This window comes from Lolium perenne, chromosome 4, assembly GCF_019359855.2.
Source record: "Lolium perenne isolate Kyuss_39 chromosome 4, Kyuss_2.0, whole genome shotgun sequence".
Taxonomy (NCBI): Eukaryota; Viridiplantae; Streptophyta; class Magnoliopsida; order Poales; family Poaceae; genus Lolium; species Lolium perenne.
This window is the reverse complement of record NC_067247.2, coordinates 59847909-59919997: the sequence shown is the minus strand read 5'-3', so window position 1 is coordinate 59919997 and position 72089 is coordinate 59847909. Positions and strand designations below refer to the sequence as shown.

At 43.6% G+C, this 72089-nt stretch overlaps 3 protein-coding genes across 16 annotated transcripts; all 3 read left to right on the top strand.

Moving 5' to 3' along the window:
• Positions 1–32310: 32310 nt before the first annotated feature.
• On the top strand, positions 32311–33077 carry LOC127292681 (uncharacterized). Its single transcript, XM_051322125.2, has one exon. The coding sequence runs from the start codon at positions 32443–32445 to the stop codon at positions 32674–32676; it is 234 nt and encodes a 77-aa protein (XP_051178085.1). The 5' UTR covers positions 32311–32442; the 3' UTR covers positions 32677–33077.
• A 12846-nt stretch (positions 33078–45923) lies between these two features.
• On the top strand, positions 45924–63260 carry LOC127292680 (uncharacterized). The gene is made up of 3 exons (XM_051322124.2): positions 45924–45999; positions 60806–62867; positions 62965–63260. Exon 2 carries the CDS (start codon positions 60813–60815, stop codon positions 62862–62864), a length of 2052 nt encoding a protein of 683 aa, XP_051178084.2. The 5' UTR covers positions 45924–45999; positions 60806–60812; the 3' UTR covers positions 62865–62867; positions 62965–63260.
• A 300-nt stretch (positions 63261–63560) lies between these two features.
• LOC127292678 (uncharacterized) lies at positions 63561–68124 on the top strand. Of its 14 annotated transcripts, XM_071818633.1 has the most exons (10): positions 63561–64286; positions 64433–64562; positions 65693–65825; positions 66075–66149; positions 66252–66334; positions 66527–66581; positions 66720–66851; positions 66955–66991; positions 67212–67358; positions 67519–68124. In XM_071818633.1, the coding sequence occupies exons 1-7, from the start codon at positions 64203–64205 to the stop codon at positions 66724–66726; spliced, it is 567 nt and encodes a 188-aa protein (XP_071674734.1). In that variant the 5' UTR covers positions 63561–64202; the 3' UTR covers positions 66727–66851; positions 66955–66991; positions 67212–67358; positions 67519–68124. The 14 variants fall into 14 exon arrangements, 8 of the variants coding, with proteins under 8 accessions (XP_071674734.1, XP_071674738.1, XP_071674735.1 ...); XM_071818637.1 differs by having other exon boundaries at positions 66537–66632; positions 66720–67358; XM_071818634.1 differs by having other exon boundaries at positions 66527–66632; positions 66720–67358.
• The last annotated feature ends 3965 nt before the right edge of the window (positions 68125–72089 follow it).

Genomic DNA, 72089 nt, shown 5'->3' with positions numbered 1-72089 from the left:
GGCCCTAAGCCTGATGCTGAGTGCTATTACTGCAAGGAGAAGGGACACTGGAAGCGTAATTGCTCCAAGTATCTGGCTGATCTGAAGAGCGGCCTTGTCAAGAAGAAGAAAGAAGGTATATTTGATATACATGTTATAGATGTTCATTTCACTGGTTCTCGTTCTAGTACAGGTATTTGATACTGGTTCGGTTGCTCATATTTGTAACTCGAAACAGAACTAAAGAATAAACGACAACTGCTGAAAGATGAAGTGACGATGCGCGTTGGAAACGGATCCAAGGTCAATGTGATCGCAATCGGCACACTTCCTCTACATCTACCTTCGGGATTAGTTTTAAGCCTAAATAATTGCTATTATGTACCTGCGTTGAGCATGAACATTATATCTGGATCTTGTTTAATGCAAGACGGTTATTCATTCAAGTCTGAGAATAATGGTTGTTCTATTTTTATGAATAATATCTTTTATGGTCGAGCACCACAAAAGAATGGCTTATTTCTATTAGATCTCGATAGTAGTGATACGCATATACATAACATTGATGCTAAGCGAATTAAACTTAATGATAATTCTACTTATATGTGGCACTTTGTCGTCTTGGTCATATTGGAGTGAAACGCATGAAGAAACTCCATACCGATGGATTACTTGAATCACTTGACTTTGAGTCACTTGATAGATGCGAAGCATGTCTAATGGGTAAAATGACAAAGACTCCATTTTCTGGTATGATGGAGCGAGCCATCGACTTATTGGAAATCATACATACAGATGTATGTGGACCAATGAGCGTAGCATCGCGCGGAGGTGATCGTTATGTTCGAACCTCCCCGGATGATCTGAGTAGATATGGGTATATCTATTTCATGAAACATAAATCCGAAACTTTCGAGAAGTTTAAGGAATTTCAAAGTGAAGTAGAAAATCAACGTAACAAGAAGATCAAATTTCTACGATCTGATCGTGGAGGTGAATATCTGAGTTATGAGTTTGGCATGCATTTAAAGAAATGCGGAATACTTTCACAATTGACACCGCCGGGAACACCTCAACGAAACGGTGTGTCCGAACGTCGTAATCGAACTCTCTTAGATATGGTTCGTAGTATGATGTCTCTTACTGATTTGCCGTTATCATTTTGGAGTTATGCATTAGAGACAGCCACATTCACTTTAAATAGAGCACCATCAAAATCCGTAGAAACGACACCGTATGAATTATGGTTTAATAAGAAACCTAAGTCATCGTTCCTGAAAGTTTGGGGTTGCGAAGCCTATGTAAAGAAGTTACAACCGGACAAGCTAGAACCCAAAGTGGAGAAATGCGTCTTCATAGGATACCCTAAGGAAACTATAGGGTACACTTTCTATCACAAATCCGAAGGCAAAATCTTTGTTGCTAAGAACGGAACCTTTCTTGAGAAAGAATTTCTCACTAAAGAAGTGACTGGAAGAAAAGTAGAACTCGATGAGATTGATGAATCTATACTCGTTGATCAGAGTAGCGTAGTACCGGAAGTTGTACCTGTACCGCCTACACCGGCAACAGAGGAAGCTAATGATAATGATCATGAAACTTCGAACGAGGAAACTATCGAACCTCGCAGATCGACAAGGGAACGTGCCACTCCTGATTGGTATGATCCTTGTCTAAATGTCATGATTGTAGATAACAATGATGAGGACCCTGCGACGTATGAAGAAGCGATGATGAGCCCAGATTCCAACAAATGGCAAGAAGCCATGAAATCCGAAATGGGATCCATGTATGATAACAAAGTATGGACTTTGGTAGACTTACCTGATAGCCGAAAGGCTGTCGAGAATAAATGGATCTTCAAGAGAAAAACAGATGCTGATGGTAATATTACTATCTATAAAGCTCGACTTGTCGCAAAGGGTTTCCGACAAATTCAAGGAGTTGACTACGATGAGACTTTCTCACCTGTAGCGAAGCTAAAATCTGTGAGGATTTTGTTAGCAATAGCTGCATTTTTCGATTATGAGATTTGGCAGATGGATGTCAAAACGGCGTTCCTTAATGGAGATATTGAGGAAGAGTTGTATATGGTACAACCCAAAGGTTTTGTCGATCCTAAAAATGTTGACAAAGTATGCAAACTTCAGCGTTCAGTCTATGGACTGAAGCAAGCATCAAGAAGTTGGAACCGACGCTTTGATAAGGTGATCAAAGACTTCGGGTTTATACAAAGTGTCATGGAGAGGCCTGTATTTACAAGAAAGTGAGTGGGAGCTCGTAGCATTCCTGATATTATATGTAGATGACATATTATTGATCGGGAATGATATAGAACTATTAAGCAATGTTAAGGGTTATTTGAATAATAGTTTTTCAATGAAAGACCTTGGTGAAGCATCGTATATATTAGGCATCAAGATTTATAGAGATAGATCAAGACGCCTAATAGGGCTATCACAGAGTACATATCTGGACAAGATTCTAAAGAAGTTTAGAATGGACGAAAGTAAGAAAGGGTTCTTACCTATGTTACCGTGCAAGGTATTGAGTAAAACTCAAGGACCGGCTACTACGAGAAGAAAGAGAAAGGATGTGTAACATCCCCTATGCCTCGGCAGTAGGATCTATCATGTATGCCATGCTATGTACTAGACCGGATATAGCACATGCTGTTAGTTTGACTAGCAGATATCAAAGTGATCCAGGAATGGAACACTGGACAGCGGTCAAGAATATCCTGAAGTACTTGAAAAGAACTAAGGATATGTTTCTTTGTTATGGAGGTGACCAAGAGCTCGTTGTAAACGGTTACACCGATGCAAGTTGGAACACTGATCCTGATGACTCTAAGTCACAATCTTGGTACGTGTTTATATTGAATGGTGCTGCAGTAAGCTGGGCAAGCTCGAAGCAGTGCACGGTGGCGAAGTCTTCAACAGAATCGGAGTACATAGCGGCTTCAGAGGCTTCATCAGAAGCGGTATGGATGAAGAGGTTCATTGTAGAGCTCGGTGTGGTTCCTAGTGCATTGGACCCATTAATCATTTACTGTGATAATATGGGTGCCATCGCCAATGCACAAGAGCCAAGGTCACACAAGAGGCTGAAGCATATCAAGCTGCGTTACCACTCGATTCGCGAGTACATCGAAGATGGAGAAGTAAAGATTTGCAAAGTACACACTGATCTGAATGTAGCAGATCCGTTGACTAAAGCTCTCCCTAGGGCAAAGCATGACCAACACCGTAATGCCATGGGTGTTAGGTATATTACAATGTAATCTAGATTATTGACTCTAGTGCAAGTGGGAGATCAAGGAGATATGCCCTAGAGGCAATAATAAAGTGGTTATTATTTATATCTTTATGTTTATGATAAATGTTTATATATCATGCTAGAATTGTATTAACCGAAACATTAGTACATGTGTGATATGTAGACAAACAAGAAGTCCCTAGTATGCCTCTTAAACTAGCTTGTTGATTAATGGATGATTAGTTTCATAATCATGAACATTGGATGTTATTAATAACAAGGTTATGTCATTGTGTGAATGATATAATGGACACACCCAATTAAGCGTAGCATAAGATCTCATCATTAAGTTATTTGCTATAAGCTTTTGATACATAGTTACCTAGTCCTTATGACCATGAGATCATGTAAATCACTTATACCGGAAAGGTACTTTGATTACACCAAACACCACTGCGTAAATGGGTGGCTATAAAGGTGGGATTAAGTATCCTAAAGTATGAGTTGAGGCATATGGATCAACAGTGGGATTTGTCCATCCCGATGACGGATAGATATACTCTGGGCCCTCTCGGTGGAATGTCGTCTAATGTCTTGCAAGCATATGAATGAGTTCATAAGAGACCACATACCACGGTACGAGTAAAGAGTACTTGTAATGAGAATAGGTTTAAAAAGGTATAGAGTGATACCGAAGATCAAACCTCGGACAAGTAAAATATCGCGAGACAAAGGGAATTGGTAATATATGTGTATGGTTCATTCGATCACTAAAGTCATCGTTGAATATGTGGGAGCCATTATGGATCTCCAGATCCCGCTATTGGTTATTGGTCGGAGTGAGTACTCAACCATGTCCGCATAGTTCTCGAACCGTAGGGTGACACACTTAAAGTTGGATGTTGAAATGGTAGCACTTGAATTATGGAATGGAGTTCGAATATTTGTTCGGAGTCCCGGATGAGATCCCGGACATCACGAGGAGTTCCGGAATGGTCCGGAGAATAAGATTCATATATAGGATGTCATTTTATGTGAAATAAAATGTCGCGGAAGGTTCTATGGAAGGTTCTAGAAGGTTCTAGAAAAGTCCGGAAGAAACCACCAAGGAAGGTGGAGTCCACAAGGGACTCCACCTCCATGGCCGGCCAGCCCTAGATGGGGTGGAGTCCCAAGTGGACTCCACCATAGGGGGCCGGCCACCCCCCACATGGGAGGTGGGAATCCCACCTTTGGGTGGGAGTCCTAGTTGGGCTAGGTTTCCCCCTCCTATGGAAGGTTTTGGTTTCGGGTCTTATTCGAAGACTTGGACACCAACACTTGGGATCCACCTATATAATGAGGGGCCAAGGGAGGGGGCCGGCAACCCCAAGACCATAAGCTGGCCGCCCCCCATAGAGTGGCCGGCCACCCCCTCCCAAACCCTAGCCAAGCTCCTCCACTCCATATTGCCCGCATTGCTTAGCGAAGCTCCGCCGGACTTCTACACCGCCACCGACACCACGCCGTCGTGCTGTCGGATTCAAGAGGAGCTACTACTTCCGCTGCCCGCTGGAACGGGGAGGTGGACGTCGTCTTCATCAACAACCGAACGTGTGACCGAGTACGGAGGTGCTGCCCGTTCGTGGCGCCGGAACCGATCGTGATCAAGATCTTCTACGCGCTTTTGCAAGCGGCAAGTGATCGTCTACCGCAGCAACAAGAGCCTCATCTTGTAGGCTTTGGAATCTCTTCAAGGGTGAGACTCGATACCCCCTCGTTGCTACCGTCTTCTAGATTGCATCTTGGCTTGGATTGCGTGTTCACCGTAGGAAAATTTTTGTTTTCTATGCAACGTTATCCTACACCTTATCCATGTGATGTTTTAGAGCTTGTGCTTATTCTCATGACAAGTTCTAGTTCATCGAAAACGGATTTTGCATAGATCACTTGTTGCATTTTTGAGTTTGATTCATCATCTTTCTTGGTTGTTATTTGGATCTTATCCATGTGATGATTTAGAGCTTGTGCTTATTCTCATGACAAGCTCTAGTTCATCAAGAATGGTTTTTGCACGGGCAACTTGTTGCATTTTCGAGATTGGAGGTTTTACCGGTATGTCTTTTTTAGTTAGGTCAAACCTTTCATCATTTTTTTCTATCCTCCCTTGTTGGAATATGACGGTTTCCTGCATGATCTTGTAGAGCTTGTTCCTAGCTTCAAAACAAGCCCAAGATCATCAAAATCGGAGTCAGGATGCTAAAGTTATGCCCGTTTTAGTTTTGGTGTTTCTGCAGTTTGCCAGGCCGGATTTTCCGGGCTGGATTATCCGGGCCGGATATTTCGTAAATATCCGGCCCCCTCGAAATCGGCTAAGGACTAGAAGAAAAGAAGCTCTGGACAGGGGCCGGACTTTTGGCCGGATTTTTACCAGGTTTTGTCCCTGAGGCCGGATTATCCGGGGGGGGGGGGGGGGCGGATTATCCGGCCCTTACTTAGGCCGGATTATCCGGCCCTGGTTTTGCCCAACGGCGTGATTTTCTTGGGGGGTATAAATACCCCCCTTCTTCCTCCTTGGGCTGTGGCTTCTCTCACTCTCTCTCCTCCATTGTTGAACTAGAGAAGCTTGCACTATCTCTCAATCCCTCCATGATTCTTGCCCCCATTTGAGGGAAAAGAGAGAGGAGATCTAGATCTACATTTCTACCAATCAAATCCATCTCTTTGTGAGTGGAACTCTCTAGATCTTGATCTTGGTGTTCTTTGTGAATTCCTTTGTTCTTCCTCTCTTATTCCCCCAATAGCTTGTGTAGCATTGTTGGAATTTGAGAGAGAAGGACTTGAGCATCTTTGTGGTGTTCTTGACATTGCATTTGGTGCATCGGTTTGAGTTCTCCACGGTGATTCGTGGAGGTGAAAGCAAGAAAGTTGTTACTCTTGGGTTCTTGGAACCCTAGACGGATTCTAGGCCTTTGTGGCATCTTTGTGGTGTTCTTGGGGACTCCAATTAAGTTGTGGAGAATCTCCAAGGGCAAGGCCTTTGTGGCATCTTAGTGGTGTTCTTGGGGACTCCAATTAAGTTGTGGAGATTCTTCAAGGGCAAGGCCTTTGTGGCAATTTGATGGGAGTCTCCAATTAAGTTGTGGAGATAGCCCCAAGCTTTGTGCGGGTTCGGTAACCTCCCTAAGGTTACATAGTGGATCGAGGACATCCCTCTTGGTGGGAATTCTCGAGGAGAATACGGTGGCCCTCGTGCATTTGGAGTGACTTGTCCTCCACACCGCTCCAACGGAGAGTAGCACTCGCAAGAGTGTGAACTTCGGGCTACATCATCGTCTCCCGCGTGCCTCGGTTATCTCTATACCCAAGCTCTTTACTTATGCACTTTACCTTGTGATAGCCATCGTGCTTGAAGTTATATATATCTTGCTATCACATACTTGCTTGTATTGCTTAGCATAAGCTGTTGGTGCACATAGGTGAACCATAGTATATAGGCTTTGGGCTTGACAAAGTAAACGCTAGTTTTATTCTGCATTTGTTAAGCCCATCTCGTAAAAGTTTTAAATCGCCTATTCACCCCCCTCTAGGCGACATCTGTTTCCTTTCAGATGGCTCCGGGGCAATTCTCCGTCCCAGTGATACGTCTCCAACGTATCTATAATTTCTGATGTTCCATGCTAGTTTTATGACAATACCTACATGTTTTGTTCACACTTTATATCGTTTTGATGCGTTTTCCGGAACTAACCTATTGACAAGATGCCGAAGTGCCAGTTCCTGTTTTCTGCCGTTTTTGGTTTCAGAAATCCTAGTAAGGAAATATTCTCGGAATTGGACGAAATCAAAGCCCAGTATCTTATATTTCACGGAAGCTTCCAGAGAGCCAGAGAGGGACTAGAGGGGAGCCCTGGGGGCTCCACACATGGTGGCGGCGTGGCCAGAGGGGGCCCCCCTGGTGTGTGGACCCCCTGTGTCCCTTCCGACTCCGCCTCTTCGCCTATAAGATGCCTCGTGACCTAAATCTTCGACACCGATTGACGAAACTACAGAAAACCTTCCAGAGCCGCCGCCATCGCGAAACTCCAATTCGGGGGACAGAAGTCTCTGTTCCGGCACCCTGCCGGGACGGGGAATTGCCCCCGGAAGCCATCTCCACCGCCATCTTCACTGCCATCGCTGTCTCCATGATGAGGAGGGAGTAGTTCTCCCCCGAGGCTGTGGGCTCTACCGTAGCTATGTGGTTCATCTCTCTCTTTGTGATCTAGTTGAATATCATCTATGTGCTACTCTAGTGATGTTATTAAAGTAGTCTATTCCTCCTCCATGATGTAATGTTGACAGTGTGTGCATCATGTAGTACTTGGTATAAGCTATGATTGTGATCTCTTGTAGATTATGAAGTTAACTATTACTATGATAGTATTGATGCGATCTATTCCCCCTTTCATAGCTATTGTTGACAGTGTGTATGCTATGTTAGTACTCGGTATAATTGCGTTGGTCTATCATGCACTCTAAGGTTACTTAAATATGAACATCGAATGTTGTGGAGCTTGTTAACTCCGGCATTGAGGTGCTCTTGTAGCCCTACACAATGAATGGTGTTTGTCATCCAACAAAAGAGTGTAGAGTAGTTTCAGTTATGTGATCAATGTTGAGAGTGTCCACTAGTGAAAGTAGGATCCCTAGGCCTTGTTTCCAAACATCGAATCTCCGTTTATTTACTGTTTTGTTACATGTTTGCTTGCTGCCATATTTTATTCAGATTGCTATTACCACTCATATTCATCCATATTACTTGTATTTCACTATCTCTTCGCCGAACTAGTGCACCTATACATCTGACAAGTGTATTAGGTGTGTTGGGGACACAAGAGACTTCTTGTATCGTAATTGCAGGGTTGCTTGAGAGGGATATCTTTGACCTCTTCCTCCCTGAGTTCAATAAACCTTGGGTGATCCACTTAAGGGAAAACTTGCTGCTGTTCTACAAACCTCTGCTCTTGGAGGCCCAACACTGTCTACAGGAAAAGAAGCCAACAGTAGACAGCACCCAGCAGGGTGCCGGAAAAGAGACTTCTGTCCCCCGAATCTTGACTTCGGCGGCGGCGAAGCTACAGAACTTTCATGGACGGAGGCTGGTATATTTAGGATTTTTGCGTCGGAAGGCATTTCTAGGCGAAAGGGTGATGTTGGTGGAGGCCAGGGGGCCCCACACCACCCCTAGGCGCGTCCAGGGCCTGGGCCGCGCCTAGGCCTGGTCTGGCCGCCTCCCGGCTCTCCTTCGCCTGCCCTCTGGACTCCGTCTTCGTTTCAACAAGATAGGAACTTCAGCTTTTGTTTCGTCCATTTCCGATAATGTTTCCTGTACAACCTTTCTGAAATACAATACAGCAGAAAAACAGGGAACTCGCATTGTGACATCTTATCAATAGGTTAGTGCCGGAAAATGTATAAAAGTGCAACGAAGTGTAAACAATATATATAGAAATTGGTGTAAAACAAGCATGGTGCATAAAAAATTATAGATACGTTTGCAACGTATCAGCATCCCCAAGCTTAACCCCTGCTCGTCCTCGAGTAGGTAAGTGATAACAAAAATAATTTTTGAGGTGACATGAAGCCGACACAATCTTGATCAGGTTATTGTAAAAGCATTGTGAGCTGGGATCAAAGTACTCTAAACATAGGCATGGTAGATATAATTCTAGTTTTGATCAGGTTATTGTAAAAGCACTGTGAGCTGAGATCAAAGTACTCTAAACATAGGCATGATAGATATAATTCTGACAATAGAACTTAGCAACTATGTTATAACATGAGAAGTAACTCAAATAAAGGGTCATGAATAATTGTGCACTGAAAGCATCTGTTTGTTTTTGAGCATAGAGAAAACATAACAAAGTAGTACTCAGTTTTTCCTTTATGAAGTAGCAGAACATAAATGTCAGGACACCTTTAAAGTTCAAAGGGTGACCAGATACAAGTAATTTGAGAACAAGCAATAGCATAATCATGAACCAATCAATAATAAATTTTGGGACTATGCATATTATACTCAGAATGAAAACTATGCTCTCTTAATTGGTGCATAAAGCAAAAAGATGAAGACTCAACATAAAAGTAAAAGAAAGGCCCTGTGCAGAGGGAAGAAAGAATACTCATGTGCTAGAGCTTTTTATTTTGAATGCAATAGGAGTATTGAAAATATATTTTGAGAGGTATGTATGTCTATGTCAATGAATGGAATCAAATGATCTATCATCCTTTTATATAGTGACCTCAAGAACGGATCCTTTGTAGTTCTCCATTGCACACCACTATTTATGATCTCTCCAGTACATAATATGTGGAGCATTTTCTTTTGTTTATTTTATATTTTGCTTGGGCTGGGCACCCAGTTGCCTTGCTCTTTTTGCAATATAAAGGACTTAACACATTATTCATGCTAGTCATGAAATGAAGTCATGAAAATACAATAAACCATTCAATACTTCCTCATGAGCTAAAACAAAACACCCCAGGTAGTAATGTTTGAAGGTTTAAAGGTAGCACACAAGCAATTCAGTTTGGAGTGGCGGTGAAATACCACATATAGGTATGTATGGTGGACAAAATTAGCACTTTGGTTTTTGGTGGTTGGACGAGTAGAGCTCATACTCAGTACATGCGAAGGCTAGCAAAAGACTGGGAGCGACCAACTAAGAGAGCAATAATGACCATAATCATGCATAGCGACAAAACATTATTCATCAAAGCATAAAGTGATATTACAAGTCAAAAACTAAATGATCGTAGAGGCTTTAGTTGACTGGTTTGTAGTCATAACATGATGTAAACATGTGCCAAGTCAACCCAATAAAGCATCAAAGGAGAATACCACCATATTATGCTTTGTATGATGGAAACAATACATGATTCTTTCAATGGCACATTATGCACTCTCAGCTATTTGAGACAAGTCATGCTACAACAATAACTACTAAACATATGATAAGAATAACATCCAATATGACATGCCAAAGTCTATGCCACAGTCTAAACAAGCTTTCTTTTCCATCACTATAAGCATGAAACATTTTACTCGTCTCCAACACCAATTAATTTACTTGACACAACTCCCATAGTTAATAATCAATAAAGAACAGAGAGCTAATCATACCTTAATAAATAAAACTAACAAGCTCTAAACAAAATAAGAGTGGAAAACGAGAGCTAAACGCAGTACTAGCAAAAGATAACACTTGCAGAATAATAAGAGTGAAAACTAGAGTGTTCTATGCAATTAAAACGGAGTGTGTCTCTCTCCCACGCTAGGATCCAACCATATTTTATAGAACAAAATAAAACAAAAATAAAGACGCTCCAAGAAAAACACATAGCATATGAAGCAATAAAAATATAGCGTCTAGAAAGATGACCTGATGCTTTGTTAATGATGAGGGGATGTCTTGGGCATCCCCAAGATTTAACACTTGTACATCTTGGATATTTTTTTGGGGTGACATGGGTATCCCCAAGCTTGATCTTTTTGTCCATATTTCATCTCATTACATCATTCTTGTCTCTTCCTACACTTGAAAACTTCCTTCATACAAAACTTCACACAATTCTCATTAGCAGCATTAGTGCAATCAAAATAACAATTCCACTTGGGTTCAGTTCTAACATATATCAAACATCCATTAAAACATTAGATACTATAGCAACTTCTTCAAAAATCTCTTTCTCTCAAAAGAACTCAAAAAGAAAGAGATTAAGGAAATAGTGGCAGAAATATGTCAAAACAGAACAACAGGTAAAGATCGATTTTTTTTGAAAATCTTCTGTTTCTCAGATCGAAAAGTACAAAATAACGAAAGTTAGATAATAACCTTGGGCATATGCATAAAAATTGGCAGCTCAAAATTACGTTCAAGCTGGGAATACAAATTTTTATGGTGACATCACAGAATCTGTTTTCAGGATAGCAACTTCCCCAAATCTCACTTTCTTCCTATTAGAGGCTATTCTTGGCACAAAAATGAAAAAAAATGATAAGGAAAGGTTATTACAGAGGTAATAACTTCCAAGACTCAACAAAAGAAAAATTACAGAAATAAACAAGGGTTATATCCCGAGAGTGCTTTTCTTTAACGCCTTTCAGCTAGGCGCAGTAATTTGAGAAGATGCTCAAATAAGAAATATGAATTGAAGAAAAAGAGAGAATAAAGGAGCAAATATGAAACACATTTAATTCTAACCCACTTCCTATGCATAGGAATCTTGTACACAAATAAATCCACAAAGAACAAAGTGATAAGCATAGGAAGATAAAACAAGAGTAACTTCAAAACTTTCAGCATATAGAGAGGTGTTTTAGTACCATGAAATCTTCTACAACCATATTTTCCTCTCTCATAATAACTTTCAGTAGCATCATGAAATATTCTTATCATGAGCCACATGCATAAATAATTATTACTCCCCACATAAGCATAGTCATTCTTATTAATTGTAGTGGGAGAAAATTAAACAAAATAGCTATCATTATTATTCTCATCACCATAATCATCAAATATAGGAGGCATATTGTAATCATAAATAATTTTCTCCTCAATAGTAGGTGACCTAAAAATAACATAATCATCATTGTAATCAACATATAATGGAGGCGTAGTATCATCATGCAAAATTTCCTCCTCAAAAGCTAGGGAACTAAAAAGATCATTTTCATAAAAATTAGCTTTCCTAGGCTTAGATTTTTTCATAGCATTAGCAGTAATGGTGTTTAAAGAATTCATACTAATATTTGCTACTAGTATGCAAGTAAAGTTTCATAGGTTTTTTAATTTTCTCTTCAAACACCTCATGTTCTAACTCAAGATAAATATTATAAAACTCTCTAATTTTGTTGTTGTTTTCCATTAAGCCTAACTAGTGAAAAGATAAACAAGAAACAAAAAGATGTAACTTCGAGCACTCACCAGCAACTAAAATACTTAGTAGCCAGAGGATGTGAGTACCTTTTTGTTTGAGATATGCCCAAGAGGCAATAATAAAAGTGGTTATTATATATCTTTATGTTTATGATAAATGTTTATATACCATGCTATAATTGTATTAACCGAAACATTGATACATGTGTGATATGTAAACAACAAAGAGTCCGTAGTATGCCTCTTAACTAGCTTGTTGATTAATGGATGATTAGTTTCATAATCATGAACATTGGATGTTATTAATAACAAGGTTATATCATTATATGAATGATGTAATGGACACACCCAATTAAGTGTAGCATAAGATCACGTCATTAAGTTATTTTCTATAAGCTTTCGATACATAGTTACCTAGTCCTTATGACCATGAGATCATGTAAATCACTTATACCGGAAAGGTACTTTGATTACATCAAACGCCACTGCGTAAATTGGTGGTTATAAAGGTGGGATTAAGTATCCGGAAAGTATGAGTTGAGGCATATGGATCAACAGTGGGATTTGTCCATCCCGACGACGGATAGATATACTCTGGGCCCTCTCCGTGGAATGTCGTCTAATGTCTTGCAAGCATATGAATAAGTTCATAAGAGACCACATACCACGGTACGAGTAAAGAGTACTTGTGAGGAGACGAGGTTGAACAAGGTATAGAGTGATACCGATGATCAAACCTCGGACAAGTAAAATATCGCGTGACAAAGGGAATTGGTATCGTATGTGAATGGTTCATTCGATCACTAAAGTCATCGTTGAATATGTGGGAGCCATTATGGATCTCCAGATCCCGCTATTGGTTATTGGTCGGAGAGAGTTCTCACCCATGTCCACATAGTTCGCGAACCGTAGGGTGACACACTTAAGGTTTGATGTTTAAATGGTAGAACTTGAATATGGAATGGAGTTCGAAGTATTGTTCGAAGTCTCGGATGGGATCCCGGACATCACGAGGAGTTCCGGAATGGTCCGGAGAATAAGATTCATATATAGGAAGTCATTTTATAAGTTTGAAAATGATCCGGTGATTTTATGAAAGGTTCTAGAAGGTTCTAGAAAAGTCCGGAAGGAATCACTAAGGAAGGAGGAGTCCCGGAGGGACTCCACCTCCCCATGGCCGGCCAACCCTAGAGGGGGGAGTCCAAGGTGGACTCCACCAAGGGGGCCGGCCACCCCCCCTCATGGAAGGGTGGGAATCCCACTTGAGGTGGGAGTCCCACCTTGGGTAGGTTTCCCTACACATGGAAATTTTGGGTTGGGGTCTTATTCGAAGACTTGTAGTCCAACACTTGGGGGTTCCACCTATATAATGAGGAGCAAGGGGAGGGGGCCGGCCACACCAAAGCCATTGTGGCCGCACCACCCTTAGTGGCCAGCCACCCCCCCCCCTCTCCCAAACCCTAGCCGCCCCCTCTCCTCCACCTCTCCCGCAAAGCTTAGCGAAGCTCCGCCGGAGTTCTCCATCGCCACCGCCACCACGTCATCGTGCTGCCGGATTCAAGGAGGAGCTACTACTTCCGCTGCCCGCTGGAACGGGGAGAAGGACGTCGTCTTCATCAACACCGAACGTGTGACCGAGTACGGAGGTGCTGCCCGATTGTGGCACCGTGATCAAGATCTTCTACGCGCTTTTGCAAGCGGCAAGTGATCGTCTACCGCAACAACAAGAGCCTCATCTTGTAGGCTTTGGAAATCTTCAAGGGTGAGTCTCGATCATCCCCTCGTTGCTCCCGTCTTCTAGATTGCATCTTGGCTTGGATTGCGTTCTCGCAGTAGGAATTTTTTGTTTTCTATGCAACGAATCCCTACAGTGGTATCAGAGCCGTGTCTATGCATAGATGGTTGCACGAGTAGAACACAATGGTTTTATGGGCGTTGATGCTCTTGTTGTCTTTAGTTTGAGTACTTTGCATCTTTGTGGCATAGTGGGATGAAGCGGCTCGAACTAACTTTACATGACCGCGTTCATGAGACTTGTTCCTCGTTCGACATGGAACTTGTATTGCATAAGAGGCTTTGCAGGTGTCTGTCTCTCCTACTATAGTGAAGATTCAATTTACTCTTCTATTGACAACACTAGTATCACCGTTGTGGTTCATGTTCGTAGGTAGATTAGATCTCTCTCGAAAACCCTAAACCACGTAAAATATGCAAACCAAATTAGAGACGTCTAACTTGTTTTTGCAGGGTTTGGTGATGTGATATGGCCATAATGTGATGATGAATATGTATGAGATGATCATTATTGTATTGTGGCAAGCGGCAGGAGCCTTATGGTTGTCTTTAAATTTCATGTTGAGTAGTATTTCAAAGTAGTTGTAATAGTTGCTACATGAGGTGAACAACCATGAAGACGGCGCCATGGACCTTGACGCTACGCCGACGATGATGGAGATCATGCCCGAAGATGATGGAGATTATGTCCGTGCTTTGGAGATGAAGATCAAAGGCACAAAGACAAAAGGGCCATATCATATCACATATGAACTGCATGTGATGTTAATCCTTTTATGCATCTTATTTTGCTTAGATCGTGACGGTAGCATTATAAGATGATCCCTCACTAAAATATCAAGATAATAAAGTGTTCATCCTTAGTAGCACCGTTGCCAAGACTTGTCGTTTCGAAGCATCTCGTGATGATCGGGTGTGATAGAATCAACAAGTGCATACAACGGGTGCAAGCCAGTTTTGCACATGCGGATACTAAGGTGGCCTTGATGAGCCTAGCATGTACAGACATGGTCTCGGAACACGTGATACCGAAAGGTAGAGCATGAATCATATGATTGATATGATGAACACTTTGAGTGTTCGCCATTGAAATTACATCTTGTCTCGTGATGATCGGACTTAGGTGTGGTGGATTTGGTTCGTGTGATCACTAAGACAATGCGAGGGATATTGTTTTGAGTGGGAGTTCACCTAGATTTTTAATTATGTTGAATTAAAATTTGAACTCAATTTGTCATAAACTTAGTCTAAACTATTGCAAATATATGTTGTAGATATGGCGTCCCCAATCAATTTTAACCAGTTCCTAGAGAAAGAAAAACTTAAGAGCAACGGTAGCAACTTCACCGACTGGTTCCGTCATGTGAGGATCTTCCTCGCTGGTGGAAACCTGCAATATGTGCTTGATGCACCGCTAGGTGAGCCTCCTGCAGAAACTGAAACCGGTGAAGTAAAGAATGTTTACGCGACTCGGAAAACTCGGTACTCTCAAGTTCAGTGTGCCATCCTGTGCAGTCTGGAAGCCGATCTTCAAAAACGTTTTGAGCACCACGATCCTCATGAGATGGTCAATGAGCTGAAAGCTATATTTGAAACTCATGCGGCCGTGGAATGCTATGAAGCATCGAAACACTTCTTCAAATTGCATGATGGAAGAAGGCAGCTCCGTTAGTGAGCACATGCTCGCCATGACCGGGCATGCGAAGAAACTCAGTGACTTGGGAATAGTGATTCCTAACAGACTGGGGATTAATCGTGTCCTTCAATCACTGCCACCAAGTTACAAGAACTTTGTGATGAACTGCAATATGCAGAACATGAACAAAGAGTTACCTGAACTCTTCGTCATGCTAAAGTCTGCTGAGATTGAGATCAAGAAAGAGCACCAAGTGTTGATAGTCAACAAGACCACCAGTTTCAAGAAACAGGGCAAGTCTAAGGGAAAATTCAAGAAGGGTGGCAAGAAAGCTGCCACGCCTCCTATGAAACCTAAGAACGGCCCTAAGCCTGATGCTGAGTGCTATTACTGCAAGGAGAAAGGACACTGGAAGCGTAATTGCTCCAAGTATCTGGCTGATCTGAAGAGCGGCCTTGTCAAGAAGAAGAAAGAAGGTATATCTGATATACATGTTATAGATGTTTATCTCACTGGTTCTCGTACTAGTACCTGGGTATTTGATACTGGTTCGGTTGCTCATATTTGTAACTCGAAACAGGAACTAAAGAATAAACGAAGACTACTGAAAGATGAAGTGACGATGCGCGTTGGAAACGGATCCAAAGTCGATGTGATCGTTGTCGGCACACTTCCTCTACATCTACCTTCGGGATTAGTTTTAAGCCTAAATAATTGTTATTTCGTACCCGCGTTAAGCATGAACATTATATCTGGATCTTGTTTAATGCAAGACGGTTATTCATTCAAGTCTGAGAATAATGGTTGTTCTATTTTTATGAATAATATCTTTTATGGTCGAGCACCTGAAAAGAATGGCTTATTTCTGTTAGATCTCGATAGTAGTGATACACATATACATAACATTGATGCTAAGCGAATTAAATTGAATGATAATTCTATTTATATGTGGCACTGTCGTCTTGGTCATATTGGAGTGAAACGCATGAAGAAACTCCATACCGATGGATTACTTGAATCACTTGACTTTGAGTCACTTGATAGATGCGAAGCATGTCTGATGGGAAAAATGACTAAGACTCCATTCTCTGGTATGATGGAGCGAGCTACTGACTTATTGGAAATCATACATACCGATGTGTGTGGACCAATGAGTGTAGCATCACGCGGTGGTTATCGTTATGTTCTAACCTTCACAGATGATCTGAGTAGATATGGGTATATCTATTTCATGAAACATAAATCCGAAACTTTCGAGAAGTTTAAGGAATTCCAAAGTGAAGTAGAAAATCAACGTAACAAGAAGATTAAATTTCCACGATCTGATCGCGGAGGTGCATATCTGAGTTATGAGTTTGGCATGCATTTAAAGAAACGCGGAATACTTTCACAATTGACACCGCCAGGAACACCTCAACGAAACGGTGTGTCCGAACGTCGTAATCGAACTCTCTTAGATATGGTTCGTTCTATGATGTCTCTTACTGATTTGCCGTTATCATTTTGGAGTTATGCATTAGAGACAGCCGCATTCACTTTAAATAGAGCACCATCAAAATCCGTAGAAACGACACCGTATGAATTATGGTTTAATAAGAAACCTAAGATGTCGTTCCTTAAAGTTTGGGGTTGCAAAGCCTATGTAAAGAAGTTACAACCGGACAAGCTAGAACCCAAAGCAGAGAAATGCATCTTCATAGGATACCCTAAGGAAACTATAGGGTACACTTTCTATCACAGATCCGAAGGCAAAATCTTTGTTGCTAAGAACGGAACCTTTCTTGAGAAAGAATTTCTCACTAAAGAAGTGACTGGAAGAAAAGTAGAACTCGATGAGATTGATGAATCTTTACTCGTTGATCGTAGTAGCGCGATCGAAAGCTGTTCTGTGCCGCCTACACCGCAACAAGAGGAAGCTAATGATAATGATCATGAAACTTCGAACGAGGAAACTACTGAACCTCGCAGATCGACAAGGGAACGTGCCACTCCTGATTGGTATGATCCTTGTCTAAATGTCATGATTGTGGACAACAATGATGAAGACCCTGCGACGTATGAAGAAGCGATGATGAGCCCAGATTCCAACAAATGGCAAGAAGCCATGAAATCCGAAATGGGATCCATGTATGATAACAAAGTATGGACTTTGGTAGACTTACCTGATAGCCGCAAGGCTGTCGAGAATAAATGGATCTTCAAGAGAAAAACAGATGCTGATGGTAATATTACTGTCTATAAAGCTCGACTTGTCGCAAAGGGTTTCCGACAAATTCAAGGAGTTGACTACGATGAGACTTTCTCACCTGTAGCGAAGCTAAAATCTGTGAGGATTTTGTTAGCAATAGCTGCATTTTTCGATTATGAGATTTGGCAGATGGATGTCAAAACGGTGTTCCTTAATGGAGACATTGAGGAAGAGTTGTATATGGTACAACCCAAAGGTTTTGTCGATCCTAAAAATGCTGACAAAGTATGCAAACTTCAGTGTTCAATCTATGGACTGAAGCAAGCATCGAGAAGTTGGAACCGACGTTTTGATAAGGTGATCAAAGACTTCGGGTTTATACAGTGTCATGGAGAGGCCTGTATTTACAAGAAAGTGAGTGGGAGCTCTGTAGCATTCCTGATATTATATGTAGATGACATATTATTGATTGGGAATGATATAGAACTATTAAGCAGTGTAAAAGGTTATTTGAATAATAGTTTTACAATGAAAGGCCTTGGTGAAGCATCGTATATATTAGGCATCAAGATTTATAGAGATAGATCAAGACGCCTAATAGGGCTATCACAGAGTACATACCTGGACAAGATTTTAAAGAAGTTTAGAATTGACGAAAGTAAGAAAGGGTACTTACCTATGTTACCAGGCAAGGTCTTGAGTAAGACTCTAGGACCGGCTACGACAGAAGAAAGAGAAAGGATGAGTCAGATCCCCTATGCCTCGGCAGTAGGCTCTATCATGTATGCCATGCTATGTACTAGACCGGATATAGCACATGCTGTTAGTTTGACTAGCAGATATCAAAGTGATCCAGGAATGGAACACTTGACAGAGGTCAAGAATATCCTGAAGTACTTGAAAAGAACTAAGGATATGTTTCTTTGTTATGGAGGTGACCAAGAGCTCGTTGTAACAAGTTACACCGATGCAAGTTGGAACACTGATCCTGATGACTCTAAGTCACAGTCTAGGTACGTGTTTATATTGAATGGTGCTGCAGTAAGCTGGGCAAGCTCGAAGCAGTGCATGGTGGCGAAGTCTTCAACAGAATCAGAGTACATAGCGGCTTCAGAGGCTTCATCAGAAGCGGTATGGATGAAGAGGTTCATTGTAGAGCTCGGTGTGGTTCCTAGTGCATTGGACCCACTAGTCATCTTCTATGACAACATGGGTGCCATCGCCAATGCACAAGAACCAAGGTCACACAAGAAGGCTGAAGCATATCAAGCTGCGTTATCACTCGATTCGCAAGTACATCGAAGATGGAGAAGTAAAGATTTGCAAAGTACACACTGATCTGAATGTAGCAGATCCGTTGACTAAAGCTCTCCCTAGGGCAAAGCATGACCAACACCAGAATGCCATGGGTGTTAGGTACCTTACAATGCAATCTAGATTATTGACTCTAGTGCAAGTGGGAGACTGTAGGAGATATGCCCAAGAGTCCAGACCCAAGAGGCAATAATAAAAGTGGTTATTATATATCTTTATGTTTATGATAAATGTTTATATACCATGCTATAATTGTATTAACCGAAACATTGATACATGTGCGATATGTAAACAACAATGAGTCCCTAGTATGCCTCTTAACTAGCTTGTTGATTAATGGATGATTAGTTTCATAATCATGAACATTGGATGTTATTAATAACAAGGTTATATCATTATATGAATGATGTAATGGACACACCCAATTAAGCGTAGCATAAGATCACGTCATTAAGTTATTTGCTATAAGCTTTCGATACATAGTTACCTAGTCCTTATGACCATGAGATCATGTAAATCACCTATACCGGAAAGGTACTTTGATTACATCAAACGCCACTGCATAAATGGGTGGTTATAAAGGTGGGATTAAGTATCTGGAAAGTATGAGTTGAGGCATATGGATCAACAGTGGGATTTGTCCATCCCGGTGACGGATAGATATACTCTGGGTCCTCTCGGTGGAATGTCGTCTAATGTCTTGCAAGCATATGAATAAGTTCATAAGAGACCACATACCACGGTACGAGTAAAGAGTACTTGTGAGGAGACGAGGTTGAACAAGGTATAGAGTGATACCGATGATCAAACCTCGCACAAGTAAAATATCGCGTGACAAAGGGAATTGGTATTGTATGTGAATGGTTCATTCGATCACTAAAGTCATCGTTGAATATGTGGGAGCCATTATGGATCTCCAGATCCCGCTATTGGTTATTGATCGGAGAGAGTTCTCACCCATATCCACATAGTTCGCGAACCGTAGGGTGACACACTTAAGGTTTGATGTTGAAATGGTAGAACTTGAATATGGAATGGAGTTCGAAGTATTGTTCGAAGTCTCGGATGGGATCCCGGACATCACGAGGAGTTCCGGAATGGTCCGGAGAATAAGATTCATATATAGGAAGTCATTTAATAAGTTTGAAAATGATCCGGTGATTTTACGGAAGGTTCTAGAAGGTTCTAGAAAAGTCCGGAAGGAATCACTAAGGAAGGAGGAGTCCCGGAGGGACTCCACCTCCCCATGGACGGCCAACCCTAGAGGGGGGAGTCCAAGGTGGACTCCACCAAGGGGGCCGGCCACCCCCCCTCATGGAAGGGTGGGAATCCCACTTGAGGTGGGAGTCCCACCTTGGGTAGGTTTCCCTACACATGGAAATTTTGGGTTGGGGTCTTATTCGAAGACTTGTAGTCCAACACTTGGGGGTTCCACCTATATAATTAGGAGCAAGGGGAGGGGGCTGGCCACACCAAAGCCATTGTGGCCGCACCCCCCTTAGTGGCCGGCCACCTCCCCCTCTCCCAAACTCTAGCCGCCCCCTCTCCTCCACCTCTCCCGCAAAGCTTAGCGAAGCTCCGCCGGAGTTCTCCATCGCCACCGCCACCACGCCGTCGTGCTGCCGGATTCAAGGAGGAGCTACTACTTCCGCTGCCCGCTGGAACGGGGAGAAGGACGTCGTCTTCATCAACACCGAACGTGTGACCGAGTACGGAGGTGCTGCCCGATTGTGGCACCGTGATCAAGATCTTCTACGCGCTTTTGCAAGCGGCAAGTGATCGTCTACCGCAGCAACAAGAGCCTCATCTTGTAGGCTTTGGAAATCTTCAAGGGTGAGTCTCGATCATCCCCTCGTTGCTCCCGTCTTCTAGATTGCATCTTGGCTTGGATTGCGTTCTCGCGGTAGGAATTTTTTTGTTTTCTATGCAACGAATCCCTACACTTTTACCTTACCTCCCCGGCAACAGCGCCAGAAAAGAGCTTGATTCTACGCAGGCTTCTATTCTTTTAGACCGTGTTGGGCCTCCAAGTGCAGAGGTTTGTACAACACCGGCAAGTTTCCCTTAAGTGGATCACCCAAGGTTTATCGAACTCAGGGAGGAAAAGATATCCCTCTCAAGCAACCATGCAATTACGATACAAGAAGTCTCTTGTGTCCCCAACACACCCAATACACTTGTCAGGTGTATAGGTGCACTAGTTCGGCTAAGAGATAGTGAAATATAAGTAATATGGATGATTATGAGTGGTAATTGCAATCTGAAATAAAAATGACAGCAAGCAAACATGTAGCAGAACTGGTTGTAAACGGTGTTTCAATGCTTGGAAAAACAAGGCCTAGAGATCATACGCCCCACGCTATCACTTTGAGCATACAAAGATGGTAATAACTAGACACCACAATTCATAAGTATTTCTGTAAATTAAGCTTAAGAAACAAACACGGTGTGCACACTGTCACCTTCACACCGTTGGACAAGGTGTCCCTGGAGATCACATAATAAAACCACTTGAGTAGCACAATAATTGAAGAATAACATCTACTTATTCAACTAGATTACAAAAAGCTCATGATCACATAAAGATCATAAATGAAGAGATAGATAGACCACACAGCTACCAGTAAAGCTCTCAGCCTCGGGGGAGAACTACTCACTCCTCATCATGGGAGTCGGCAACGGCGATGAAGATGGCAGTGGAGTCGATGGAGATGGCTCCGGGGGCAATTCCCTGTCCCGGCAGGGTGCCGGAACAGAGACTTCTGTCCCCCGGATCTTGTCTTCGGCAGCGGCGGAGCTACAGAATTTTTCATGGACGGAGACTGGTATATTTAGGGTTTTTGCGTCGGGAGTCATTTATAGGCGGAAGGGCGAGGTCAGTGGAGGCCAGGGGGCCCACACCACCCTAGGAGCAGCCAGGGCCTAGGCCGCGCCTAGGCCTGGTTTGGGCGCCTCCTGGCCCTCCTTCGTCTTCCCTCTAGACTCTGTCTTCGTCTCAACAAAATAGGAACTTTGGCTTTGTTTCGTCTAAATCCGAGAATATTTTCTGTACAACTTTTCTGATGTACTAAATAGCAGAAAACAAGGAACTGGCACTGTGGCATCTTGTCAATAGGTTAGTGATGGAAAATGTATAAAAGTGCAATGAATAGAAATTGGTGTAAAATAAGTATGGAGCATCAAAAATTATAGATACGTTTGCAATGTATCAAGGAGGAGTCTCAATTCTTCAATATGCGGATGATACGATTATTTTCATGGAACACGATTTTGATAAGGCTATGAACATGAAGTTGATACTTAGCTTTTTTGAGCAACTATCGGGACTGAAAATAAAAATTATCACAAGAGCGAAATTTATTGCTTTTGTCAGCTAAAAGAAGCAGAAAATGAATATACAAATTTATTTGGATGTGAGACGGGCTCATTTCCACTAAAATATCTAGGCATACCTATTCATTACCTTAAGCTCAAGAACAGTGAATGGAAACCGATTGAGGATCGCTTTGAAAGGAAGCTTGCAAATTGGTTGGGTAAACTTTTATCTTATGCGGATAGATTGATTCTTCTTAACTCAGTTCTCACAATCCTACCCATGTTCGTGTTATCTTTCTTTGAAATTTCTAAGGGAGTACGATGCGATGGTCTGAAGAAGAAGTACAAACATACAAAATGGAATATCATTTGTCAGCCAAAGGATGAAGGTGGTCTAGGCATTGAGGTATTAGAAATTAAGAATAAATGCCTCCTTACTAAATGGTTATATAAAATACTTCATGGAGACGGGGTATGGCGCATGAGTTAATATGAATAAATACTTGCATTCGAAAACACTATCTCATGTTCAAACAAAAGATTTGGACTCGCCGTTTTGGAAGGGTTTAATGAAAGTGAAAGATGATTTCTTCAGTAGAGGTCAATTACAGGTAGGAAATTGTGGTGACCCTGCATACCACTGCATGTTGTAGTATGCCATTCGTTGATATAACATTCACGAAGTACCATTCCGCAAATATTACATCCCTCAGAGTAGTACAACAGAACATAGCAGGTCCATAACTCATTCATTTATTATTACAAGCATAATATACATATCGTCTCGGCGCTCCTCTTGGGTCCTAAGAGGGATACTCCTGGGTTCGAGGCGAACCCAACTTAACTTATAATACAAGAGTCTTACTAAGTGGTACATTTATTCCCTCGAGCAGCTAAGTATTAAGAGTTCGCACTGCTCGGACACTACTACTACTCGGTGGTTCTAGACTTGATCTCCTCCGGAAGCCTCCCCGGTTCCGTAGACTATAAGGTAGTCTACGCCTTCAACACCTCCAGAGAGTTCTGGTTCTTCATAGCCGATGATCTCGGCTCCTTCAGGGTTGTCGTTGTCCTCCTCCAGACGGTTCAGACAATCTAAGCAGGGGATTTAAGAGTGGGATGAGTACGAGCGTACTCAACAAGTTCATTATAGAAAAGAGGTGTTTGATGCACTAGCTACGATATTAGACCGGAAAGTCTAATACCAATGCAGGTTTTGATAAACATTTCTTCAAGAGGTTGTTTTTATTTCAAAGAACTATGTCCGTTAGCTTTCACCGGTTTACTAGAACTTCATGGAGCTCCTTTCCGGCCGCGTTCGCAGTTCCATATCCCGGAACAGGGAGTGACAGGTCACGGTTCTTTACACTCTGCAGAGGTGTGTTGCTTTACCCATAAGAGATCTTAACCTTGGTGCCAACCGGGCAGCTTTCCCGTCCACACTTCCTATGGTGTGAGGCCCGGTATAAGGTATAGCCAATCATGTTCCTCCGCTACCTCGCACACCCACCCTTTGTTGCATACCACGACCCTGGGTCCTCGCCGGTCCCATTATTCGCACTTACGGGTGGACCCCGACCACGACAACAGTTTGGGACTCGTTAACCAAACTCCTTCGCCGGTAGCTGCAACCCATCATAGACCGCAATACCGTGGGGACTTAAGGCTTCCCCAGCCAACCGCTTGTTCTTCGGGCGACAAGTGTCTACGGACAATGCCGTGGGGACTTAAGGCTTCCCCAGCCAACCGCTCGCCCCCGACAGATACAAGTGTCTACGGTAAAGCGCGTCCGTTGATGTACGAGAGGTGGAAACACTTTTGACTACTCCGTCCCACTCCGGATCTTATGGTTAACACGGGTATTACGGCACAAGAATCACTGGACGACATTTGTTGTTTAATCCTAGATGGATATAAACCCTTGCAATGGAACCTCCACCATATCAACTCAATCCATGGTTCCATTGCCCACCACATAGTCATATTCATAGTTATGAAAATAGTGGTTTTGGTTTTTATGCAATAGTGATAAACATAGTACTTTGCAAGTAATTTGATAAAGATACTCAAATGGTATGAGCAAGTGATGAACTTGCCTGAACACTGCAAAGTGTTGCAGTTGGATGGTGTGGACTGACCCTTGTCCTCTGTTTCTGAAAAATAGCATCATTGTCCGATAAGGGCAATGGTTAAAGAAGCATTGATGCATGATTCCATTTTTAGGGTTTGTTTCCCCCTCCGATGTCGTTATTATTTCATGTGAGAGGTTAATACTAAGAATAATTTGGGGATACTTTATTTAGAGTAAAATACAACCTTGAAATGTTGTTAAGGTGTTTTTAAAGTCCAAAAGAATTTATGGACTTATTTTCATTATTGAAAATAATTTATGTGATTTAAATGATTATTTTAATCCTCAAATTTGAACTTATTCTTGTTTATCTTCAAAAATTCTATTTCATATTTTATTATGATTGAGAATTTTATTCTGAGTGGTTTTCATATTTTTAATTATTTTTTAGAGCTATTAATAATTTTCTATGTATTTTTAAAGTTTCTGCCTTATTTGGAATTGTGAAATACCAAAAATGCCCCTGGGCCCACCTGTCAGGGTGGCCCAGCGGTTAACCCTAACCCGAGCCGCACATCCGGCTCGGTCGGACGTACCCGTCCCCTTCTCCCTTCTCCCTCGCGAACCCTAACTCTCATCTCTCTCTCGCGACGCCGTGGTCGCCTGCGCCGTCGCCGAATTACTCCGGCCGCCACCGGCCCTCCCCGCCGGCGAGATCGGTCGCAAACGAACGGCCGCACGATGGCGCACCGATCGGTCCGCGCCGATCTATGTTTCCTCGCCGTCACCGCTCTTCCCCAACACCTCTGCGACATGGCCGTGGGGGTTCCGCGGCGATCTCGTCGTTGCCGACGAACCTGGTGCTGTGGCATGGCCGTGTACCCCGCCGCGGTTGCGCTGGAGCCCCTGCGCCTCGGCGACCGCCTGGCTTGGCCATGGCTTGGCGCTGCCGTGGCCAGGCTGTGCCGCCGTGCCGCCACGGTGACGCCGTGGTGCTGCTCCAGGTTAGTGCCCCCGTTCTCCTCCTTTCTCTCCTCCTCCACTTCGCCTAGCTCTGTCTACTGGCCTGCTTCCCCCATGGAGATGCTGGCCCTGCCGATGGGCTCTGCGCCATGCTAGTCCTGGTGCTGTCTTGATGCGCTAGCTGCTGCTGCCTACACGCGCCATGGCTGCAAGCTGCTGTGCTGGTGCTACGGCTTTGCTTATGCTATTTGCTGTGCTGCTACTGCCACGCTTGCCCTAGTCTATGCGCGTGTGCAAATCTTACTGTGGCGTATGCCTCCTTTGTTTCCTGTCTCTGCTCCCCCTTGTGGTTATACATGCTATTATCTGTCTAGATGCTCATCTGAGCATCACTAGCCATTGCTGTTGCTTGCTTGCTTGTGTTGTGCTATGCTCTGGCTCCCCTGGTTCACTACTGTGAGTGATTCTTGCTATTTAGCAAGTACCAGGGCTGCTTGGGTGATGATTAAAGGTTTTTGGCTCATGGTAGGCTTGGCCTTGCTTAATTGTTGTCCATATACATCAATTCCTTGATGATATACTTCTGGATACAATCATAAAAATGGTTTATGTAATTGTCTGTGATTCAATTGTTGCTTAACTGTGGATGTTTAATTTATATGATTCCTGTGTGATGCCAGTGATGCCCTAGCATGCCCTGGCATGCTCTAGCAAGCTTCTGATGATCCTGTGATCATCAGTTGCTTGTAAAAGCTGTGGTGCTCCATCTTGTGCCTTACTAGTGCTCAATTTGAGCTGTGTGTGGTTACAGATAAGTGCTGGTGTGTGCTGTTGTTGGCTCAAGCAATTGTTGTTGCTTGCAGTGATCCATTGGATCCACTGCAAGGCTCTGGTGTATTGATTACTTGTATACATCATTTATCTGTGTAGCTTGGCAAGATTTATTTGATAAATGAGATGAACTGTTTCTGCAGTTATGATTCTTTAACTTAATTGACTTGAGCTAGAGGGATGCCAACACTTGTTGGGGACCCTATCACTCTGAACCCTCTGGGTGATGATGGGTGGCTTGGTTGGTTAGTTTTGTGGTTGAGGTGGCCTCAACAACAAGTATTTGCTGTTCAGGAAGCTCCCACCCCTTTGTTGGCTTGCTGTGGCTTAGTGTATACCTCACTGGATAAATCCTTGTTGGTTTTCCAGTGACCTTTGCTGTTGACAAACAGGAATAGACACAATCTGTCTATCTGTCTGATGGCTTGCTGGGCTTTAGGTGCTAGGTGATTTTGGATGGCTAGTTAGGGATTAATCCATGTTGGATTTCTCTGGTATTGTCACCATGCTGACATACCAATGTTCCCTTGGTGATTTCCTTCTGGTTGATCTCCAGCTTGCTTGCACCAAAAGCCTTAGTAGCCAGATGATGATACAAACTGGGTATTCTACCCATCTTGGCTTCTGTGACATATGCAGATGCTTATTTACGAGCAAACCAGGGTTTTGCTCAGGTTGATCTTGTTTATACCTCACTCCAGCTCCTAGAAATGGGTGTTGGTGTAGAGGATTGCTTCTGTGATGTGCTTGTGCTTGCCCTTCTCCTCCTTGCAAGCTGATGCTACTTGGTTACTTTTTATGGCTGTGAGGATAGGTTGAACAGCAGTGGTTGTTCTTCCTGTTCTTGCTGTGCTTGTGTTCTTACCCTGGAGATTCTGCCGATGGAGCTGCTAGGGTTTTAGCTTGGTGAAAAGGTTTTATACCTAGCCCTCATTGCTTCCCTGGTCGATAGCTCCACCAGTTCACTTTGGTGACTCACTGTGTGTGTGTTGCTGTTGTGCATGCACACATGCTGTGTGTGCTGCCTGTGTGTGTGAGTGTACCAGGCTTGGGACTTGATCCATTTGGTGGATCAGCTCGGCTGATCTTGATAATATCCTCTCAACTTCTCATTTTCTTGCTAATCTGCCAAGTGGCAATGCCACTTGGCATAATACTTGTCTTTGGTCTTTGTTTGTGTGATTGCAGGGATCAATGTGATGCTCTGGGTGAAGATCAAGATCCTCTTGGCAAGATCTCCATGATGATCATCTTGTGTAGTTTAGGATAGATCATTCACTTGTAATTTTCTTTTATTTTCTTTCTTCTATTTTGCCAATTTATGTAATGTGTTGTAATATTTCATATTTCTATTCTGAATATTGTAAATGACAATGTATTATGTGTGATTATCAATAAAGCTCCAATTTTCCTTAATGAGCTTTATATAATTGTTGTACTATTTATATTCTTGATTACTTATAATTGTTTATTGAATTATCTCAAGTTTGAATTGTGAGATATCAATTTAATGTTTGAATTTGAAATTCAAATTCAACTTTGGTTTGAATTCAATCATGCAACTTAAATTTGAATTCAATCATGCAACTTAAGATTGTGATGCAATATCTCTTCTCTCTTCTCAAAACCCTAATGTAGTTGAGTAGGAACAAGTTTGTCGCACTCTCGAAACCCTAACCCTGTAAGATGTCGAGAGAGAAACCTGTCCCCCTTCGATGAAGTTTTGTTTTAAAAGCGCGAAATTTTCCCAGAATTTACGATGCAATGCACATCCCTTTCTAAAATCTACCCCTCGATCGTCTCTAAACCTGGGACATTACAGAAATGGTTGGAAACTCGATTTTGGAAAGATTCTTGGTTGGTTAATGAACCTCTGTCCATTCAATATCCCTCGCTATACAACATAGTGCAAAAAATGTAACGGTCTGTCCTAAGTAATACCCATCCCCTTAACATTCGGTTTAGGAGAGGCCTTACAGGAAATAAATGGGGACGGTGGCTACACCTTGTCGAGCGGCTCATGCATACCTAGTTAAATGATCAAGAAGATAATTTTACTAGGAAGTTGACAAGCAATGGTGTTTTTACAGTAAAATCACTATATTTAGATCTCATGAATGACAACACTCAATATTTGCATAAAGATATTTGGAAGCTGAAAGTACCACTAAAAATCAGAATTTTTATGTTGTTTCTTCACCGCAAAGTTATTCTAACAAAAGATAATCTAGCAAGGCGTAATTGGCACAGTAGTTTGAAATGTTGCTTTTGTAATTAAGATGAAACAATAGAACATCTCTTTATATCTTGCCCGCTTGTTAAAATTATGTGGCGCATAATACACATCGCTTTGAATATCTCACCTCCCAATAATATTACATATCTCTTCGGTGACTGGCTATTGGGTGTTGATAAACATGAAAAAAATGCAAATCCAAGTTGGAGCTTGTGCACTACTATGGGCTATATGGAACACTAGGAATAACTATGTGTTTAACAAATCAAACAAAATATCCTTTTTGCATGTTATTCCCCTCACTACACACTGGATCCGTACGTGGTCCTTGCTACAGCCGGAGGATCGACGACGGGATATGGCACAACCATTTGGAGACGGTTGCTCGGGATTTGTTCAACTAGTTCAGCTGGCCACCTATTTTTAGAGTGACATGTTGATCAGACACATCATGTATCTCTTAGTTTTATTTCGATGGTTGATTCATGTAGCGACCTTATGTGATCCTTGAACTATAACAGACACGATCCTAAATAATGAAATAAATGAGGCCATATCCATCAATTGATGCAGAGGCCGGGTATCCCCATTTCAGAAAAAATAGAAAATATTTTTAAAAAATTTGATTGCCTAGGGTTAATCCCATCCAAACATGGTGTAATTTTTCTGAAATTTGTATTCTTTAATTTCCGTGTCAGAAACTATATAGCTTATATCTAGGAACGGAGGGAGTATAACACCACTATTCATACTTAAATGTGTGTACCTCTCAAATGATTATTAGTTTAAGATTTTTATTTTACATGTCTATAAAACATCATATTTCAAATACACAATATAATTTATTTAAGAACTTTTCAATACTTCCGAGTATAGCTTCTACGATTTTTTTATGAAAGGAAGGCAAAAATGTTTTGCCCCATTCAATTAATTGAGGAGAAGTTTTACAAGACCGTAAATAGAGTTAATTACAAAGATAACTCTCCCAACATTAAATCACAAAAACTTGGCAACCACCAACACCCATAAGCACGCCTCATATTTGATCCTATTAAAAACTACTTGCTGAGAGAGCATGCTTATTGTGAAATAGCCTTGCATTGCGCTCACTTTAAATTTCCCATGAAACAAGCAATGTAATGGAAGCCATGGCTTTTGCGGTTTGGAATAGCCTCACCCCACAACATGTTCCACCATTCCAAAGTTGTGAGACCCGTCCATCGCGAAGGAACAAGCTCAGGGATGCCCACCCATTCCTGCAAGCGGCCCCAAAGGTGAATGGAGTATTGGCAATGGACGAATATGTGATGTACCGTTTCCTTACAAGGCCGCAATTTGGCCACCCCGCTTCTCTAAACGATTCGCCGTCCAAATTCTATTTTGATTTGCAAGTCACGCGAAAAACTTGACTTTAGGAAGCGCCCAAACTTTCCAAATGTATTTATTCATAGCCGAAGCAACAGATCCAAGGAATTGCACCTCATATACCGATTCAGCGGAGTACTCCCCATTTGGCATGAGTCTCCTAACAACATCATCCCCAATGTCTTCACAGAGGTGGACGGTTTGAATAAGAGACCAAAGCTCAACAAATTTGGAGAAGTGCGGATAAATCACGACGCAAGTCAATCTTGCCCATTGGAGCGCGAAATATCTCACACGAAACATAATCTACGCAGGGTGTGGCAATACAAACACCACAAAAGCGGTCATCAGCTGAGACAGAGGAGCTAGCACGCCCATAGCCATAGCCCATAGGGTGTGATATGGTTGGCTAGCTCGGGTTCATCTTGGAACATAAAAGAACCACAAAGACTGTACAGACAACAGCATGATTCATACAGTTACACAAAATTACCGCCTTCCAGAAAGAATTGACGTCAACAAAACACGGTGCCGTCGTACCGAGAGTCAATTTCAGCAGCAGGAGCGATGGCAACGGCAGAACTGTCCCCTGATATACGCCGTAGTTGTCGCGATCGGGCGCCCACGGTACCGCCGGGACTCCACCCACAGGATGCTGAACCGCCTGCCGCCGCTGCGCCTATCAAGAAGAAGCACGTGTTCCCGGCAGATTCTCCTGCAATCTGACGGCCAATCTCCTGTCAGGCTGCTTCCAGTGGGCTGCACTTGCGATGTCGTCACACGAACATTCAGACGGCAGCTCCTTCAATCCCGTGTGCTCAGCATCAGGTATCCCCTGATTGAAACAAATTTCATGAGTTATTCTAGGCCTGTGTGCCTTTATATAAGTTTAAGTTCCTCAATTGGTCAAGGTTCAGTCACATCTTTCCAATTAGTCAATCGTGTCAGTGGCTGCAAAGGACCTCTATAAAGTGCATCATCGCTCTTTGCTACACAGCACGCACCCAACTCCAGATCTCTCTCTTCGATCTTCGCATTTGACTTTTCACTTTTAATTGTTCTGGCTTGCAAGTTACATATACGACCGGCGATCGATCGATGTCAAGCCTGATAGATATTTGGACGGCGGAGCTGGACAGGATCCGGGCCAGGAGGAGAGCCGACGAGGCGTTCAGACCGACGGCTTCGCTCGGCCGCGGAGGCGGGCACGCAGCTCGTTCTGATGGCCAGTGCAGTGCCGCTCAGGCGCCCTGCGACGATGCCATGGCTTGGCCGGCCAAGAAACAGGTTGCTGATGCCGGTAGCTCGCCGTCGCCGGTATTCGTCCGAGAGGACGCATTCTTGTCCATCCTGGTCGATTGTTTCGGCCAGTAGGTTGTGCTGAATGCCTGAATATACACGATCTCTAGACGTCTGCGAGTATTATTACGTATAGTGCTGTGTTTGTAGCCTAGTAATAACTAGTGAAATATCAAATTCAGCGTCTTCTCAAAGTCTCTGTTAGGAAAGGGCCTGCACAGCACGTATCTCCAATCGAGTTCGTTTTCACGGACCCTAGGAAAAAGTTCGTATTCATGGGCACGATCGAGACGGTGCAGCCAAGTGGGAGGGGAGCTGTAATTCACCACCACCACTCGGCTAAAGTAGATTTTTCCATCTCAGATACTCCATGTGAAATATCTCTCTCTGCGCCAGAGATATTTTCTTCAGTTCATTTCAGACATGGCATTCAGAATATCAATCCATCGTGTGTTAGCTAGTGCAGCGTTTTTCCTGAACTTTGCCTGCTCAAACTGCGTTGGGACGTAGCCTAGCTCACTTATAAACTTCTGAGCAGGCACGTCGGATACGTTCCAGCTCGTGCACCTCACACAGCGTTCCAATGTCTGGCGCTCCCCGCGATTGGCATAACCGATGTTGGATCCTTTGATTCCCCGAATCATATACTTCGTTCAGCTGGTGCAGCGAACCTGGGCTGCAGAACACGGAGCTAGCGCGCTGAGTGTGACGGCGATGGTAGTCACCGGTTCACCGTGCACGCAGCATCCTAGCAGTGGCATCTCTCCGGATCCGCGCTCGGAATCCTCAGGACATATCCCTTCTCCACGCGGCAGTGGGTATGCGGCACGAGGATATCCTTCGGACCTTCACGCACGACGGTGGCCTCACGTTAGCTTGGCCTCCGGGCGCGCGTCGCGCCGCGCCGTGCGTCACATGGAAAGCATGGACGGCATGGCCTCTGCAACAGACAAGGCTGTGGCCGCTCTCCCGCCACTCGGCGTCGAAGGTCGAAACAAAACACCGGCCCGCCCGCTCCTCTCTCCTTCTCCCTCATCGGCTCGCGCATCCCCCCACGTACTTAGTTTCCTCCGGTTTTCCCACTGGCAACTCGCAGTCGCAGTGGCAAGTGTGGTTCCTAGTTCAGACCGGCGACTCGACTATAAGTAGAGCCCAGCACCCACAGTTAAAGGAACACCCACTCAAGCAGTGAAAGAGAAAAGCAAAAGCTAGCTCAAGTCCTCAAGAGCCTTCTTCTTTCGAGTGTGTACACCAAAGAGTGAGAGAAGCCCAGAAGAGTCTGTAGCTAGAACAATGGCTGCCGCCGTCGGTGTTTGGTTCGCCAAGTTTGCCCGGGAGACGGCGCCGGCGGCCGATGCCGAAGTCGTCGGCCGGCCTCACCAGGGCTGCGGCGACGGCATGCTCGAGGTGGAGAGCGTGAAGAAGGGCGGCGCCCAGATCCAGGAGAGGAGGAGGAGGAACAGCGGCGTCCTCTCCAACTCCGAGGCCACGGTGTGCCTGCTCATGGACCGCTTCGCGCCGGCTTGACCTTGGCATTGCCCAAGTCAGTGATCGGGCTAGCTAGCTTACGGTTAATACGTCCAGGACAGGACCGGCAGGCGAACACGTTCTGCCTGTGAATCTCGTGGGTTGTGCTATCTTGTACATAACTCTCTTTTTTTTCAGCGCTTAACTGAGCAATACTACTGCTTATGCAATCCCTTCTCCAGATGATTTACTACATCTGTTCATAAATAGACGTTGAAAGTTTATGTAAAATTTGAATGTATCCAAACCCTCTTTAATGTAGAGATATATTCGAATTTAGCCGAACCTTCCAACATATGGAGGGAGTATACATAACCATGTGGGCTGTGGCTTGTTAAATCAACGGCCGCACACATCATGTATGGATCTTTCCTTTGAATGGATTATTTAATTAACCGAAATGCTTCAAATGTTGTTACAAGCAATTTTTTTCAATAACGTTCAGTTTCAGTACAGAGTTTAGACAGATTGAATCTCAAATCTATTTTAATGTTATTGTTTTGCAGCGGAAATTCAGTTTAGCTCCCGGGTGCATATGTTTCCTCTACCAAAGAATTGTACTTTGAAATGTCGAAAAGTTTTCACAAAAAAAAATCCTACCATACTGAACACATAAATAGTAGCGTTGCAGGCTCGTCGTCTGTACTGCCCGTGGGACGTTTCGGCCATTGACGGAGCTAGTCCTTCTTATGCGGCAACAAGGGGATTTTATTCCTCTACATGCGGGTGCGCTGAGATGGGGTTGACTTCTGCGGCCGGCAAGGCGGCCTCGATGGGATGCAGGAATTGTGCGGCAGGGGGCGGGGGCGACCTTGAGCTACTGTTGCTGCTAGCCTTTGTAGGAACACTGCAGGGCGGCCTCTATGTGTAGAACCTGGAGCACCCTGCCACTCAAAGAACGAACAATAACTACCTTGCAATGTATCCATTACAAGATTACAAAACCATTCATACCAAGAGTGAGATCTAGCGTGCAATCTACTGGAGATTGTTAAGTTGTAGTGGCCACACTTGTAGAACCTGATGTTGATCCATGTGATGATCTGTCGATCTGATCGCCGCACCATGGAAAAGGCACAACCGGGAGGATCTTTTCGCCTCTTGCAGATCTAGTGAGCTCTATGTTGAGGAGGACATGGGAGTGCGGTGAGGAATTGATGCAGAAACATGGGGAGGGCATATGGGGAACTAGAAGTTTGTGGAAGGATGATATGGGAGGTAGGATCTCGGTGTCCATAGTTTACTATTGGTACAGGTGGGTACATATAAGTTAAACATATTCAGGAATACGAGGTATTTCCATCTAATAGCGAATGGTAAGCACCGAAAAAATAAAAAAAATTCAATTAGAGCAACAAGAGGGAACTATTGTTGGGGAAGATAATTTGAAGGTTTATATTACTGAATTTTATAAGAAATTGTTTGGGGCACCGGCACCAACCAATATTTCTTTAGTGGAAGAGGAGATTCATGATATTACACAGATTTCATCACTTGAGAATGAGATCTTGGCGACCCCTTTTACAGAAGAGGAGGTTTTTGAGGCAATTTCTCAGATGGAACTGAATAAAGCTCCTGGACCAGATGGTTTTCCAGCTGAGTTTTATCAAAAAAAATTGGAAAATAATAAAAGATGATTTGATGGCTTTGTTCTTACAGTTTACCAAAGGGGATTTGCCTCTTTATAAACTAAATTTTGGGGTTATCATACTATTGCCCAAGAAAGAGGATGCAGTTCAAATACAGCAATATAGACCTATTTGTTTGCTAAATGTGTGTTTTAAGATTCTTACTAAAGTTGGTATGAACCGTATCTCGGGGATTGCCCAAAGAGTTATAAAGCCAACTCAATCAGCCTTTATGCCAGGAAGAATTTTTTTGGAAGGGGTAGTTATACTTCACGAAACAATTCATGAATTACATACTAAGAAAATGGATGGGGTATTATTTAAAATCGACTTCGAGAAAGCTTATGATAAGGTGAAATGGCATTTCTTACAACAAACATTGGGCATGAAGGGCTTTGCTCCAGAATGGGGGAGCTTAGTGCAACAGTTTGTTCAAGGGGGTAGTGTTGGGGTGAAGGTGAATGATGATATTGGTCATTATTTTCAGACAAAAAAGGACTAAGGCAAGGAGACCCTTTATCTCCAATGCTTTTTAACATTGTAGTGGATATGCTTGCCATCTTAATTGAACGAGCAAAAGAGGATGGTCAAGTTGGAGGTCTAATTCCCCATTTATTTGAGGGAGGACTCTCTATACTACAGTATGCCGATGATACTATCCTTTTTTTGGAACATGACCTCAACAAAGCAGTTAATATGAAATTAATTATATGTCTTTTTGAGGAGTTGTCGGGGCTTAAGATTAATTTCCATAAAAGTGAGATTTTTTATTTTGGAAAGGCAAAGGAGGAGGAGGACTGATACGTCTCAAACGTATCTATAATTTCTTATGTTCCATGCTACTTTTATGATGATACTCACATGTTTTATACACACTTTATGTCATTATTATGCATTTTTCGGCACTAACCTATTGACAAGATGCCGAAAAGCCAGTTGTTGTTTTCTGCTGTTTTTGGTTTCAGAAATTCTACAAAGGAAATATTCTCGGAATTGGACGAAATCAACGCCCAGGGTCTTATTTTTCCACGGAGTTTCCAAAAGACCGAAGGGGATACGAAGGGCCCGCGCTGCCCTATGGTGTGGGCCCCTCGTCAGCCCTCCGACTCTGCGCTTCCGCCTATTTATTCCCTTAGTCGCGAAAACCCCTGTACCGAGAGCCACGATACGGAAAACCTTGCAGAGACGCTGCCGCCAATCCCGTCTCGGGGGATTCAGGAGATCGCCTCCGGCACCCTGCCGGAGAGGGGAATCATCTCCCGGAGGACTCTTCATCACCATGATCGCCTCCGGATTGATGTGTGAGTAGTTCACCCCTGGACTATGGGTCCATAGCAGTAGCTAGATGGTTGTCTTCTCCTTATTGTGCTATCATGTTAGATCTTGTGAGCTGCCTATCATGATCAAGATCATCTATTTGTAATTCTACACATTGTGTTTGTTGGGATCCGATGAATATGGAATACTATGTCAAGTTGATTATCAATCTATCATATGTGTTGTTTATGATCTTGCATGCTCTCCATTGCTAGTAGAGGCTCTGGCCAAGTTGATACTTGTAACTCCAAGAGGGAGTATTTATGCTCGATAGTGGGTTCATGCCTCCATTAAATCTTGGACATTGATAGAAAGTTCTAAGGTTGTGGATGTGCTGTTGCCACTAGGGATAAAACATCGATGCTTTGTCTAAGGATATTTGTGTTGATTACATTACGCACCATACTTAATGCAATTGTCTGTTGTTTGCAACTTAATACTGGAAGGGGTGCGGATGCTAACGCGAAGGTGGACTTTTTAGGCATAGATGCATGCTGGATAGTGGTCTATGTACTTTGTCGTAATGCCCGATTAAATCTCACTCTACTCATCATGATATGTATGTGCATTGTTATGCCCTCTTTATTTGTCAATTTCCCAACTGTAATTTGTTCACCCAACATGCTATTTCTTATTGGAGAGACACCACTAGTGAACTGTGGAGCCCGGTCCATTCTTTTACATCTGAATACAATCTACTGTAAACATCGTTCTTTACTGTTCTTCGCATACAAACAGCATTTTCCACACCATACATTTAATACTTTGTTTGCAGCAAGCCGGTGAGATTGACAATCTCACTGTTAAGTTGGGGCAAAGTATTTGGATTGTGTTGTGCAGGTTCCACGTTGGCGCCGGAATCCCTGGTGTTGCGCCGCACTACACTCCGTCACCAAAAACCTTCACGTGCTCCTTGACTCCTACTGGTTCGATAAACCTTGGTTTCTTACTGAGGGAAACTTGCTGCTGTACGCATCACACCTTCCACTTGGGGTTCCCAACGGGCGTGTGCTTTACGCGTCAACAAGCTAAATTTCTGACGCCGTTGCCGGGGAGATCAAGACACGCTGCAAGGGGAGTCTCCCACTTCCAATCTCTTTACTTTGTTTTTGTCTTGCTTTACTTTATTTTATTTACTGCTTTGTTTGCTTTCTTATATCAAAATACAAAAAAATTAGTTACTTGCTTTACTCTATTTACTATCTTGTTTGAGTTCTCCATATTAAAAACACAAAAAAATTAGTTACTTGCATTTACTTTACTTATTTCATCATGTTTCCTCCTAAGTTTACGCTGAAAGACATACCGGTAGGACAAGGGTCTATCATTGGAAGAGATAATATAGAAGAATTTTTCACTCATGTTAGTATGGTTGAGGATTTTGAAGATAGACACTTGGTAGAACTTGCTCCTACTTATGAAATTGCTGCTGCCTCTTTAGTACACATGTTGGAAGTTAGATTTGTTAATCTCAACCCTATAATGCAACATATGTTTCTTACACTAGGTGATATGGAAGAGGAGAAAAGAAAGATTTTGTTTTAGAAACCCTTCTCAAAGAATTTGGTGATGTAGCTAGAGAAGGTAGAAAAGTCTTTATTAAACATAAGATGCTTGGCTTTTATACCAATTTTGCTGATACCCTTGAAAAGATGGAAAAAGATAGATCAAATTACACTAATAAATTTAATTGTGAGGGGGAAATTAAAACATCAATACCTTGCAAGCTCTTAGGAATATGCGAGGCACTAGAAAAGAATTTTGATTGGATTGTTCCCGAAAATTTGTTTGATGAGAATAGCAAGCCTAAGAGTAATGAAAAAGGAGCCTCTGAAACTTACATAGATAACATACAAATGCATAGTTGAGAAAACTCCAAACCCCTCTGTTGATGCTTCATCTCTTGGTAATACTTGATTCACACTTTCTGCGCCTAGCTGAAAGGCGTTAAAGAAAATCGCTTATGGGAGGCAACCCATTATTTTACTTCTGCACTTTTGTTTTATATTTGAGTCTTGGAAGTTGTTACTACTGTAGCAACCTCTCCTTATCTTTATTTTATTGCATTGTTGTGCCAAGTAAAGTCTTTGATAGTAAAGATGATACTAGATTTGGATTACTGCGCAGAAACAGATTTCTTACTGTCACGAAATTGAGCCGCCCCGCTGCCAATTTACGTGCGTGATCCTCTGATAGGTACGAAACTTTAATTCAATTTGAGCATTTTCATCTGAGCAAGTTAAGTGCCCCAGAAAAATTCGTCTTTACAGACTGTTCTGTTTTGACAGATTCTGCCTTTTATTTCGCATTACCTCTTTTGCTATGTTTGATGGATTTCTTTGTTCCATTAGCTTTCAGTAACTTTGTGCAATGTCCAGAAGTGTTAAGAATGATTATGTCACCTCTGAATATGTAAATTTTTGATTATGCACTAACCCTCTAATGAGTTGTTTTGAGTTTGGTGTGGAGGAAGTTTTCAAGGGTCAAGAGAGGAGGATGATACAATAGGATCAAGAAGAGTGAAAACTCTAAGCTTGGGGATGCCCCCGTGGTTCATCCCTGCATATTTCAAGAAGACTCAGGCATTTAAGCTTGGGGATGCCCAAGGCATCCCCTTCTTCATCGACAACTTATCATGTCACCTCTAGTGAAACTATATTTTTATTCCGTCACATGTTATGTGCTTTACTTGGAGCGTCTGTATGTTTTTATTTTTGTTTTTGTTTGAATAAAATCGGATCCTAGCATTCTTTATGTGGGAGAGAGACACGCTCCGCTGTTGCATATGAACACATGTGTTCTTAGCTTTACTCTTAATGTTCATGGCGAAGATTGAAACTGCTTCGTTCATTGTTATATGGTTGGAAACAGAAAATGCTTCATGTGGTAATTGGTATAATGCCTTGAATAATTTGATACTTGGTAATTGTTGTGCTCAAATAGATCATGTTTAAGCTCTTGCATCATGTACTTTGCACCTATTAATGAAGAAATACCGTAGAGCTTGTTGAAATTTGGTTTGCATGATTGGTCTCTCTAAAATCTAGATATTTTCTGGTGAGGTGTTTGAACAACAAGGAAGACAGTGTAGAGTCTTATAATGCTTGCAATATGTTTTTATGTAAGTTTTGTTGTACCGGTTCATACTTGTGTTTGCTTCAAACAACCTTGCTAGCCTAAGCCTTGTATTGAGAGGGATAACTTCTCGTGCATCCAAAATCCTTGAGCCAAAAACTATGCCATTTGTGTCCACCATACCTACCTACTACATGGTATTTCTCTGTCATTCCAAAGTAAATTGCTTGAGTGCTACCTTTAAAATTCCATTCTTTGTCTTTGCAATATATAGCTCATGGGAAAAATAGCTTAAAAACTATTGTGGTATTGAATATGTAGCTTATGTATCTTATTTCTTATAAGTTGCTTGTTGAGCGGTAACCATGTTCCTGGGGACGCCATCAACTATTTCACCTTTGTTGAATACCATGTGAGTTGCTATGCATGTTCGTCTTGTCTGAAGTAAGGGTGATTTATCATGATCAAATGGTTTGAGTATGCATATTGTTAGAGAAGAACATTGGGCCGCTAACTAAAGCCATGATCCATGGTGGAAGTTTCAGTTTGGACAACAATCCTCAATCTCTTATGAGAATATTATCTGTTGTTGAATGCGTATGCATTAAAGAGGAGTCCATTATCTGTTGTCTATGTTGTCCCGGTATGGATGTCTAAGTTGAGAATAATCAAAAGCGAGAAATCCAATGCGAACTTTCTCCTTAGACCTTTGTACAGGCGGCATAGAGGTACCCCTTTGTGACACTTGGTTGAAACATATGCTATGCAATGCTAATCCATGTAAATCCAAGCTAATTAGGACAAGGTGCGGGCACTATTGGTATACTATGCATGAGGCTTGCAGCTTATAGGATATCTTATGCATAACACATATGAATTATTACTATCGTTGACAAAATTGTTTCTATGTTTTCAAAATAAAAGCTCTAGCACAAATATATCAATCCATGCTTCCCTCTGCGAAGGGCCATTCTTTTACTTTTATGTTGAGTCAGTTTACCTACTTCTTTCTATCTTAGAAGCAAACACTTGTGTCAACTGTGTGCATTGATTCCTACATATTTGCTTATTTGTATTCATCATATTACTTTGTGTTGACAATTATCCATGAGATAAACAGGTTGAAGTTGAAAGCAACCGCTGAAACTTATATCTTCCTTTGAGTTGCTTCAAAGCTTTCTACTAAGATTTATTGCTTTATGAGTTAACTCCTATGCAAGTCTTATTGATGCTTGTCTTGAAAGTACTATTCATGAAAAGTCTTTGCTATATGATTCAGTTGTTTATTCATTGTCTTTACCATTGCTTCAAATCACTTCATTCATCTCATATGCTTTACAATAGTATTGATCAAGATTATGATAGCATGTCACTTCAGAAATTATCCTTGTTATCGTTTACCTACTCGAGGGCGAGTAGGAACTAAGCTTGGGGATGCTTGATACGTCTCAAACGTATCTATAATTTCTTATGTTCCATGCTACTTTTATGATGATACTCACATGTTTTATACACACTTCATGTCATTATTATGCATTTTCCGGCACTAACCTATTGACAAGATGCCGAAGAGCCAGTTGCTGTTTCTCTGCTGTTTTTGGTTTCAGAAATCCTACAAAGGAAATATTCTCGGAATTGGACGAAATCAACGCCCAGGGTATTATTTTTCCACGGAGCTTCCAGAAGACCGAAGGGGATACGAAGTGGGGCGACGAGGCGCCGCCACCATAGGGCCGCGCGGCCAAAGAGGGTCCCGCGCCGCCCTATGGTGTGGGCCCCTCGTCAGCCCTCCGACTCTGCCCTTCCGCCTATTTATTCCCTCCATCGCGAAAACCCCTGTACCGAGAGCCACGATACGGAAAACCTTCCAGAGACGCCGCCGCCGCCAATCCCATCTCGGTGGATTCAGGAGATCGCCTCCGGCACCCTGCCGGAGAGGGGAATCATCTCCCGGAGGACTCTTCATCACCATGATCGCCTCCGGATTGATGTGTGAGTAGTTCACCCCTGGACTGTGGGTCCATAGCAGTAGCTAGATGGTTGTCTTCTCCTCATTGTGCTATCATGTTAGATCTTGTGAGCTTCCTATCATGATCAAGATCATCTATTTGTAATGCTACATGTTGTGTTTGTTGGGATCCGATGAATATGGAATACTATGTCAAGTTGATTATCAATCTATCATATGTGTTGTTTATGATCTTGCATGCTCTCCGTTGCTAGTAGAGGCTCTGGCCAAGTTGATACTTGTAAATCCAAGAGGGAGTATTTATGCTCGATAGTGGGTTCATGCCTCCATTAAATCTGGGACAGTGACAGAAAGTTCTAAGGTTGTGGATGTGATGTTGCCACTAGGGATAAAACATCGATGCTTTGTCTAAGGATATTTGTGTTGATTACATTACGCACCATACTTAATGCAATTGTCTGTTGTTTGCAACTTAATACTGGAAGGGGTGCGGATGCTAACCCGAAGGTGGACTTTTTACGCATAGACGCATGCTGGATAGCGGTCTATGTACTTTGTCGTAATGCCCTTTTTTAATCTCACTCTACTCATCATGATATGTATGTGCATTGTTATGCCCTCTTTATTTGTCAATTGCCCAACTGTAATTTGTTCACCCAACATGCTATTTATCTTATTGGAGGGACACCACTAGTGAACTGTGGACCCCGGTCCATTCTTTTACATCTGAATACAATCTACTACAAACATCGTTCTTTACTGTTCTTCGCATACAAACATCATTTTCCACACCATATATTTAATCCTTTGTTTACAGCAAGCCGGTGAGATTGACAACCTCACTGTTAAGTTGGGGCAAAGTATTTGGATTGTGTTGTGCAGATTCCACGTTGGCGCCGGAATCCCTGGTGTTGCGCCGCACTACACTCCGTCACCAACAACCTTCACGTGCTCCTTGACTCCTACTGGTTCGATAAACCTTGGTTTCTTACTGAGGGAAATTTGCTGCTGTACGCGTCACACCTTCCACTTGGGGTTCCCAACGGGCGTGTGCTTTACGCGTCAACAAGGACCAATATAAGCAGATATTTGGATGTGATGTTGGACAACTCCCTTTAGATACTTGGGTATTCCAATCCACTACAAAAGACTCAGGAACTCGGATTGGTATCCGGTAGAAACACGGTTTGAGGGTAAATTAGGATGCTGGAAAGGAAAGTTACTATCCTATGGTGGTAGGTTAGTTCTTATTAATTCAGTATTAACTAGCTTACCGATGTTTATGTTGTCTTTCCTGCAAATACCTATTGGGGTAAGGAAACGTTTGGACTTATATAGATCTAGGTTCTTTTGGCAGTCCGACGAAGACAAAAGAAAATACCGGCTTACAAAATAGAACATTATTTGCCGACCCAAAGATCAAGGGGGCTTAGGAATCGAGGTTCTCAAAATTATAAACAGATGTTTATTGAGTAAATGGCTCTTTAAACTTCTTAATGAAAATGGGGTGTGGCAAGAATTGCTACATAATAAATACCTAAGATAGAAGATGTTATCGGAGGTGCAAGTCAGACCTACTGATTCCCCTTTTTGGATAGGATTGATGGAGATCAAACATGATTTTTTTCTAGGGGATTTTTCAAAGTGGGTAATGGTGTAAATACTCGCTTTTGGGAAGATACCTGGTTAGGAAATACTCCTTTGGCTCAGAAGTATCCGTCCTTGTATAATATTGTACATCATAAAAACGTCACAGTCGTGCATGTATTAGCCCAAACACCTTTGAATGTTACATTTCGGAGGGTATTGAGTGGTAACAAATGGACATCATGGTTACAATTATGTTGGAAACTAATGATGGTAAATTTGAATGAAGAGGACGATCATTTTGTTTGGAAGTTGACATCTAATGGTTTGTTTACAGTAAAGTCGATGTATTAGGATCTTATGGGTGATCATACCCCTTTTTTGAGAAAATATCTCTAGAAGGTTAAAATTCCTCTTAAGATTAAGATTTTCATGTGGTTTTTGAGTAACAAGGTCTTGTTAACTAAGGACAACCTAGCTAAATGGCATTGGAATGGGTGTACAAAATGTGTTTTCTGTGGGGAACAGGAGACCAGTCAGCACCTTTTTATTGACTGCCCCTTAGCTAAGCTTTTACGGCGTATGGTTAATTTCACTTATGATCTTCCACCTCCCACCAATATTACTAATATGTTTGGTAATTGGTTAAATGGAGTCGGTAGACAATCTAAGGCTTTTATCCGTATTGGGGTTTCTGCTTTATGTTGGTCTATTTGGAGGGTCAGAAATGATATAATTTTTAACATAAAAGTCTCCTTTTATTTTTATTTTTTGCAGGTTATCCATATGGTCTCCCATTGGGTCCAGCTGTGGGCTCTCCTCTCACCGGATAGTGGGCCAGATGCCATGGCTTCTGGATGCACACGTCTCCTGATGGTCGCTCAGGATATCTTGTGCCAGACTGGTTGGCGACATACTAGAAGGCTATGTTGAGATGTAGTCATAGTATGTCTTGTTTTCGATGGTTGATTTTTGTATCAATCCTCGGTGATGCGTGAGTTGTAAGCGATATTACTACTTTGAAACTTTTTATAGTAAATGGCCGTGTGCATCACCATGATGCAGAAGCCGAGACATACCCCCATTTCGAAAAAAACAGGTGGGTACAGATTGCCCGAGAACCCGGTCCACTCCATGGAAGCAATATGTATCGTCAAAGGTGTAGCTGGGCCCCAGGCAACACGGGCCATGGCCTGGGGCGTGGGAAACCTACTTGCATTATGTACTAGAGTTTGGCCTGGGGCGCAGCCCAGCCCAGCCAAATTAGGCATGCCCTTACGCTCGATTTGCCGGTTGCCCAAGACCCAGCAGAGAGGGAAAACCTATACACCGACCAGGTCGGTGGCTTCCGGCCATCGCACACCCCTGGTCGGGTATGGGCCAGGCCCAGTTCGCTGTCTTTTTTCGGTTTTCTATTTCTTTTTTCGTTTTTTATTTTTTTCCTTTTTCTTTTCTATTTTCTTTTCCTATTTTGTTTTTCTTTCTTCTTTTTTGTTCGAATCTGAAAAAATTCAAATTTAAAAAATGTTCAAAGTCAAAAGTGTGCAAATTAAAAAATGTTCAAATACGAAAATTGTTCAATTTCGGAAATCGTTCAATTTTAAAATTTATTCAAATTTGAAAAATCGTTCAATTTTTGTAATTTGTTCAAATTCGAAAATTGTTCAATTCAAAATTTGTTTAATTTTGAAAACGGTTGAGATTTAAAACAGAGAAAAAATGAGAAAGTAAAAAATAAAAACAATTTGGACCGGCCCAACATACCTGGCATGTGTGTGGTGGTCCGTCCACACCAGCGAATCGTGGGCCGGCCCAACAACGATCTGGGGGGTGGTCGGTGGCTGTTATACACCGACCAGGTCGGTGTAAAGCAATTCCCCAGCAGAGACGGCAGGTCCCCTTAAAAAAAGCAGAGACGGCAGGACGCAGCGACGCATCGTTGCCACCGCTGGCTCGTCCAGATCCAGCGCCGCCCTCCGCCCACTCGTCCAGCGCCGCCCGCCGCCCTCCGGAAGTCCGGCCTCCCGATGCCTCGACGCGCTCTATCGATTCTTGACCGACTGCATGAGGCTAGCTGGCTAAGTATTCCCATTTCACTCTTTGTGTTGCTCTGCGCCTCTGCCCCATTTCAAATCTTTATTTCATCTTACAATTACATTGTTCAGATTTCCCCTTTAGGTGCTCTGCCCCTCTGACCTGAGGTGTCTTAGTTAATTTTGCTTCGATCTATGTTTTACAGGAGAACAAGATGAACAAACATGTATTATACCTCGTCCTAGACGTTAAGTTTCATATTTTGCATCCATTATGAACTATTTCACTTATGTTTATGTACCGATTATCATTTTGAATTTTTTATTTCAACGTTTAGCTTCTTCTACTATTCAAGATGTCGTTATAGGAGGCTCAAGACAACTAGATCTTTGATTAAGTATCATTTTTTGTTTCACATGTATGCTATATATTGTCTTTTGTGACATCTTACGTTTTTAGTTGAAACACCAATGGTAAAGTGTTTAAATTCGCAATTTATCCAAGTAAGCTTATATCCTGCTATGCCTTAAAACTAGGTAAATTTTATTGAAATTTTTTTGACCCTTGGTTTTTGGCCCGGGGCGTCAACAATTCCTGGCTACGCCTCTGTGTATCGTTAGCACTCAGGGAGAAATGGTGGCACTGTGGACTGCATAGTGCAGGGAATACAAGCACTGCCACCAATCAGAGAAAACGAGTGCATTTGTACTCGAGATCAGATGTGCAGTATCCTTACGTGATCTGATATTCCGCCTATACTCTTTCTTTAACCTTCAAATTGGCAAGGTATCGATTCTTAGCCTTCATCATAGGAGGCAGTGGATCGACGAGGTTTACGCCGCCCTATAATAGCGACAAGGTTCACTCTCTCCGTGTTTCATTACCCTTTAAAAGACATCATGAAAATGATCAAACCATCACGGGCTTGTGGCCGACTCTTCAGAAAAAGCTCTTTAAACAAAGCAGAAATGCTTATTATCTCCAATTTAACGCACGAATCATCCTTGGACAAAGCAAAGCATCACTATTCGTTTTGCAAAGATGTAAGGGCATCTCCAGCGGGGCATATTTATGTCTGTTTGCGTCGAGCACGGACACAAAAAAAACGTTCGCATGTCCGTATGCGTCTGCTCTTTCTCCAGCGGCAGAGACGCATTTATTTGACCGCATGCGTGATTAGAGAGGAGAGAGAGGGAAAGATTCTTTTTATGTGGCTAGGAGCGCATACGTGATTAAAGGAGTAGAGAGAGGGCTGCATGCAGCCCAACCGGACACAAACGGACGTGCAGACGCGTCCGCACAGACGCATTACTGGCACATATTTGGTCCACGTTTGCGTCAGGATGGACGCTGCGAACGTCCTACGTCTAGTCGCTGGAGCGCATTTTTTGTCCGCGCAGACGCAAACGGACGAAAAACGTCTGTTGCGTCGCCCCGTTGGAGATGCTCTAAGCAAAGTTTCATGCATGGTTCCGTCTGCTCCATGCATGCTTTTGCACATGATCCAGCTATCATGCATGGAGACAACAAGCAACGAATATTTTATGGACAAATGTGTACCATCTGATTGCCACGTCACCAAAGGAAAACCGTATATATGAGGCTTGTATTCGCGTTTCTTCATGCCGCCACCTCAAACTTCAAATCTGCTGCTCCTGAAGCTGCTGTCGAGGGGCCGTCGTACGGACATCTCCCCCACAAGATTATATCCAGGTTAGCTCTTCTTATGAGGCTCTCACCAATTATATGAGGATTGCACGTTAAGTTATCTTGGAAGCGATTTAGTTGGTAACATTATTCAGTACTTCTCAAAGTTAAGCATGTTAGCGTCTCAAATCTTCTACATTACGAATGATGCTGGCCCCAGTGGAGTTTCAAAACTGAATCTGCACACAAACATCACATCTGGTCCATGGCGTGCTGTGGTTAAGCGACAGAATGTGGATTATACAGCCAAAATTTTGGCAAAAAAAAAAATTGGATGGTGATTGGTTGGTTGCCAGTAAGATTTAGGCAATGTTTTTGCCATGCCAATCTACGGGCATGTCAAATTTTTGGAAGCCAAAATTTTCTAGCTTGCTCATAATTAATTTTGGGTAGAAAGTTTTTTTAGGGCATGTAGTGACCTTGATTGCAGAATTTCTGCTCCCGGCAAAAGGTGCTCAAAGTATATATCTTTTTAATGAAATTAGCTTTTTAAACTTCAATAAAACGTTAAATATTTATGTTTTTATTATTTGCTACTCCACCACCAAACACTGGGACGCGGTTTTCTTTTTCCTCTTTGTCTTCTCCCGGCCATCATGTGGCGGCTACCTGAGGTGGTGTGGCAAGTTTAGAGCAACTCTAACAGAGACCAAAAAACCGTCCGGAACCGTATTTTTTCGGTGAGTTTACGGGTTCAGGCCAAAAGTGGAGAACATAGCCTGAACACGAGGCCTGTCCCGCAAACTCAGTTCGGGGGCCTGAGAAACACGCCGGTCGCCCCATATTTATATAGGCCGCGGAGGGGAGTTGGATTCCAAAACCCTACACCCCGCCGCCGCTCCGCCGCGAAAAGGCTCGTCCACCGGCGAGCAATTCCTTCTCCATCTTCGCCTTAGCCGCTCCGCCGCGACCATCCCTCCCTTCGCAATGGCGCGCGCATGACGGGCCGATTTTTCGGTTCGTGTTTATACAGGCACTACTAGAGATGCTCTTACGTAGGGCACATAGTGACCTTGATAGCAGAATTTCTGCTCCGTTCGAAAGGTTCTCAAAGCATATTTAAAATTGAAATTATCTTTTAAAAATTTCATAAGAAGATCAATATTTGTGCATGTAGTTTTGATTATATGTTACTCCACCACTAAACAATGGGACTCAGTTTTTCTTCTCCAGTCCCACCCCCTCCCTGCCCCGCCCTTTGTTCAGACAACTCTCCCAGGCTTTCTCCAACTCCAACAACCTCCACAGGCCATGGTCGCCATAGGCCATTGCACATGCAGGTTTGATGCAGAAGAGCCGGTGGCTTGGACAGGCAGCATGTGGCGGCTGGCCTAGGTGGTGTGGGGCTCTATTGTGCGGAGCCACAGACTTCCTTGGATACATGCTAAAGCTTAATGAATTAGCGATTTTTATGTTTTTTTAGAACTGCCTACTTTATTCAAACAAGAATATTGTCTGCAATACAAAAACCATCGGGTGGATTGCCATATCAAACATGAGGCTTGCTCCAGTACAACCCCCTCCCCAAACTCAACAAAACCCAACCGGTATTATTTAGGCTCATATCCAAGCCTAGATCTAAAACTCGGTATTCCCACGTATAGGCATACAGTCGTCGCAAGACAGTCCGGCGGGCACCGCAAGACAGTCCGGCGACGCAAGACTGTCCGGCGTAAACTCTACAAGACAGTCCGGCGCCACAAGACAGTCCAACGCAAGCACCGCAAAACAGTCTGGTTAATCTCGTTCCCAACTCGATGGACAGTCCGGCCGAATTGCACCGGACTGTCCGGGGCGGACTATCCGGCCGTTCGTCGCGCCGTCACGCCGCCGTCTAGCCTGCACGCCGCCCCAACTATACCGGTACGGACCTACGAAACATTGCCGAGACTCCTGTCGTCCAGCTTCGCCTCACAGTGCCTCGTGGCTGCCCATCACCACCTTGTTGCTCCTCCCGCCCAACGGCCACGACCGCCACCGCGCTGACGAATCGCCACCAATAATCCACGTACATACATAAGTATGCGGTATACAATTTAGTTGGATCATACGGGTTTTGTACATGGCTACGTATACCCGTTTAATATTAAACGAAGGGGTATCAAGCGATCTCAGCCGTCCTTGTATTTATGTTTGCTTTGAGTTTAGGGGAGGGGGTTGTACCGGAGCAAATGCCATCAAACATAGCGGCCAACCTCCCTCGATGTAGACCCTCTCGCCAAATTATGCCTATTAGAATCCCGACTCTCATGTCGAAAAACAGCAACGTCGAAACCTGAAGGTGAAGCTTTAACCTCACGCACCACATTGCCATAGAGACCCATACTTCTGCCCTTTTTTTTCCGAGGTTGACGCGGGGGGGGGGGGGGGGGAATGTTCTTACAACAGATATGGGGAGATACACGGGGGGTACAGGAGAGAAGAAAACAATAAAATACAGAAAAAACAAACTAGAAAAGGGGACATAAAGGGGAGGGGGAGGTTAGCAACCGAAGCCAACCGAACCCCCCTGGAGGTCAGCTCCACAAAGGACAATCATTGCGACTTGCCATGGTGAGCGAAGGACGGCGACGAAGACCTGCAGAACCGAGACCAACCTCAGTCGAAGGGCGTCGAATAGCCGAGACTGGGGCGACGACACCGGTGTGCCGACCCCGTGGTCGAAGGGCGATGCAGAGACGAGACACACCACAAGCGCAAGCCAGAGAAATCCAAAACCCGACGTCACCTTGAGGACCTCACGCCGACCGCTAGCGAGCAACTCCGGAGAGAAACCACACCGCAAGCAGACTGAGGGAGCAGGCAGTGGAATTCGTGGAACCCATCAGAAGCACACAAAGAACCATCCCGGCACGGACGAAGGGCGTCGGATAGCCGAGTCCGTGCGGCGACACCGGTGTGCCGCCGGCGATGCCAAAGGCGGTCGCCGCCAAGACCAACACAGTCGAAAGGCGTCGGATAGCCGAGACTGGGGTGACGACACCGGTGTGCCGCCCCCGTGGTCGAGGGGGCACATGCCGAGGCAACCCCAGGACGTCTAGGCGGCTCGGAAGGGGCCACCATGACAACGGCCTAGGCCCGTAAATATACGAGCTGGCGGCCAGCGGGAAGACGAGAGGTAAGCACAGTCCCGAACGCGGCGAGGTGCATAGAGCCAAAAGGACGTCTCCAAGGAGGGGTATGGCGCCAGCGGCGTCATCGTCCACGAGCTTTCGCTCGGATGTGCACGTACAACCAGACATCAAGACAGGCTGACCTCCCCCGCCCAGCAGGAACCACGGCGAGGGGTGGACACGGGCCACCGGAGAAGGGGAGTGGTCAAACTGCAGGGAGCCCCCACCCCGGACGGAAGGGCAGCGGCAAGTAGAGGGGCAGCACCCAGAGGCCCGTCGCAGGGGCGCAGCGCCGGCCGCGCACGACGGCGAGCCACACACCGGGGGCCGGGATCAACGGCCGGACACCCAAGGCAGAGACTCGGAAGGCAGCCGGACCACGCAGCAGCCGGCATGACGACGCCGGGAGCCGAGGTGGAGAACGTCGGGACGGCTTGACGACGCCAGGGAGCAGCAGGGGGGCCAGCAATTGATCCCGATGGGGCGCCGAGGCCTGGCGCGACGGCAGGGCGGGTCGGACCGCGCACCCACGGGATCAAGGCGGAGGAGAGAGCAGCGGCGCCTTTTGCGTGCGGGCTTGGGGGCGGAGTGACGGCCACGGCGGATCTCGACGGGGGCGGCGTCGATTGGCACAAGGGCCAAGGCGAGGAGGCGCGCAGCATGCAGCAGTTGGCCCCAGGCGGAGAGCGGCCGTTGCGCGCACGCGAAGATCCCGGCGGCCGTCGACGCCTGGCGCGACGGCCACAGGCGCTGTGCCTGGAGCGCCAAGGAGCCCGATTTGAGGTGTTTCTTGGGGTTGGGGGTTTGGATTTTGGGAGGAGGTGGCCTCCCGCTGCCGCCGTCCGCCGCTGGGCGGCTTCCTCCGACGGCAGCGGGGGTGGAGGGTGGGGTGTTGCGGCGGCGGTGCCATACTTCTGCCCTGAAGAGCACGCATGACTCAAGACAGTCGGAGCCAATGGTAAGACGTCGAAGTCCCATGTCTTCCTCCAGGGACAACGCTTCACCACATGCTATTGCCTCCAAACAATTAGGATCAGTGATTCCCAGGACGACCACCGACGAGGCGCCCAGGTAGTTGCCAGCTTCATCTCTCATAACCACTGCACAGGCGCCACAATCCTAGCTCTTCGAGACCGATGTGTCCACATTTACTTTCGCACATCCGTCGAGCGGCTTGAGCCAGCGCGCCGCCCTAGAGCATGGTTTAAGGGGCTTGCCATTGCCGCCCTTTGGCAGAAGAGATAAGTCTGACACGAAGGTACCAATGAACAAGTGTGTGGAGAGGGGACTTTGGAAAACCTCCTCGTGACTGGCCTTCCACCGGGCGTGCCATATAGTCCAAATATTTAGCACAACCAGAGTAAATTCATCCGCCTTCACTATGTCCATAAAATGGAACAACCATAGCCGAGTCGGCGACTTGTTCATCCGCAAGAGCCCACACACACCTGTCCATCGGGTAGCTAATCAAAGAGTGTCTCCATGAGTCCTCGGCTCCGCAGATTTTACAAGTGTTGTGATCATACATCTTCCTATGAGCAAGAAGGTCCCGGGTTGGAAGCAGCTGTTGAGCCAAGCGCTAGAGGAACACTGATGGCTCCCAAGTGTAGAAGATCAACTGTAGTACTTTTCAATAAGAAAGGTTGTCGAACCCATAAGTATTTGAAGGTATTGGTTAGCGAAATTAAAAAGTAAACAATAAAAAAGATGCAATAGTTTTGGTGTTTTGAGTCTATAGTTTGCGATAAAATAAATTGTTGAAAGTAAATAACAATAAGTGAATGCTCCCAATGAGATAAATACTAATCCTCTATGCAGCAAAAGAACAAGCTCAAGTGCGTGTGAACTTATATGTGATAACTGTTCCCGAGGGCGGCGTGAATTTACTAGCATTTAGATTTCTACACTACATGGTAAATATCTTATCAAGTTTTATTCTTTTAGGTGCAGAGCCTAAATTAGGTGCAACCATTAATATAAGAAAATACACCCCTTCTGCTGGGTCCTAGAGCCATTCTCATGAGCAAGTATAGAAATCATTAAGACATAAATGTTCCACCATAACAATTAGTTCATTGGTTCTTTACATAAACCCCTCTAATGCAACTCAAAGTATTGGAAAACGGTTTATGTCAGTTCGTCCCTTTCACCCCTCATCAGTACATTAAAGTGCAGCCATATAAGCCCATATAGGAAAACTAATATGCAGTCGACGTTCACATAAAACCATTATAGAACAACATAAAAGATAATTTTTGACCAAATACTCATTGCACATCATATAGAATCGGAGCCATGTCATCCTATACCCTCAGGAACATGGGAATCTACTCACAAGTGCTAAACATGGTGTGGATTAGAGGCATATGTATTACAACACAATCTGAAAATATAATCTCTCCACCCAATAAAGACAAGATGCCAATCAAAAGCATGCAAATAGCACTTACAACAATATCCGGGGTTCAATCAATCACAAACTATGACGGGCATGAATTGATCTTGAAGATGGTGATGATGGTGCTGATGGAGATGTTGATGTAGAAGCCTTCCCCTACGCCAAGGATGAGTGGTGATGACGATGGTGTCGATTTCCTTTTCACCGGAGGCTCCTATGCGGCAGAATCTGCCCTCTCCCAGAGTACGAGAGGACTTTCATCTCTGTTGTCGCCTCTATAAATTTCGAGAAAAATATGGCGTAGTTTTCTAGCGAGACGGAGTCGTCTGTAAAAAGGGGGAGCCCAAGCGACACTCGAGGCCCACAGGGGCTTGGGTGGCGCGCCCAGCAAGATAGGACGTGCCACCTGGCCTCGCTTGGACCTCGTGGATTCCTTAGCGTGATTCCTTGGTCTACGGTCCCTCTCTCTGTGAAAAACTGATCAGGTATTTTTCTTTCAATTTTAGGTGTCCAAAAGGTCCCTGAAAAATAAAATATTAAAAAGAAGATTTTCTACCTCCCATAAATTAAATATCAATGAAAGAGACTTTGTAGGAAAGTCCCGTAAATCAACTAAAGATGCATAAATAATGATGGATCATGGCAAATATTATTTAAAACTAATCATATGAGTCACTATACTGATGATGTAAAATGCACGTATCAAACACACGAACATTGGAGGGCACCTGCGCCTTCCAAAGCTTGGTCCAGTCCTTCTCCTTGTTCCCTGAGGAACTAGCATTGCCCTCAAGTCTGCCTTCGTTCTTCTTTTCGGTTCAAACAAACAAACGATATGCCGATCGGACAATAAATATTCCGTACTTTTTGTAATGACACGTCCAGAAGACCAGTTGTGGGTCCAGAGATGAGTTTCTCGGCCGTCACCAATACCAATACGTCTAATTAATCACTCCTTGTTTTAGCATATTCTTCACTTCAACAAGAGATTCTGAAACCTGCGACGGGTGAATTCCTAGCCGGGATTTCGGGAAATCAACCTCCGGGGAGTATACTAAAGGCAAATTTCTTGCTCTAAGTACATCCATGTCTTGGAGAATACGTGAGGCCTGGCGCTATAGGAGTGCCAGATTAAATAGTTCAATGTCTCGAAACCTAAATCCATCGTCAAATTTAGGCCTAGTCATTTCCTCCCAAGAGACCCAAGCAATTTTCCTCTTCCCCTCTTTGCTATCCCACCAAAAACTTCTCATTTGCGCCTGAATTTGTTTGCATACACCATGCAGTAGCTTAAAGCGGGACATCAAGTACGTAGGGATCGCCTGACCAACTGACTCCAGTAAGATTTATTTTCCGTCCACCGAAAGCATCTGCTCCGTCCTCCTTCGATCCTCTTCCAGATCCTATCCTTAGATATTTGAAGGATCTTCCTCTCTATTTGCCAACATCAGAGGGTGTACCCTAGTACACTTCATTCAGAGATTCTACTTGGACATTAACGATCATTTTTATTTTTATCTTCTGCCCCTCCGTAGCAGGACAACCCTTACTGAAAAATATAGACGATTTATCCAGATTTATCCGCTAACCTGAGGCACGGCAGTAGGACTCCACAAGGCCAGACTAATCTTGTGCCCCTACTTACAGGCTTTGATAAACAACATGTGGTCATCGGCCAAGAGCAAGTGGTTTACTGTCGGGGCAGTGGACACCACCTGAATTCTGTTGATGGTCGATGACTGAGAGGAGTATTTTAGGAGGCACGAGAGGACCTTTTCTTCAATAAAAACATCTAAAGGGAGATAGGATCTCTAAAACGAATGCCCCAAGATGGGTGAAATTCTTCCAAAGGTGTACCATTAAAGAAAACTAAGAAAGAAACAGTAAAGACCATATGCATCACCATCTCTACCCACTTACTATGAAATCCTAGCTTTGTCATAATTGCCCGGAGATAATTCCATTCCACTATGTCGTATGCTTTCCGCATATCTAGCTTCAAAGCACAATGGAGATTTTTGTTTGCTTTATTCCGCTTCATGAAATGGAGACATTCATAAGCAGCAATAACATTATCAATAACTAACCTACCATGGACAAAGGCAGACTGATCTTCTGAGATCACTTCCGACAAAACCACCTTTCAGACATTTTGCCAAAACTGTGGATGAGATCTTATATATAGATTACAATTACACAGAGTGATTGGCCTAAATTGACCCAGCTCAACTAGAGAAGGTACCTTTGGAATGAGAACAATGAACATCTTATTGAGAATCGTCGGATCATCCTCCCCAGCATGGACACGCAGAACTACACTACTCACCTCTACACCACACACATCCCAATAATTCTAGAAGAAATGGGCATGGAATCCATCGGGCCACAGCTCCTTGATGGCGCATGAAGCACACGTCCGTTGAAAACCCCAAGAGGAAGGTGTGATGCGTACAGCAGCAAGTTTTCCCTCAGTAAGAAACCAAGGTTATCGAACCAGTAGGAGATGAAGGCCACGTGAAGGTTGTTGGTGAAGGAGTGTAGTGCGGCGCAACACCAGGGATTCCGGCGCCAATGTGGAACCTGCACAACACAATCAAAATACTTTGCCCCAACTTAACAGTGAGGTTGTCAATCTCACCGGCTTGCTGTAAACAAAGGATTAAACGTATGCTGTGGAAAATGATGTTTGCTTGCAAAGAACAACAGAGAACAATGATTGCAGTAGGTTGTATTTCAGATGTAAAAGAATGGACCGGGGTCCACAGTTCACTAGCGGTGTCTCTCCAATAAGATAAATAACATGTTGGGTGAACAAATTACAGTTGGGCAATTGACAAATAGAGAGGGTATAACAATGCACATACATATCATGATGACTACTATGAGATTTACTTAGGGTATTACGACAAAGAACATAGACTGCTATCCAGCATGCATCTATGCCTAAAAAGTCCACCTTCGGGTTAGCATCCGCATCCCTTCCAGTATTAAGTTGCAAACAACAGACAATTGCATTAAGTACTCTGCGTAATGTAAACAATACAAATATCCTTAGACAAAGCATTGATGTTTTATCCCTAGTGGCAACAGCACATCCACAACCTTAGAACTTTCTGTCACTGTCCCAGATTCAATGGAGGCATGAACCCACTATCGAGCATAAATACTCCCTCTTGGAGTCACAAGTATCAACTTGGCCAGAGTCTCTACTAGCAACGGAGAGCATGCAAGATCATAAACAACACATATATGATAGATCGATAATCAACTTGACATAGTATTCCATATTCATCGGATCCCAACAAATACAACATGTAGCATTACAAATAGATGATCTTGATTATGATAGGCAACTCACAAGATCTAAACATGATAGCACAAGAGGAGAAGACAACCATCTAGCTACTGCTATGGACCCATAGTCCAAGGATGAACTACTCACACATCAGTCCGGAGGCGGGTATGGTGATGTAGAGCCCTCCGGTGATGATTCCCCTCTCCGGCAGGGTGCCGGAGGCGATCTTCAGAACCCCCCGAGATGGGGTTGACGGCGGCGGCGTCTCAGTAACTTTTCTCGTATCGTGGATCTCGGTACTATGGTTTTCGCGACGGAAGGATTATATAGGCGAAGGGGCAGAGTCGGGGGACGCCCGAGGGGCCCACCCCATATGGTGGCGCGGCCAGGGGTGGGGCCACGCCCCCCTATGGTGTGGCCGCCTCGTGGCCCCTCTTCGTCTCCTCTTCGGTGTTTTGGAAGGCTCCGTGGAAAATAAGACCGTGGGCTTTTGTTTCGTCCAATTCCGAGAATATTTCCTGTGTAGGATTTCTGAAACTAAAAACAGCAGAAAACAGGAACTGGCGCTTCGGCATCTTGTTAATAGGTTAGTACCGGAAAATGCATCAAAATGATGTAAAGTGTATGTAAAACATGTGAGTATTATCATAAAACTAGCATGAAACATAAGAAATTATAGATACGTTTGAGTCGTATCACTCCTTAGTGGGCAACATTTGGAACAAGGCTACTTTAACCTCTCTTTGGAGAAAGGTGCAATGAAGTTGTTGTTCATGGCCGGATGATGTGACTTTGCATGGAACGGTGTAGAGAACTTTGGCCATACCTTATGTGCCCTATGAAGTGTATATCATGTTATAAATTGATTCATCTGAACACCCAGCTATGCTGGGTCCTCGACTACTTGCCCATCAGCCCGCTAATCTTATTCTTTCAGTTACGCCCGCTTGCAAGTTGATGGAAAAAAATTGTATTCCGGTCGCCCACTGAAAGCCACTGGACACGAGATCACTGTCTCCACATGATCTCCCCTCAATGCCTCAACTCTACAAGCCATTCAACTGTTTTAAGCTCATCATGAGATGGTCCTACTCGGGATGGCATCGCCTTCATTTTTTCCAGCTCTTTGTTGAGCTGTTTTATTTCCTTTCCCGCACTTTCAAAAGTGTTAGCCCCCATGCATACAAAGACACACTTTCAAAAGTTTCCTGTGTAAGTCGTGCTTGGAGGTACTCTTCTCTGTCACATGCCATACATTCTCCAGCATCGGTGAGAAATTCTCGGGGGTTTCCCACATGACATCGTAGCGGAACGGACGTTCACCTTTCCTTTTCCGTGTTTGCATGTGTACCTTAGACAAAATAATTGGGTTGTGGTCCAATGTAGCAGCTAAGAGATGGCGTAACTTTGCGCTTGGAAATCTTTCAGTCCATGACGAGAAGCAAGTGCATAATCTAGGATAACACGGGAGAAGGAACCTCCCATTACTTTCTTCTCAAATATCCAAGACATCCCCTCATAGCCTAAATCGATTAGGCCGCAAACATCTACCGTCTCATGAAAGCCTTCAATCTAAGCAAAGCTTCGTTCACTAACTCCCGTATGTTTAGCTCTCCTCATTAAAATCGCCCGATGCATAGCCAATGCAAGTGAACCAATCATTTAATGAACTTTAGCAGGTCCCATATTTTGTGGCGCTCACTTACACTAGCCTCGCCATACACTGCGGTTAAGCGCCATGGCATGTTCTCCCCTTCCCTTATAATTGCAACAAGATGATACTATGAATAAGGTAAAAATTCAACTTTTATTGCACTAGTCTAGAAAATCCCAAGATCGATGCTGCTACTGGAACTACTAACATCATAACCCCTACCATAACCTAGGGTACTCGCCAATCCTTCAACCCGACCCCTATGCAGTTGGGACTCCACAACACAGAGGGTCGTAGGGGCAAAAACGTTAACAAAATCACGAACTTCATTAACGGCCGCTTCCTTGCCCAATCCGCAGCTGTTACAGCTGAAGATACTCATTGGGATGGGTGGTCCTCCATCCCGAAGGCCACTGGTTGTTCTGTATTACTGATCTTCTTCAAGGAATTCACTTTCTTTGCCCTCCTTTTCTCTCGTGGTGGGATATATTGTGGTGGCGGTGGAGGGATTGCCGCATGTTCCTCAACTACGTTGTTCGAGGCTTCAAAAATCAGCTTCTTCTTAGCATTCTTTTCTTCCCAGCTTGGATGGAACTCAAGCAACATCACTGGATCTACCGGAGGCTTCACCGGACTTGATTCCAAAGATGCATCACCAGACATCCGCTTCCTTGTCTCTTGATCATGGTGCTTCCAGCCCCTTCCTCCACCTCCCGTCTCACGAGTCAGACCACCATGGCCTCCTGAAGTGATGCGAGTATCCTCTCTCAGATGTGGTAGCTATGGATTTTTTGAGTTTGTAACAGCTAGCATAAACGAGCCATACTCCACATCTACTCCCAAACACCATTGCCACGTTCTTTCATGACGTTCCCAATTAAGTTGCACACCTCACAAAATTTGGGAACCTTTTCATATGTGATCTAAAAATCAAGCTTTCTGTCTCTTCAGGATCAAGAGTGACGAACCTAGTCAAAGGCTTGAGAATATTGAGTTGCACTCTGACCTTGAAAAATGTTCTCTCATGTTAGGTCGCGACTCTACATTGCCCACCCTAGAGGACAATTCACCGATCAAATATGGCTTTCAAAATAATTTGGGGATCTTGTGAATACGAATACACGCATGCATTAGGTTCAATGGCACCCTTCGTGAAACCATCATACACGGATGGAACCAAGCCATAGTCTCAAAAGATCTAGGGACCTTCTTCCATCATTCTTGTCCGTCACCTAGGAAAGCCACCTGAAACAAGAAAAGGTTTTCCTCCAAAACCTTACAAGTGATCTCCTTTGCCGAAGCTCTAGCAAAATGCATCTTCGAGAAGAGCGACGTCATGATTAAGGGCTTGCTCGTAATCACTTTTCCCATAGCAAGCCACTTAACTTCACCCTTCATGTTTTCCATCTTCTCACCTCCAATCTTGACTCCCAATATCTCATCTCCTTTAGCTTTAGTTTTGGCAGCAGCCCTTCGATTTCCGAGACACCAGCCAAGCCCTACACCGATCCCATCTTGGAGGATTCCCCCATATTTGCTAGCCTCCGAAAACCAACGGCATTCCGCCACCCACCAAGGCTGGGCAGCCGGACGGAGCCGGCCACTTGAAGCAGCTCGGCAACAGCAATGAGATGCACGGAGACGGAGGTGGAACCGCGGAACCGGCTCGGCAACGTGAGATCTCCTGCACCATATTTTACAAACCCTAGCATGCTAGGTATGTGTCTAGGCTCCATCTGTCGGCTGGTTGACCGACGGGCCACATGGGCCTTTAGGAAGGCCCCTCCTGAGCTAGTGGACGTGGTTGCCTTTAGAATTTGTGGCCATGTCAACCTATGCAAGTGGGAAGGACCAAAGGAAAAGGTGTAGCATGGAGAGGCAGCTTAGAGGAGAGGCTGGCCGGCAGGAAGGTTGGGGAGGATCTCATGATGGTGTAGGGAAGATCAGCTGAAACGCACACAGTGGCTAGCATAGACGGTGGTGCAGTGTTCGGTAAGGAACTTCGATGGCATAGGCTAGGGCAGTGGCATGCATGATCCAAGGAAAGAGGCACGTAGGTGAGACAAAAAAATGGATCGCTATTTTGGCTGAATAGCCATATAGTTTTTTATTCTAGAGGCTAAAGGAGTGCCCTCCAGAATAGCCAAATATATATGGCTACTGCTAGCTCCTAGCAAGATATGTACTCCTCTAGACAAGTTGTTATTCAAAAACAAAAACAAAAAACCTTTCACAAAAAAACATAGGGAACGGATTGAAAAATATTAGATAAGATTTTCACATGTGTGTCCCTCTACAAGAGTATAAACGGGTCAAATTTGAGCCTATATTGGGAGGTGTTGCACTACATATTTTGTGGCAAATTTGAAAAATGCTTTCGAATATTTGAAAGGTTTCTAAAGTGCAAGCCTTTCAACTAATTTCCAGAAGTGCCAGAAACGCAGTTTTGAATATTCCTTTACATTATTTCATTGAGTTAGTTGAGGAACTTTTTAAAAGGGGATTTGCTGAGAACTAATAGTTCTCAGTCATCTCTACAGCCCTAAGATCATATGTGGAGATTCGTGCCCCTTATAATTTTAAATCATGAGCTGCTAACAGCTACGGGCCAGCGAAGCAAAACCGTATGGAAGTAAAAAAGGTGCCCCAGGCAAGATTTAAAACCGCGTTTCACTACAGGCATATGCACATATGTACCATCAAGATGTTGAGCAACTTGTGTTGAATAGGTTATAATGATCAAGTTTATTATGAATTTTCGTAGTTTAATATAAAAAACTCACATGATTTTTTTTATTTTATGCAAAACCGCATAGAGCAAAGATGATTTGTATTAACTTCACTACCTTGAACTTTTTTGTTTTATTAATTTTAGTAATAGTTATAAATACTTTATTTTCAGTCTACTAGAGTACTTTATTGATATCATGCATAAAGAGTATCCTCAATTTTTCCCATTTGTATGATTTTTATAGGTTTACGAATTTGTGGCAGATCTAGATTTAAGTTAGAGCTCGGAACCATTAGATTATCAGGTGATTTGTGATAGAGAGGGAGTTGCAAGTGGCGCTAAAATTGATTTTTTCCATTTGCAAGTGGTATCGCAACTGAAATTTCTCAGTTTCAAGTGGGGTTGTAAATAAAAAAAATAGTTGCATATGTGGCTACAACTAAGAGTTTTAGTTGCAAGTGTGATTTCCTAGTTGCAAGTAGGGGTGCAATTGAGATTTTCTAGTTGCAAGTGGCGCTATAATTGATCTTTTTAGTTCCAAGTGTTATGGCAACTAAAATTTCTCAGTTGTAAGTGGGGTTGGAACTGTGATTTTTTAGTTGCAAGTGTGGTTGCAATTTCTTAGTTGCAAGTGAGGTGAAGTTGAGATTTTGTAGTTGCAACTAAGATTTTTTTTCAGTTGCAAGTGGGGTTACAACTAAGATTTTTTTCAGTTGTAAGTGAGGTTGCAACTAAAAAATTTTAGTTACAGGTGGGGTCGCAACTATGATTTTCTAGTCGCAAGTATGGGTACAACGAAGACGTTTTAGTTGCAAGTGGGATTGCAATTGGATTTTTTCAGTTGCAAATGGGGTCACAACTATGATTTTCTAGTTACAAGTGTGGGTGCAATGAATTTTTTTAGTTGCAAGTGGGATTACAACAGTTCTGTTGCATGTGGGGTTACTGCTAAGATATTTTTCAGTTTCAAGTCAGGTCGCAACTGAGATTTTTTTCCCCGAGTGGCAAATGAGGTTGAAACTAAGTTTTGTTGCAAATCAGCTTGAAAATGAAAAGTGTGCTAATATTTATTTTGTGTGCTGATTCATTCTAGATTGAAGTTGCAAGTGGAGTTGCAATCTCTTACATATACTAATGTAACTTTTTGATTTTTTTGTAATTAATATTTTGTTATTGGGTACCATTTTAGACGTTATAGAAGAAAAAAAATGAAACTAGACTATAGGTCCAAACAACCAAGAACATCGCATGACGTGAGACATAAGGCACATAGGCCTTGCATGTAGTAGTAGGTGATATGCATTTGGCCATACGGAGGGAAGTACATGAGCGAGAGAAATATAAATCAACTAAAACAAAGTACTTAGAACAAAATCCGTTGATATCATTTGATTGAGCATGAACTTCATTGTCAATCGACTGAATTCTAGAGAAACCCTTCTAAAAGTTCATTTATTTGAGTTGGGTACGGATACACTTGTCAAGACATGTCTTGGGTTCGATATTATTTTGAGGCAATAATCATAGATTGCATGTGTACGTTTGATTAAAAGTTGCGTCCATATAGCCCCTGTAATCCAAACAAGGGATTAATGTCTTATTTTTCAATCCATTTGTGCAGAGAGATAATGGGTGGATTGGACACCGTAGTGGTGGTTTGGAAAGGATTTGGAATCCAAGTGGTGGTGCTCCTAAGCTTCACAATGCAGGCCATACTGGTCTTCTTGGCAGATGGTCGGCGATACATTAACAATAATTGGTTGAGGGTGATCATTTGGTCAGCTTATGTGCTGGCCGACCCGGCAGCAATATATGCCCTAGGCCACATGACCTTTGTGAGTAGGTTACCCGAGCACCATCTTATGGCGCTGTGGGTGCCGATGCTCCTGGTGCACCTTGGCGGGCAGGACAACATCACAGCCTACGCCATTGAGGACAACCGGCTGTGGCTGCGTCACCTGCAGAACTTTGGAGTACAAGTCGTAGCAGCCGCCTACGCGTTGCATGTGTCAACCGTTCTTGGCAGCCAGACCCCGCTCCAATGGGCATGCATCCTCATGTTTGTGGTCGGGGTTCTCAAGTACGGGGAGAGGATATTTGCGCTCATGCGCGCAAGTAACTGTGCAAGTAGCAACCTATCCGCCACCAGTTATGAGGAATTTGTCTTTAAGCACAACAATCAGCAGAGGCCAGCAGGTGGTGTTAATTCTGCCATGGGCTCCACGCCTACGCACGATAGGTTTGATTTTGTGCAGATAGCCAAGCTGCGATGGATAGCTTACACACTGTTGGATGTTCCCAAGCAAATGTTCGAGGGGCCAACACGCTATGTGAAGATCTACGATGCTCAGCAGTTGAAAGGAGAAGAGATGTTGAAGGTGGTGTGGATACAGCTCTCAATGATGTACGACCTCTTGTACACCAAGGCCGCGGTGGTGCATACAACGTGCGGCTGGTGCATCCGCCTCTTCTCGCTGCCAGCCACTCTAGTGGCACTGGCACTGGTGATGTTTCATTTGCATGCATCTTCCGGATCCGGTTACAACAGGGTAGATGTGGTTATCACATATGTTCTGCTAGGCGGCGCACTCGTCCTCGAGATCATCTCGGTGGTGAGGGCCATCGGCTCCAGCTGGACAGGAGCTCTCCTAGTGGAACGGAAATGGGTCCATCTTGCTGGTCGGCTTCTTCTTCTTGCAAAGCTCGTCACGTGCGCCCCTGGAAGTGGAATAGGCTACCGGACGGACCAAGGCTGGTTCACCGTGGCCTATAAGTGGGGCGGCTTGGGATCAATTGGGCAACATAATCTGTTTAAACTCTGCGCTCGCAGCAGGAAGAATACAAGCAGCATAATCGCAAGAAAGTTGGGACGGGACGACCAGTGGGACTCCATGTGGTACTCCTGGTCCATGGGCCTCACCAAAGATCTCATTGACGGAGTGGTGCTACTGGTCTCGCGGTCGAAAAGGCCCCATGAACGTGAGGTATACAACTCACGCGGCCGGAATGCCCTCTTGCGCAATCAGGATCTTCTGTGCAATCAGGATCTGTTATGGAGCGTGGAGCGGGAGCGGGAGCGGGAGCTGGAGCTGGACGAGAGCATTCTCGTGTGGCACATCGCCACCCATCTCTACCTCACTTGGCTCAGGCCTAGAGTAGACCTCTCCATGTTTCCAGATCTTGATCGCGCGGCGGCGCTGTCCAACTACCTCTTCTTTCTGCTGGCAGCGCGCCCGTATATGCTCCCTTACCCTGCTAGCCGCTATAGGTATGTGCATCTGTGCTACGATGTCATCTGCTCACCCGAGGATATACTCGGGTCCATACAGGACCAGGTGCGTGATTGGAACGGTCTGGAGATCGATTGTCGTCCGTCGTCTGATGAATCTCTAGACGCAGGATGTCGGCTTGCCGTACAGCTGCTCACCCTCAGCCTACCTCCAGAGACAGCTGATGTGAAAAGGCTTGTTCAAATGATCTGCGATGTGTGGGTGGAGATGCTGTGCTATACGGCCTACCGCTGCAACGAGAACTTCCATGCCAAACACCTCAATGACGGTGGTGAGCTCTTGACCGCCATTGCACTTTTCATGCTCTACTCCTCCAGTGGTTTTATTGAGAAAGATGACGCAGGCCGGGCGGCCGACACTCAAACCACAGACGAGAATAATGTTGTTTAATGTGTGAGTATTCTTGTTCATCTCATAAACTATGCCATTCCATACCAACATTAATTCTTATTACTGAATACTGATGCTCTGCTATTGTGTCAAATAACAGGTCCGTGTTGCCATGATTTTTTCAGCGCACGTGCACTTGTATCACCACGGAGCCGTGCATGTCGAATAAAAATTAGCAGCATCTGCTAATCCTTTTCTTCTTCTGCTTGCTAAGAACAAAGTCTCTTCACGCATTGAGTTGCGCTCCATGCAGAGGCCGCTGTTCTATGTTGTACCGAGTGAATTTCCTTTCCATGCATTTTCCAATGAGGATGTAAGACAAATACTCCCACCCTCTTACCGGGTCTAATCATATCAGATACTGTATGTCTGTATCAGATAACTACTATATATTAAAAAACCTTAACAAGTTTGATTTTTCACAGAATTTTTTTGAAACCTGCTAGAAATTAACATGGGGCTGACACGTATGCTGTTTGAATTGTTAAATTTTCGCTGGATTTTGTCTGTGGTGCACTCTAGCAATTTTAAGGATGTGTGTGGCTCGGACGGGTGAACTTACCTTCTGTTCTGCTAAATTTCCCGTTGCGTTTTGTTGGTCCCTAATCATGTGGCTCTTGCTATTTGTGGTGTCAGATTTTGTCGGAACCGCTTTGACGGTTTGATCTCTAGACTAGAAAATTCATGTCGAGTCCAACCCACCGCCGGCTCATCCGCAGTAAATTTCTCCACACATCACCTACCTGTATTACCCAGTTGTCCACCGCCGCCATCCATGGCCGGGACTCCCGGGCGGGGGAAGAAGGGGAGGGACGCGCGAGCGAGCTCGAAATTCTGAGCGTGGCTACCGGGACGGCGCGCTTGCGGTTGCGGGGGTGGCCGCCCGGTCGTGGGTGGTCGAGTCTCCACGAGATCCCTCCCTGGGTCCCTGCGCTCCCCCCGGCGGTCGGGTCTCCACGAAATCCACCAAATCCTTCCCACCACAACAACTCCTCCCGCTTCCTCCCCCACAACAACTTCTGCGCCGGACCCGGACCCGGCCCATCCTCATCCTCGCGTCGTCGTCGTCTTCTCCCCTCGCGTCGCCTTCTTCACCGCCGACAACCGGCAGGAACGCTTAACCGACGCCATCTCCTTGCCTCGCGGGATCCCATCAATAATGGGGTGGCTTCGCCATGGGCAGGCCAAGTCCGAGCCCGTCGGTTGGCCCTCTACGGCCAACCTGCACCGGACTTGTCGGGGCCTTCTCTGGCTCCTGCAGGCGGCGGTACTGCGAGACGGCGGTGGCCAGACATTGCGTGTCGACCTTGTGCTTTCAAGCGACATAGCTGCTGGTGGATGGCGGTCACGCAGCAGGGCTCCAAAAATTGTTCCAGCTGTTCCCTCCCACAGGGGCCCCCCAAATTGGGCAAAATTCACCTGGTATAATTTTTTGTTTGGACTTCGTTTTTATGGCACTACATCCCTATTTCGATCCCTGAAGCTATCTATCTGCACAACAGTTTCGTTTGTCTTGCCTTGGCCTAGATCTGGTGGTCTCACGGTCGATTGACGATGCCCCCTTGCAGGTTGCGGGAGCAGGTGGTGCCAAGGCTGGCGCTCACGCCGCATCGAGCCAAGCAGCCAACTCCAAGGTTCAGCTCAGCTGCGCTCAAGGCCAGACAATCACTGATTCACCATCCATGTGGTGCATCCTAGGTAGGCTCCTGGTCCTAGCAATACTACTCCAACTTTTAGTCACCAAACCCTGTTTAATATATATACTATATTGTTCTCCCCCAATTAATTAGTTAATTACATTGACGAGTATAAGTGCATCCACTCAATTTGATATTCTGCCAGCTTTTGCCTGGATGTGTATCATCGTTTTTGTGCTTGCAAGCAATGTCTTATGCAAACTGACTTTGGAAGATTTAATACGTTGGCCTCATATCTCTCGAGAGTTGACTGTAATATGGAAGATATCAATTATTACTATATATCACTGAAGATATCTTTTCACAGAACATCAAAAGTAGAACTGTGTATGTTTTTCTTCGCTTCTATAGCACACCTCTTCTAGCATAGGACGTAGCTGTTGAACTGAATTTGTTTTGCTCCAAACAATAGTTTTTTTCATATGAGGAGATGTCGTGCCTGTAGGTCCGAGCACCAAAGCTAGAGATGCTAATGAATTGCTTCTGTGGCACCGCCATATTCTTATTCATATATCTGTGTACTAGAACTGCTAATTAACATAGATTTTACTCTATGACAAAGTGAATTAATCATCTCTGTAGAGGCCCTTTTGATTGAGAGATGAGATCATCAAAATCATAGCAGCATTTCCTTGTAACAAAAATTATTAATCCTTCCTATAAAGACCATTTTGACTAAAATATGAGATCACTAAAATTCCTATGCATTATCTGTTCTACACCTGATTTTCTGAGTTCGCATGAAGAGATTATCCAAGAGGACAACAATTGACTGTTTTTTACCTTATTTCCTCATGGATATTGCTCATATAGGTATATGTAAATATTAACTTCAATAATTTTCCAATGCAGATATTGTTCATATAGATACATGTGCCTCAGGAATTGTGACCCCAGTAGAAGATAGCCAGTAATTACTGCAAAGCTGATCTACATGTTATGCCAACCATTTTGTTGTCGAATTTTACTATTTCAATCCTGGTATGCCGTATGATCTGTGAGTAGAGCTTAGTAGGCAGCCGCTTAATATTTGTGATAGCATATTTAATATGCATTTTGGTAATAGTGTATTTCAGAGAGCCTTTTTGTAGAAGGATAGAACTGATATCTAAGCAATTCATATGTTTTTAGAGTCCACTGAAGAGTGCTTCTCTTCCACACTTGTTGTTGGTTCCTGTAGATTTCCCTGCCGGGCAATGGTCGTGATTTCACCGCAAAGCTGGGCTTCTAGGTGTGATAAGTTACTGCCCTGGGAAGGCTACAGGTCTGGTTTGAATCCTCTCAAGTCACAACTGCAATAATATGTAGCTTTTCAGTTTATCCATCCCCAAAATCAAATTTCGAGTCAAGATTTGGATGAAACTTTCCGACCATTCAGGTTGACAGCGGTACTGGAGAAATAATTGTGCTACAGAATATGAAACCTTACAGATGCAACTGTCAACCCATAATATTTTGAACTGAAGTGAGGTGTGCATTCACTCTGGATTCTGATATTCATTCCTCATTTCAGGGGTTGTTACAAACAAGTCGTTCAGCAAACTTCTCTTGAGACATCTGACTTGCTTAAAGATATATTGCACTCTAGGTATCGTTATGTCAACTATTGATTACTCCAGGCCACACTCCATTCAAGGTCCCAGACTTCAACATTGCCTACCAGTAAGGCATCATCTTTTAGCATTGGCAGGGTGCGCCATATATGTTCAAGTGCAGTTGCTCTCAAAATATCCATATATGTTCAAGTGCAGATGCTCTCAAAAATATCAGTAGGTATATATAGTGCCTTATGTTATTCTAATGCTTTAGTCTAGGCATATATGTGGATCCAGAATTAGAGCACCATGCATCTATATGTTGTTTATTATATGTGTAGCTTTGATGTTTGTATTCCATAGTCGTGATCAGATTTGACAATTAGTTATTCTTACATGCTATGAAATTTGAGATCTAACTGTGTTATAGCAAATCCAAGGATCAATGCAGTATGCGGAATAAAAGAATCATGCAAGCACCTAAGGTAGAGAAAGGAAATGCATAAAGTACATTTTCTACATGCCGGTTTGCAAAAGTATAAAAGAAACGTGTAAAGTAAATTTTGTACATGCCGGTTTGTAGAAGTGTATTAGCTGAATCTGGCTTCTTTTGTTCTCTTAAGCAATTAGAGAGCTTGGAAGAACAGCTAGCTGAGGTTTCCACGGAGAGGACAAAGGCATCCGAAACGATTCCGTCACCGCGGATATTAATTCCGGTGGAGGATTCCCTTTGTGCATCATTATATCACATATAAGTTATGTCTTGTATCTGAGATATGCCACTGAAATGTTTTCAAGCATTATCATTTTCGAGTAATATGATTTGGCCTGGTACACTGACACTTATTTCCCTAACAGCAAAACAATAGAGTGATTGTCATTGTTTCAGTTATAGGTGAGGCAATGCACGACTTGATCCTTTATCACCTTGGTTATGTATATTTTCTCTTTTGTTTCTCCTTTTTAATACTTTTCTACTTCTCTATTTATTTATCAAATCAAGTTTTTTCACTTCTTGACTTTCAGTTAGATTAAGAAAGATACATCTTCTCACCGCATTGTCTAGATTGTGATTTTGATTTATGAGTATTGATGGTAAAACTATGTGCTCACAGGGAGATTGGAAGAATAATCATGCAAACTTCCCTGCTGAAAGATTTCTTACCTCCAGATACCAATGTGTTGCTTGCATATAGGAATACAGGGTTCACCAAACTCGATAACAGCCATACGAGCTAGACATTATTGTGGACAATCAAGAGGTACCTTATCAAAACCTTACATGTGGCTTGCTTACTGTAAAAAAATGTAACCATCTACATCTACACTTGGTTATTTGTCAAAATTCAGCTTCATGCATCCGACTTTTTGTACCATGCTATCATAATAAAATCAGCTAACTTTGTCCTCATTTTATTATAGGCATGCAACCCTCTATCCATGTCCAGACAGAGGCCAGGTTAATAACAACATCTGCCTTTGCACTACACTTCTGAATTTTATTTTTACATTGTTTCAAGATACCCTACTTCCATGAAACGGGTGCAGCCTTGATTTGAATAGGCGAGCTCAGGTCAAAGGCCAAAGAAAAAAACACATATCATGCATACCACTGAGGAGTCGGTCCGGTTGAAACTTAGATATCAAAACCATACAAGCCATCTATGCTGCCTATTAGAAAGGAGAAAAGGAAGAAGAGCGCCTTCTCAACTGGATAGATGTTGGCTGCCCAATTGATGCCAAAGTCGAGCCTTCCACAAGGAGCTCACTCGTGCTGCTCTTCCTTAACATAATAGGCGAATGCATGGAAATTATTGTCCTATACCCTGATTGCAAGGACAACTTCCACAAGTATTGATGGTTTTGCAAGTAGGAAGAATCAAATAATTTTCCCGGCATGGTGTTCTACTGTTCTTTTAGGCTCTGGTTATTATCAAATGTGTCCCCTGTTATATATTTAATTGTATTGTTCCATTTATGTTTGATGGTGGAATGAAAATTACGAGGAGATACAAACTTATCAACTAATCTGCACATTAATACATCTATAATGTATATGTACGGCATGTGTCTGCTCTATGGATGGTTTCCCTCATGGCCCGTTTAAATAGTAATGAAAGTAACAAACTAGCATTTTGTAGAACTATGCAATGCAGTCTTCAAAAAGACCATCATTCCGCAACATTCCGGGCACGGCGTGCCGCCGCGCCAGCCATTGCTAGTATATATAATAGCTTGCAAACCATGCGGCTGGGAAAGAAATTTAACAATCGCATGCAACTACTACTATTTGACGTGTGCGTGCACTTGATTCTAGAATTAAGGGCCGCATGCCTTGTCCAGCCTCACATGGCATGCATGTAGTATATACCACAAGTTTGTTTTAAATATACTAATTTGTATGGTCTTCCTCGAAACAAGCTTTCACTCCGCTATATTAATATAGCACCTACACGGTACAATTGCTGGAGCCTCAGCACAAGCAACGCTCAAATGAAACAAAAAGAAAGAAAAATGAACGAAACGTCAACAAAGCCGGATCGACGAAAACTCTGATGATCCGCCACCGTTGCACCCTCCAAAGAATTTCCACCACGCTCCTAGCCCTCCAAAGTGCCGCATATAGCCCTCCAAAGTGCTGCATACCAAAGCAACACCTTCAAGAAGAGATGCGACACTGACGATGTTGCTGCTTGAATAGATCCTAGGGTTTCCCCCGGTACGCAGGAGGGGTGTGGGAAGGGGGAACCCCGGCGCCCTTCAAGAAGGAATGGTGGCGCTCGCGGGCATCACCTCGTCGGTGTCGGCTAGCCGACAGGGATTTCTCCCGACCCCCAAAGAACCACGACCCCGGACACTCCATCACGCTCCGCCATCCTCGCCGCCCACCAACTTGCATCGCCGCGTTCTTGCAATCACCACCCCCATCTCACTCTAGCCCAGGTAACGAAGACCGGCTGAGACGAGCAGAGACAACCAGTGCCGAAGAGCAGCTGGACAACGACCACGTGTTAGAACACAACCTCCACCGCCAACTGTTGCTACCGACCGGACGCAGCTGCAGGAGCAGACCAGGCCCTCCTGGCCCGGTCGAGCCTGGCGGGCTCGTGAAGCTCCCATGGCCACGCTGCAGTCATCGCGTCGCCGTCCAGGCCACACTTAATACATGGCTACAAAAAATACCTCTGAACTCAAAGTGGCGACATGAACACTTAACTTCAAACTCTTCCTCGTTAAAATAGACAGGATACATGATATCTTTTCGCCATCCAGTTTCTAGGTCAATCAACACATCCTCCGTTATTTCGTACATTTCTATTGCCCCTTCTTTCCGTATGAACTTCCGCTCACAATACATCTTGTTTGTAACTTGTTCTTGAAATTATTTGAACTTTGAATTTGTATATGCTGATTGAAATTGCTTCTCGATGTCAAAGTGTGTGACACAAGGTATGGTTGAATTGAAAGAATTAAAATTAGAAATATTGTCCTTCTCAACCTTATCACGAAGAGCATTCTCACATTGGCCAACAGAATGTGTCAATGTTATTTTTACATTAACATAACCATCAAAGAAGGCATTCATACTCTCACTACGCTGTATAGTAGACATACCTGCCCAAAAGGGCGTCTTTCAAAAAAGCTAGAACCCAACGGTGTCGATGGTCATAAATCCCTTTTAGCCATTCATTATCGCCAAAATTATACCTCCCTACCATACGCATCTAGGAAACTTCAAACTCTGTAACTGTTAATGAATTAAATAAACTGCATTGCCAATAGCAACCTTGATGTAATCATATTCATCATATCCACCTAGCTTCTCTAGCGATTTTTTCATTATATGCCACAGGGACCATCTATACCGAGATTGTGAAAAAACTATCTCCACAACATTCTGAATTGCTTTTGCTTGATCAGTTATAATAGATTTTGGTTGACAATTTGACATACATTTGAGCCATGCATGAAATAACAAAACAAATGTTGGAGTATCTTCATTTGATAATAAAGTACATCCTAGCAACATGGACTGGCCATGGTGATTGACTCAAAAAAAAAGCAAAAGGCATATCATATTTGTTTGTCGAATATGTTGTGTCAAAAGTGAAAAGTTACAACATCATTAAAAGATTCATACACTACCCTGCTTCTTGCATCAGCCCAAAAAGCATTCCTTAGTCGAGATTCATCATTAACATCCATAAAACTGAAAAAGTTTGGATTCTTGGATTGCATCTTCACAAAATAATCACGAACAACTTCAGCATCACCACTTCCAAGTTTCAACCTTGTTACTTTCTCTAGAAAATTGCGACAATCTTTCTCACCAAAAGTTAGGTTCTCATGACCATCTGCTGACACAACAAAAGAATTGAAATTCTTGTTTACTCGTATTCTAGCTCTGTCATTCAATTCAATCCTTCCCTTAACATGAAAGTCCATCTTTTTGTTGCATCTAAATAACCGAGATTTGCGTGAGCTTAATGTATGACTGTGATCCAAAATGACTTTTGAGAGTTGAAACTTCCCATCATAAAGACAAGTAATATTAAGTTTAGCTTTGCATCCTAACCCAGCTGATGGATTTGGCTTCAACATTTTTGTTGAGTTGGACCGAGTCTTACCATAGTGAGAATAACAAAGTGTAACATACTTTACTTCTCCATTCTCATCAGTATGTGAGCTTCTTTTTGTGACACCAAATCCTTTAGATTTAGCATATTTTTGTAGTATTATCACACATCATTCTCACTATCAAAGGTCATGCCCAATTTAGGATCTTGAAGTAAGACCTCTTGTTGAGCTTCATCGTGATCATGTGCAAGTTCCAGGTTTCCTTCCTTCTGTTGCGCAGAACCATCCTTGTCGCTTGAAATAGACATGTCAACTGAATGTTGAACACTACTACATTGATTATCCATTCCTGCAAATCTAAGCTAGCACCGCTGGAACAACTTTTGACCTTGCCTTTTTCTTCTCTATTTTGTAGCATTCTCATTATTTCTATTTATCTGCAAGAGAAGCTATATTAGACTCACTAACTTGGTATGACAAATAGAGATGGTAGAAAATTCTCACCAAAAGCTACGACAGAGCAAGAGCAAAGTTTAGTACAATGCTAGAAAGCAATCTTTCCAGAAGTATCAGGTTGGCCACTTCTAGTGCTCAGGTTATCTGAAGTACTCAGGTTGGCCACTTCTAGTACTACTAGTCTTACCCCATATTGGCCAGTTCTAGTGCTTAGGTTAACTGAAGTACAAGATATATTCTTAGAGTCCTCTAGGTAGGATTTCATCAAAGGGACTGGGGAGAATCTTTTCAGAAATCCAGCCTTATATGATATTGTTGTTATTTCTGGCTACAGAAATCAAGAACTCAAAGGAGCCTATAGAACATTTCCTTATTCCTCTTCGGTACAAGATGGGGAAATTTTACAAGGAAGAAGATGACTCTGGAACTTTCATGATTCTCATCTATACTAAATCTACTTTCTATTTCTATCCCCTAACTCTTCTATTTTTACACTTTGACCCTTCAACACTCCCCCTCAAGATGGGACAAATGCATCATATAGTCCCATCTTGCTACATAAAACTGAAAACATTTTATCTGGTAAACCTTTCGTTAAGATGTCCGCTACTTGATTTGCTGAGTTAACATAAGGCATACAGAGAATACCTCGATCTAGCTTCTCTCTGATAAAGTGTCGGTCGATTTCAACATGCTTAGTCCTATCATGCTGTATAGGATTCTGAGCAATATTAATCGCTGCTTTGTTGTCACAATACAACATTACCGGTTTGGACCGGTATATCCCCAATTCCATCAGAAGTATCCGCAACCACAATATCTCACAAATTCCATGTGCCATGGCTCTAAATTCTGCTTCTGCTGTAGATCTTGCCACCACACTCTGCTTTTTACTTCTCCATGCAACAAGATTGCCTCCTACAAAGGCACAATATCCAGATGTTGATCTTCTATCATCT

What these genes read in the sequence shown, in the direction of transcription:
- LOC127292681 (XM_051322125.2), top strand. Translation starts at nt 32,443, where the DNA reads ATGGCTGCCGCCGTCGGTGTTTGGTTCGCCAAGTTTGCCCGGGAGACG.
- LOC127292680 (XM_051322124.2), top strand. Translation starts at nt 60,813, where the DNA reads ATGGGTGGATTGGACACCGTAGTGGTGGTTTGGAAAGGATTTGGAATC.
- LOC127292678 (XM_071818632.1), top strand. Translation starts at nt 64,203, where the DNA reads ATGGCGGTCACGCAGCAGGGCTCCAAAAATTGTTCCAGCTGTTCCCTC. An exon ending in ATCCATGTGGTGCATCCTAG is followed by an intron (nt 64,563 to 65,692) that starts GTAGGCTCCTGG and finishes ATATGTTTTTAG; the next exon opens with AGTCCACTGAAGAGTGCTTC. An exon ending in AAAGATATATTGCACTCTAG is followed by an intron (nt 66,150 to 66,251) that starts GTATCGTTATGT and finishes TAGCATTGGCAG; the next exon opens with GGTGCGCCATATATGTTCAA.